Below are 72,089 nucleotides of genomic sequence, written 5' to 3' on the forward strand. Positions count from 1 at the left end.
ATCGATGCCCCCTCCGGCGGAGCTCCGGAACAGGCCCCAAGATGGGATCTCGTGGATACAAAAAGTTACGGCAGTGGAATTAGGGTTTTGGATCTCGTTCTGATCATTTGGGGGTACGTGGGTATATATAGGAGGAAGAAGTACGTCGGTGGAGCAACAGGGGGCCCACGAGGGTGGAGGGCGCGCCTGGGGGGTAGGCCGCGCCCCCTACCTCGTGGCCTCCTGTTATGTGTCTTGACGTAGGGTCCAAGTCTCCTGAGTTATATTCGATGAGAAAATCACGTTCCCGAAGGTTTCATTCCGTTTGGACTCCGTTTGATATTCCTTTTCTTCGAAACCCTAAAACAGGCAAAAAATAGCAATTCTGGGCTGGGCCTCCGGTTAATAGGTTAGTCCCAAAAATAATATAAAAGTGGATAATAAAGCCCAATAATGTCCAAAATAGTAGATAATATAGCATGGAGCAATAAAAAATTATAGATACGTTGGAGACGTATCAGGACTTCATAGTCCTAGTAGGATTCCACCTCCCACATGGAATAGGAAAAAGGGAAGGGAGAAGGAGAAGGAACGAAGGGGACGCCCCCTTTCCCTAGTCCAATTCAGACCAGTCCATGGGGAAGGGGCGCGGCCACCCTTGAGGCCTTTCTCTCCTTTCCCGTATGGCCCATTAAGGCCCAATACGAATTCCCGTAACTCTCCGGTACTCCGAAAAATATCTGAATCACTCGGAACCTTTCGGATGTCCGAATATAGCTTTCCAATATATTGATCTTTATGTCTCGACCATTTTGAGACTCCTTGTCATTTCCCCGATCTCATCCGGGACTCCGAACAAACTTCGGTCATCAAATCACATAACTCATAATACAAATCATCACAAAATGTTAAGCATGCGGACCCTACGGGTTCGAGAACTATGTAGACATGACCGAGACTCATCTCCAGTCAATAACCTATAGCGGAACCTGGATGCTCATATTGGTTCCTACATATTCTACGAAGATCTTTATCGGTCAAACCGCATAACGGTATATGTTGTTCCCTTTGTCATTGGTATGTTACTTGCCCGAGATTCGATCGTCGGTATCTCAATACCTAGTTCAATCCCGTCACCGGCAAGTCTCTTTAATCGTTCCGTAATGCATCATCCTGTAACTAACTCATTATTCACATTGCTTGCAAGGCTTATAGTGATGTGCATTACCGAGAGGGCCCAGAGATACCTCTCCGATACTCGGAGTGACAAATCCTAATCTTGATCTATGCCAACTCAACAAACACCATCGGAGACACCTGTAGAGCATCTTTATAATCACCCAGTTACGTTGTGACGTTTGATAGCACACAAGGTGTTCCTCCGGTATTCGGGAGTTGCATAATCTCATAGTCTGAGGAACATGTATAAGTCATGAAGAAAGCAGTAGCAATCAAACTGTAACGATCATGGTGCTAAGCTAACGGATGGGTCAAGTCAATCACATCATTCTCTAATGATGTGATCCCGCTTATCAAATGACAACTCTTTGTCCATGGCTAGGAAACTTAACCATCTTTGATTAACGAGGTAGTCAAGTAGAGGCATACTAGTGACACTCTGTTTTTTTTATGTATTCACACATGTACTAAGTTTCCGGTTAATACAATTCTAGCATGAATAATAAACATTTATCATGATATAAGGAAATATAAATAACAACTTTATTATTGCCTCTAGGGCATATTTCCTTCAGTCTCCCACTTGCACTAGAGTCAATAATCTAGTTCACATCGTCATGTGATTTAACACGAATAGTTCACATCTTTATGTGATTAGTTCACATATCCATGTGACTAACACCCAAAGGGTTTACTAGATTCGATAATCTAGTTCAGATCGCTATGTGATTACCACCCAAAGAGTGCTCATGTTTTGCTTGTGAGAGAAATTTAGACAACGGGTCTGCCACATTCAGAGCCGTATTTTGCAAATTTTCTATGTCTACAATGCTTTGCACGGAGCTACTCTAGCTAATTGCTCCCACTTTTAATATGTATCTAGATCGAGACTTAGAGTCATCCAGATCGGTGTCAAAGCTTGCATCGACGTAACTCTTTACGAGGAACTCTTTGTCACCTCCATAACCGAGAAACATTTCCTTATTCCACTAAGGATATTTTTTACCGATGTCCAGTGATCCACTCCTGGATCACTATTGTACCCTCTTGCCAATCTTATGGTGAGGTACACAATAGGTCTGGTACACAGCATAGCATATTTTATAGAACCTATGACTGAGGCATAGGGAATGTATTTTCATTCTCTTTCTATGTTCTGTCGTGGTTGGTTTTTGAGTCTTTACTCAACTTCACACCTTGCAACACGGGCAAGAACTTCTTCTTTGACTGTTCTATTTTGAACTACTTCAAAATCTTGTCAAGGTATGTACTCATTGAAAATATATCAAGCGTCTTGATCTATCTCTATAGATCTTGATGCTCAATATGTAAGCAGCTTCACCGAGGTCTTCCTTTGAAAAACTCCTTTCAAACACTCCTTTATGCTTTCCAGAAAATTCTACATTATTTCCGATCAACAATATGTCATTCACATATACTCCCTCCATTCCGAATTACTTGTCTTAGATTTGTCTAGATACGGAGGTATCTAGCACTAAAATGAGTCTAGATACATTTGTATCTAGACAAATCCAAGACAAGTAATTCGGAACGGAGGGAGTACTTATCAGAAATGCTGTGGTGCTCCCACTCACTTTCTTGTAAATACAGGCTTCACCGCAAGTCTGTATAAAACCATATGCTTTGATCACTTTATCAAAGCATATATTCCAACTTCGAGATGCTTGCACCAGTCCATAGATGGATCGCTGGAGCTTGCTCACTTTGTTAGCACCTTTAGGATTGACAAAACCTTCTGGTTGCATCATATACAACTCTTCTTTAAGAAATCCATTAAGGAACGCAGTTTTGACATCCATTTGCCAGATTTCATAAAATGCGGCAATTGCTAACATGATTCGGACAGAGTTTTAAGCATCGATACGAGTGAGAAAATCTCATCATAGTCAATACCTTGATCTCATCAAAAATGTTTTGCAACAATTCGAGCTTTGTAGATAGTAAGACTACTATCATCGTCCGTCTTCCTCTTGAAGATCCATTATTCTCCATGACTCACCGATCATCGGGAAAGTCAATCAAAGTCCATACTTTGTTCTCATACATGGATCCCATCTCAGATTTCATGGCCTCAAGCCATTTCGCGGAATCTGGGCTCATCATCGCTTCCTCATAGTTCGTAGATTTGTCATGGTCTAGTAACATGATTTCCAGAATAGGATTACCGGACCACTTTGGTGCGGAACGTATTCTGGTTGACCTACGAGGTTCGGTAGTAACTTGATCTGAAGTTTCATGATCATCATCATTAGCTTCCTCACTAATTGGTGTAGGAACCACTGGAACTGATTTCTGTGATGAACTACTTTCCAATTCAGGAGAAGGTACAATTACCTCATCAAGTTCTACTTTCCTCCCACTCACTTCCTTCGAGAGAAACTCCTTCTCTAGAAAGGATCCATTCTTAGCAACAAAATATCTTGCCTTTGGATCTGTGATAGAAGGTGTACCCAATAGTTTCTTTTGGGTATCCTATGAAGATGCACTACTCCGATTTGGGTTCGAGCTTATTAGTTTGAAACTTTTTCACATAAGCATCGCAACCCCAAACTTTAAGAAACGACAGCTTTGGTTTCTTGCCAAACCATAGTTCATACGGTGTCATCTCAAAGGATTTAGATGGTGCCCTATTTAACGTGAATGCAGCTCTCCCTAATGCATAACCCCAAAACGATAGCGGTAAATCAGTTAGAGACATCATAGATCGCACCATATCTAATAAAGTGCGGTTACGACGTTCGGACACACCATTACGTTGTGGTATTCCAGGTGACCTGAGTTGCGAAACTATTCTGCATTGTTTCAAATGAAGTCCAAACTCATAACTCAAATATTCACCTCCACGATCAGATCGTAGAAACTTGATTTTCTTGTTACGATGATTTTCACTTCACTCTGAAATTCTTTGAACTTTTCAAATGTTTCAGACTTATATTTCATTAAGTAGATATACCCATATCTACTCAAATCATCTGTGAAGGTGAGAAAATAATGATATCCACCGTGAGCTTCAATGTTCATTGGACCACATACATCAGTATGTATGATTTCCAATAACTCTGTTGCTCGCTCCATTGTTCCGGAGAACGGAGTTTTAGTCATCTTGCCCATGAGGCATGGTTCACAAGTACCAAGTGATTCATAATCAAGTGATTCCAGAAGTCCATCAGAATGGATTTTCTTCATGCGCTTTACACCAATATGACCTAAACGGCAGTGCCACAAATAAGTTGCACTATCATTATTAACTTTGCATCTTTTGGCTTTAATATTATGAATATGTGTATCACTACGATCGAGATTCAATAAACCATTCACCTTGGGTGTATGACCACAGAAGGTTTTTATTCATGTAAACAGAATAACAATTATTCTTTGACTTAAATTAATAATCGTATTGCAATAAACATGATCCAATCATATTAAGCTCAACGCAAACACCAAACAACATTTATTTTAGGTTCAACACTAATCCCGAAGGTAAAGGGAGTGTGCGGTGGAGATCTTATCAACCTTGGAATCATTTCCAACACATAGCATCACCTCGTCCTCAACTAGTCTTTGTTTATTTTGCAACTCCCGTTTCGAGTTACCACTCTTAGCAAATAAACCAGTATCAAATACTGAGGGGTTGCTATAAACACTAGTAAAGTACACATCAATAACATGTATATCAAATATACCTTTGTTCACTTTGCCATCCTTCTTATCCGCCAAGTATCTAGGGCAGTTCCACTTCCAGTGACCATTTCCTTTGTAGTAGAAGCACTCAGTTTTAGGCTTGGGTCTAGCTTTGGGATTCTTCATGGGAGTGGCAACTTGCTTGTCATTCTTCTTGAAGTTCCCTTTCTTTTCCTTGCCCTTTTACTTGAAACTAGTGGTCTTGTCAACCATCAACACTTGATGTTTTTTCTTGATTTCTACCTTCGCCGATTTCAGCATCGCGAATAGCTTTGGGAATCGTTTCCGTTATCCCTTGCATATTATAGTTCATCACGAAGTTCTAGTAACTTGGTGATAGTGACTAGAGAACTCTGTCAATCACTATCTTATCGGGAAGATTAACTCCCAATTGATTCAAGTGATTGTAGTACTCAGACATTTTGAGCACATGCTCACTCGTTGAGTTATTCTCCTCCATCTTGTAGGAAAAGTAGTGTCAGAGGTCTCATACCTCTTGACACGGGCATGAGTATGAGATACCAATTTGAACTCTTGGAACATATTATATGATCCATGGCATTCAAAACATTTTTGAAGTCCCATTTCTAAGCCGTAAAGCATGGTGCACTAAACTATCAAGTAGTCATCATACCGAGCTTGTCAAACGTTTATAACGTCTGCATCTGCTCCTGCAATAGGTCTGTCACCTAGCGGAGCACAAGGACACAATTCTTCTGTGCAGCAATGAGGATAATCCTCAGATCACGGACCTAGTCCGCATCATTTCTACTATCATCTTTCAACATAGTTTTTCTCTAGGAACATATCAAAAATAAACACGGAGCTACATCGCGAGCTATTGATCTACAACATAGTTATGCAAATACTATCAGGACTAAGTTCATGATAAATTAAGGTTCAATTAATCATATTACTTAAGAATTCCCACTTAGATAGACATCCCTCTAGTCATCTAAATGATCACGTGATCCAAATCAACTAAACCATGCCCGATCATCACGTGAGATGGAGTAGTTTTCAATGATGAACATCACTATGTTGATCATATCTACTAAATGATTCACGCTCGACCTTTCGGTCTCCAATGTTCCGAGGCCATATCTGCATATGCTAGGCTCGTCAAGTTTAACCTGAGTATTCCGCGTGTGCAAAACTGGCTTGCACCAGTTGTATGTGAATGTAGAACTTATCGCACCTGATCATCACGTGGTGTCTTCGCACGACGAACTGTCGCAATGGTGCATACTCAGGGAGAACATTTATACCTTGAAATTTAGTGAGAGATCATCTTATAATGCTACCGCCGAACTAAGCAAAATAAGATACATAAAGGATAAACATCACCTGCAATCAAAAATATGTGACATGATATGGCCATGATCATCTTGCGCCTTTGATCTCCATCTCCAAAGTACTTTCATGATCTCTATCGTCACCGACATGACACCATGATCTCCATCATCTTGATCTCTATCAACGTGTCATCACATGCTCGTCTCGCCAACTATTGCTCTTGCAACTATTGCTATCGCATAGCGATAAAGTAAAGCAATTATTTGGCGCTGGCATCTTATGCAATAAAGAGACAACCATAAGGCTTCTGTCAGTTGCAGATAACTTCAACAAAAAGGTGATCATCTCATACAACAACTTATATCTCATCACTCCTTGACCATATCACATCACAACAAGTCCTGCAAAAACAAGTTAGACGTCCTCTACTTTGTTGTTGCAAGTTTTACGTGGCTGCTACGGGCTGAGCAAGAACCGTTCTTACCTATGCATCAAAAACCACAACGCGGTATAGTGATTGCTTTTTGATATTTAGAAAGAACCTTTTTCATTGAATCCGATTCAACTAAAGTTGGAGAAACAGACATCCACTAGCCACCTGTGTGTGAAGCATGTCGGTAGAACCAGTCTCGCGTAAGCGTACGCGTAATGTCGGTCTGAGCCATTCATCCAACAATACCGTTGAATCAAGAATCAACTAGTGATGGCAAGCAATATGTATATACCCACACCCACAACTCCTTTGTGTTCTACTCGTGCATATAACATCTACGCATAGACCTGGCTCGGATGCCACTGTTGGGGAACGCAGTAATTTCAAAAATTTCCTATGCACACGCAAGATCAAGGTGATGCATAGAAACGAGAGGGGATAGTATTGTCTACATACCCTTGTAGACCGTAAGCGGAAGCGTTATGACAACGCGGTTGATGTGGTCGTACGTCTTCACGATCGACCGATCCTAGTACCGAAAGTACGACACCTCCGCGATCTGCACACGTTCGGCTCGGTGACGTCCCACGAACTCACGATCCAGCAGAGTGTCGAGGGAGAGCTTCATCAACACAACAGCATGATGATGGTGATGATGATGCTACCAGAACAGGGCTTCGCCTAAGCACCGCTACGATATGACCGAGGTGGATTATGGTGGAGGGGGGCACCGCACACGGCTAAGAGATCAACAATCAACTTCTGTGTCTATGGGGTGCCCCCTGGCCACGTATATAAAGGATGGAGGGAGGAGGAGGCCGGCCCTCATAGGGCGCGCCCAAAGTGTGGAGTCCTACTAGGACTCCCTAGTCCTAGTAGGATTCCACCTCCCACATGGAATAGGAAAAAGGGAAGGGAGAAGGAGAAGGAAGGAAGGGGGCGCCCCCTTTCCCTAGTCCAATTCTGACCAGTCCATGGGGAAGGGGCACGGCCACCCTTGAGGCCTTTCTCTCCTTTCCCGTATGGCCCATTAAGGCCCAATACGAATTCCCGTAACTCTCCGGTACTCCGAAAAAATACCCGAATCACTCGGAACCTTTCGGATGTCCGAATATAGCCTTCCAATATATCGATCTTTACGTCTCGACCATTTCAAGACTCCTCGTCATGTCCCCAATCTCATCCGGGACTCCGAACAAACTTTTGTCATCAAATCACATAACTCATATTACAAATCGTCACAAAACGTTAAGCGTGCAGACCCTACGGGTTCGAGAACTATGTAGACATGACCGAGACTCATCTCCAGTCAATAACCAATAGCGGAACCTGGATGCTCATATTGGTTCCTACATATTCTACGAAGATCTTTATCGGTCAAACCGCATAACGATATACGCTGTTCCCTTTGTCATCGGTATGTTACTTGCCCGAGATTTGATCATCGGTATCTCAATACCTAGTTCAATCTCGTTACCAGCAAGTCTCTTTACTCATTCTATAATGCATCATGTTGTAACTAACTCATTAGTCACATTGCTTGCAAGGCTTATAGTGATGTGCATTACCGAGAGGGCCCAGCGATACCTCTCTGATACTCAGAGTGACAAATCCTAATCTTGATCTATGCCAACTCAACAAACACCATCAGAGACACCTGTAGAGCATCTTTATAATCACCCAGTTATGTTGTGATGTTTGATAGCACACAAGGTGTTCCTCCGGTATTCGGGAGTTGCATAATCTCATAGTCTGAGGAACATGTATAAGTCATGAAGAAAGCAGTAGCAATCAAACTGTAACGATCATCGTGCTAAGCTAACGGATGGGTCAAGTCAATCACATCATTCTCTAATGATGTGATCCCGCTTATCAAATGACAACTCTTTGTCCATGTCTAGGAAACTTAACCATCTTTGATTAACGAGCTAGTCAAGTAGAGGCATACTAGTGACACTCTGTTTGTTTATGTATTCACACATGTACTAAGTTTCCGGTTGATAGAATTCTAGCATGAATAATAAACATTTATCATGATATAAGGAAATATAAATAACAACTTTATTATTGCCTCTAGGGCATATTTCCTTCAACGAAACCACCTCAAAGCTATTCTTTTCGTTCGATCTATTCAAGAGTTCGTACTAAAATAACACAAAGCTATTCTTTCCGTTCGATCTATCCTAGAGTTCACTAAAATAACACCGAAGCAAATTCATATTCATAATACTCAATCCAACACAAAGAACTTCAAAGAGTGCCCCAAGATTTCTACCGGAGAAAGAAAAGACGAGAACGTGCATCAACCCCTATGCATAGATTACCCCAATGTCACCGCGAGAATTCACAAGTTGAGTGCCAAAACACATATTAAGTGAATCAATATGATACCCCATTGTCACCACGAGTATTCAATTGCAAGACATATATCAAGTGTTCTCAAATCCATAAAAGTATTCAATCCAATAACAACGAAATCTCAAAGGGAAAAACTCAATTCATCACAACAATATAGAGAAGGGAAAACACCATATGATCCGACTATATTAACAAAGCCCGCGATACATCAAGATCGTGAAATCTCAAGAACACGAGAGAGAGAGAGAGAGAGAGAGAGAGATTAAACACATAGCTACTGGTACAAACCCTCAACCTCGCGGGTGGACTACTCCCTCCTCATCGTGGTGGCCGCCGGGATGATGAAGATGGCCATTGGAGATGATTCCCCCTCTGGCAGGGTGTCGAAACGTGGTCTAGATTGGTTTTCGGTGGCTACAGATCCTTGCGGCAGCGGAACTTCTGATCTAGGTTAACCCCGAGGGTTTCTGGAATTTTGGGAATTTATAGGGTAAAGAGGGGGTGCGGGAGGCCACTAAGGTGGGCACAACCCACCTGGGCGCGTCTGGGCCCCCAGGCGCGCCCTGGTGGGTTGTGCCCCCGTCGGGGAACCCCCCAGGTGCTGCTCTGGCCCGTTGGTGGTCTTCTGGTCCATAAAAAATCCACAAAAAGTTTTGCGGTGTTTGGACTCCGTTTGATTTTAATTTCCTGTGATGTAAAAAACAAGCAAAAAACAGCAATTGACACTGGTCACTGGGTCAATAGGTTAGTCCCAAAAAATGATATAAAGTTGCTATAAAATGATTGAAAAATATTCAAGAATGATAAAATAACAACATGAATACTTTATAAATTATAGATACGTTGGAGACGTATCAAGACAATACAGTAGGCATGCTACATGGACATATGTTCTGAAAGTGATTTTATTATGTAGTTGGCACTACAATACATGCTAATGTATTACAGTAGTTCACCAAACTAAGTTATGTATAAACGTGAAACCTACTTTGTTTGTTTTTGTCTCATTAGTAACTTATCTGGTACACTAATCTACAAGTTCAAACTTTCAGCAAGCTATGGAACAAATGATTCAACAGCCACAACCATCTGAAGGTGACGAGGCTACCACAAGCACAATGTCACCTCTTGCTGCAGTGCGTCAGTATCTCTCCACTAACAGTGCAAAAAGCACATTCCTGTGTAATTCTGGGTTGGTTGTCAAGGTAACCTCGTCCAAATAGCCTACTGAACAAAATATTCCGGCTAGACAGAGTGATATATCTGTGCTCCAGACACAAGAATAGTGGTTGACAAATGTCGTCAAGATATGAATGGTTTTGAAAGCAGACTATCGTACATTTGCTTCGTTGTTTAAAAGCAATGGTGGAAAAAGGGGAAGATCATGCTGCTCCATCAGATTCTACAGCCTGAAACATTAACACTTAGGTCAAATGATATGTGCTTCTATACATCTGATGGTGCTTTTATCTGCAAGGACTGTAAACTTTATGCAACATGCCTTTTGTTGTGTGGTTGGAATTTATTTTGTTGTGATACATCATTTATGGCGCTACCAAAGGCTGCGAAAATTACAATGCTATTTTTGTATAGTGTAGGTTTATCTTAGTAATGTATTCGGCCGAAAGCTTCGTAGGTGCCCGACGTACCAACATTCATCGGGACCATTCCAATTGGGCTAAAAACGATTATGGGCCGTAATTTGCATGTAGCCCACTAAAAATATCTGGGCCTAAATCAGCATAAGCTTTCATATTTTTTGGTAGGCATGTGCCCACAGTGGGCCTTTAATAGGCCTAAACACAATTTGGGCCCTCGGTAACAATAGGTCGTTAACATGTGTAAATATCTCGAGCCCATAAACAACATGGGCCTTTAATAGGTCGAAAGAGAGATTGTGCCCTGATTGTGCCAAATAACCCACTGGTCATTAGCAGGCTGAAATGTATCTCACCTCATGCTGGCCCATTTACAATGCAGATCATTCACAAGCCGAAATTCAGATGGGCCGTAAATGCACCGACCTACTACACGGGCCTTTAACAGGCCAGAAGTTGGGTCGGGCTTGATTAGTGTTAGTTTTATATGGGTCGTTAATAGTCCCTATGTGACGTTGGGCCACATATGTCCCATGGATTTCGTCCGACGTTAACATGCCGAAAATCACAACAGGCTAAAAGTGGCCCAAATCTATAGTGGACCTCTAACAGGCCGAATGTCAGACATGGCCGAATATAACGCAAATCCTTCACGGCCATTTATGGGCCGAAAGTTTCAATGGCCTATAAAATGGGCCCAAATGAAGCAGGACCTTTAATAGGCCGGAAACACACCGGGCCATAATTCGTCCCAAATACTTAGCGGACTGTTAATGGGCCAGAAGTGACCAAGGGCCGCGATGATGACAAGTTTAGGACGGGCCGTTGACGGGCCGATTTGACACTAGCCGTACGGGCCTTAACTACGAATGGGCCGAGGCCGTTAATGGGTCGGCCCGCTAATTTTGATTGGGCCAGCCTTTTTAACCTAAATGGGCCGCTGTTGGGCCTTGCCACGTGTCGATGTATCATAGACGCCTTCGGTCCAATGAGTGGATGACATCTATCCCAACGGTGAGCCGACACACGGTTCCTCTGCCCATTCAGAATTTTACACGTGGAAAATCCCCATTGGTCCGGGCTGTTAATGGGTTATCGGATCCAAACCGAAACCCAATAGCTTAACGGATGTAGCGACCCGACCTCAAATGGTCAAGTCTCTGTGCTTCAGTGCCATCCCTGGATCGGTAATGCTGACACACACGGTACTCGAAGGATTTATAACAGAGTAGTAATCACACACTTATTACATCAAATGTCTCAAGAGAGAACTTATTACAATAAATATGGCTTAAGGCCATCTAATACGATAACAACGGAAGGCTTGGAAGATAAAGTGAGTCCGTCAACTCCAACGGCATAGCTGAGTGCATGAAAAACGACCTATCGCGTCTTACTCCACGTCTGAAAAGTCTGCAACATAATACGTTGCAGCCCGAAAACGGGTCAGCACATGGAATATGCTGGCAATGTAACACAGTAGAGCAATGAATAGATAAATGCTAACACTATATGCATATATGGCTGGTGGAGGCTCTATGATTATATGGTTTTTGCGAAAAGCTAATTTTTCCCTACAAGAAAGGAATAAATTTTTATTTAACTATCATGGTAGTTGAAACATTGAGAATGGTACCCCCATCTCAATCCCAATTAAAAGTAATTATCAACCCAACAAATTAGTTTAGAGTTATGAGATACAGTAGGATAATCCAAGTACTAGATACCCAAGTTGTCCATAATCGGGGACACGACTAACCATGATTAGTTTATACACTCTGCAGAGGTTTGCACACTTTTCCCCACAAGACTCGATCTCCTCCGTTGGATTTCTCACACTACGTGGTGTTTGAGAAACGGATGACTGAGGCACAGTCTTTTAAAAGCATTAACTCTTTACTCTGGGTGGACAGTTACACCTAATTTCCCCTACATCTGCTAGCCCACCACTGAAAGAGGTCACACAACATACTCAACTATGCCAGAGCCCATAATGGCTTGTGGCTGCACACAGAAGTTTCTAGCATGAATAATCTCATGATCTCTTTGAGCTTGGGTGGCGGACCATAGGAGGATCACACGGTATATCCCCGGGATCTCCTGGACAACACAGGTATATCCCTAGGTGCCCAAACAAGCAATCCACCCAGATGTGTATTAAAGTTGCCACCTTAAGTTGAACCATTAATTTAACAATCTCTCATCTGTCATGGACTTCTCGGACCCAAACCACGTCTACGAGCATAGCATGGCAATATAAGCATAACGTAGAAGTAGCTCCCAGGGTTTGATAATAAAACATGTAATAGGTTCTACCTCATTATCTACTTCCCAATACCCACAAGTTAATCACATCCTAATCATGCAATGTTTGAGGATCAGAACTAATGCATAAAAACTAGGTATGAAAGAAGTATGATCAATGTGTTACTTGCCTTGCTGACGATCTACAAATCCTAAAGACTCATAGTAGCACGTTTCGCACTCCGGGTGTTCTACCGCAAACAAACAATAACATACATAAGCAATCAAGCAAAGATGCACAGGTAAATCTCAAATAAGATGATCTAACCAGAAAGTTCAACTTAAGAACTCCGGTTTGCAAAAATAATCAAATCAAACGAAGCAAGGAAACTCAAACTGCGAAAGAAACAGGATCTGATTACTAATCTGGACTAAGGTCAAATTTTACAGTACCAAAATCTTGTTCAAGTTGGTTAAACGGAAAGAGGGCTTTGAGACGAAGATCTAGGCGCTTGAATCGCCTGATTTCGATAAACGAGCGAAAAGATATACTAGATCGAAAATTAGGGCAGAGATCGCGATCGAAAATAATCGCAAAAAAACCCTGGGAAAAAAACTAACGAACAGGCTAACGAACGAACGTTCGCTGTCTGTGACTTACGGGTGAAAACCGTTCGTTAAAAACGAACGTACAAACAAGCGTTCGCTAAATAACTAAACCGGGAAAATAAAACTGATCTAAGAAAAAAATAACCGATGGTTTCTAAAAAAACCATATGGTTTTCTAAAGAAAATCGGCGGCTACCTCGGGATGCGTGACGGTGGCGGCAGCGGCAACTCCGGCGAGGCGGCGTCCGGCGTGCGGCGGCGGCTAGGGTTTGCAGGCGCGGTCGCTGGTGGGCTGGGGGGCTCGGGGCGCGGCTTATAAGGAGGCCAGCCGGGTACGGCCCGAAGTCGGTTCCCCTTTTTAAAAAAAAATATTCCGCGCAGAAAAGCAGAGAAAAGAAATACTAAACAGACTCCAAAAATCCCGAAATAAAATTTCCCCGTCCTCTAAAAATAAGCCGGACAAGGTGAACAATTATTTGGGCCTATCATGCAATTTTGAAAAACGCATATTTTTCCTAATTCAAATAAAATTGCAATAAAATCCAAATAAAATATGCAAATTGATTTTAATATTCTTCCTCCAATATTTCATTTATTTTGGAGAAGTCATATTACCTCCTCTCATATATTTTGGTATGAAATATTTTCGGAGAGAAAATTTATTAAAACCAAAGTGATCCTTGTTTCCATATTTGATAAAATTCAAATATGCAAACGGTGAAATCCCCCAATTCTCTCCGAGGGTCCTTGAGTTGCTTAGAATTTCGAGAATCGCGAGAGTCGAAATGCACAAAATATGATATGCATGAATGACCTATGTATAACATTCCAAATTGAAAATTTGGGATGTTACAACGGCGACCCATTACGATGGATGCCACGTGTCAGTTACCCTTGACGAAAACACTTCGACGCACGATTTATCGTCATGAAATTGGACACTTCCATGATGATAATTTTGGTAATATCATGGAACACTTTTACGATAACACACGTATGACTATCTTGATTCTGTCATAAAATCGTCATGGATGTACATGCATGACAAAAAAAGGTGACCTACTGTGACAAACACGTATCATCACGAAAGTGTATTTTTTTGTAGTGCTTCCACCTGTAGTGCTATATCCATGGCTCGCGCTCATGTATTGCGTGAGGGTTGAAAAAGCTGAAGCACGTTAAAAGGTATGAACCAATTGCTTGGCTGACACCGGGGTTGTGCATGATAAATACTTTGTGTTAAGAAGACAGAGCATGACAAGACTATATGATTTTGTAAGGACAACTTTCTTTAGAGTTGATATTTTGAAAGACACAATTGTTTTTTGGGATGCCTGAGTATTGATGTCTTTATGTCAAATTATAGACTATTGCTTTGAATCATTCATGTCTTAATATTCATGTCATGATTAGATATATGATCAAGATTATGCTAGGTAGCATTCCATATAAAAAATATCTTTTTTATCATTTACCTACTCGAGGACGAGCAGAAATTAAACTTGGGGATGCTGACACGTCTCCGTCGTATCTATAATTTTTTATTGTTCCATGCCAATATTATGCAACTTTCACATATTTTTGGCAACATTTTATATGATTTATTGGACTAACCTATTGATCCAGTGCCCAGTGCTAGCTCCTGTTTTTTTGCATGTTTTTTGTTCCGCAGAAAATCAATATCAAACGAAGTCCAAACATGATAAAAATGTATGGAGAATTTTTTTGGAATATATGTGATTTCTTGGACTTGGAATCAACGCAAATGGGGGCCCATAACCCCCACAAGACACCAGGGCGCGCCCTTGTGGGTTGTGCCCTCCTCGGATGTCGGTTGGGTCTCTAATTCGGGCGCAAGGAAGCTTATATTCAGAAAAAATGTGTTAAAATTTTAGCACAATCGGAGTTATGGATCTCCGGGAATATAAGAAACGGTTTCCAGCCAGATCTGGGGAACGCAAAACAGAAGAGAACAGAGGGATAGATCCAATCTCGGAGGGGCTCTCGCCCCTCCGCCGCCATGGAGGCCATGGACCATAGGGGGAACTCTCCTCCCATCTAGGGGGGAGGCCAAGGAAGAAGAAGGAGTAGGAGGAGGAGGGCTCTCTCCCCCTCTCTCCCGGTGGCGCCAGAGTGCTGCCGGGGCAAGGATCGAGACGGCAATCTACATCAACAATCTTGCTACCGCCCACACCAACTTTCTCCCCCTCTATGCAGCGGTGTAACACCTCTTCTCCCCGCTGTAATATCTACTTAAACATGGTGCTCAACTACATATATTATTTCCCAATGATCTATGGTTATCCTATGATGTTTGAGTAGATTCGTTTTGTCCTGTGGGCTAATCGTGATCTTGGTTGGTATGATTGTATAGTTTATTTATGGTGCTGTCCTACAGTGCCCTCCGTGTCGCGCAAATGGAAGGCCCCCTACTATAGGGTGTTGCAATATGTTCATGGTTTGCTTATTGTCAGTGTTGCAGGGGTGACATCAGCCTAAACGCGGATAAGTGGGTTATGGTTGGGTTTCAGAACCTTAATGATCTTTAGTAGTTGTGGATGCTTGCTAGAGTTCCAATAATAAGTGCATATGATCCAAGTAGAGAAAGTATGTTAGCTCATGCCTCTCCCTCATGTAAAATTACAAGAACGATTACTGGTACTTGTTATCGATTGCCTAGGGACAAATGACTTTCTTGTTGACAAAAGCTATCTACTATTATTACCTTGCAATTTATTCTTAGTTTTATTCTCACAAAGTACTCGTAGTTTTATTTTTGCAAAATAGTTTCATACTTGTTTTAGGTAAAGCAAACATCAAGTGTGCATAGAGTTGTATCGATGGTCGATAGAACTTGAGAAAATATTTGTTCTACCTTTAGCTCCTCATTGGGTTTGACACTCTTATTTATCGAGAAGGCTATAAACAATTCCCTATACTTGTGGGTTATCAAGGACGAAAACATGCATCAACCCCTATACATAGATTACCCCAATGTCACCTCGGGAATCCGCGAGTTGAGTGCCAAAACATACATCAAGTGAATCAATACAATACCCCATTGTCACGACGGGTATTCCTATGCAAGACATACATCAAGTGTTCTCAAATTCATAAAAGTATTCAATATGATAATAGTGAAACCTCAAAGGTAAAAAGTCCATTCATCACAACAAGATAGAGAGGGGGAAACACCATATGATCCAACTATATTAACAAAGCTTGCGGTACATCAAGATTGTGCCAAATCAAGAATAAGAGAGAGAGAGAGAGAGAGATTAAACACATAGCTAGCTACTGATACAAACCCTCAGCCTAGAGGGTGGACTACTGCCTCCTCATCATGTTGGCTGCCGAGATGATGAAGATGGTCTCCAGTGATGATTTCCCCCTCCGGCAGGGTGCCGAAACGGGCTCTCGATTGAGTTTTCATGGATATAGAGGCTTGCGGCGGCGGAACTTCTCATCTAGGGTTATTTCTGGGGGTTTATGTATTTATAGAATTTTTTGGCATCGGTCTCACGCTAGGATGGGCTTTGAGGGGCCCACTAGGCACCAAGGCGCGCCCTGGTGGGTAGTGGCCACCTCCTTCACCTTCTGTTCCTCTCACGAAGCTTCTGGTGCATCTTTTGTTTCAGAAAAAATCGTCAAAATGTTTCGCTCATTTGGAGAACTTTCATTTCTGCACAAAAAACAACACCGCAGTAATTCTGCTGAAAACAGCGTCAATCTGGTTTAGTTCCATTCAAATCATACCAAAACAATATAGAATTATCGTAAACATGGCATGAATACTTCATAAATTATAGATGCATTGGAGACATATTAGCGGCTGCTGCTGGTGGTGGTGGTGCCCGATGGAAGGGTGGTCGGAGGAGGAGCCCTCCTCTGGTTCCGCACGCATGTTGGCTGCATGAGTGCGGCGGATGCGGGGGACGATGACAGGCTCCGTCTGGACGCGGTTGCCCCGACGCTTGGTGTGGGAGCGTCGAGCGTCGGCCATGGCGGTGTTGAAGCTTGAGGCGAAAAATCAAGCCCCCTACCTGGTGCGACAAATGTCGGGGGATTGATTCTGAGACACGGGAAATCCTCCAAACCCCTATTTCGAGCTCCGGGGGCCTGGCTTTGCGTCTACGAGGCTACAACTAGGCGCGACGAGGACACAACGAGCTACCCAGGTTTGGGCCATCGTGCGATGTAATACCCTACTCCTGCTTGGTTGTATTTGCTTGTGGACAATGCTCTTGGAGCTACAAGATGAGTCGGAGCTCTTTGGGTGCTAGCAATGGCGCTAGGGTTTTGGGCAGGAGTCGATCCTTTTCTGTGGTAGCCACTTTGTCCCTTATATAGATGCCTTGGGTCTCTTCCCCGAAAATATGAGCCGGAAAGGGCTATCACAGGGCGGCAATTTGAAAGGGGAAAGACGCTGGTGCTTCTCTTGATGAAAGGTGGTATTCGCCTGCAAAAGGTGTTATCCATGATGCGCCAGGGACTCCACGATGACATCCGTCCTGTTGTGTTGCTGTCTTGGTCTTCTATCACCAAATGGGGAACCTTTGGGACTTGCTTTGGGGGCAGGTTGGCACAACTACTCCTTTAGCACCAAAGAGGAAAACTGTCCTAGCCGCGCAGGCTGTCACCTGCCTGGACGATGTCACCCATGTGATGGGCGACACCCGCCAAGCGTGGCTCCTCGAGAGGCCTCGTGAGAGGCGGCTTCACGAGGGAGGCCTCGCGAGGCCACTCACCGTGATGGTAGTTTCGGTGAAGTCCTTTGCGGAAGAAAACCCCCTGCGAGGCAAGGCCGACGCGAGGCTTCTGACTTCGCGACGCATGTTGGTGGCTGCCTCTTGAGGTGGGCCAAGGGGCCCTTCCTGGGCCGTAGGTAGGTGAAGGAAATATGCCCTAGAGGCAATAATAAAGTTATTATTTATTTCCTTATATCATGATAAATGTTTATTATTCATGCTAGAATTGTATTAACCGGAAACATAATACATGTGTGAATACATAGACAAACAGAGTGTCACTAGTATGCATCTACTTGACTAGCTCGTTGATCAAAGATGGTTATGTTTCCTAACCATAGACATGAGTTGTCATTTGATTAATGGGATCACATCATTAGGAGAATGATGTGATTGACTTGACCCATTCCATTAGCATAGCACTTGATCGTTTAGTTTGTTGCTATTGCTTTCTTCATGACTTATACATGTTCCTATGACTATGAGATTATGCAACTCCTGTTTACCGGAGGAACACTTTGTGTGCCACCAAACGTCACAACGTAACTGGGTGATTATAAAGGTGCTCTACAGGTGTCTCCGAAGGTACTTGTTGGGTTGGCGTATTTCAAGATTAGGATTTGTCACTCCGATTGTCGGAGAGGTATCTCTGGGCCCTCTCGGTAATGCACATCACTTAAGCCTTGCAAGCATTGCAACTAATGAGTTAGTTGCAGGATGATGTATTACGGAACGAGTAAAGAGACTTGCCGGTAACGAGATTGAACTAAGTATTAAGATATCGACGATCGAATCTAGGGCAAGTAACATATCGATGACAAAGGGAACAACGTATGTTGTTATGCGATCTGACCGATAAAGATCTTCGTAGAATATGTGGGAGCCAATATGAGCATCCAGGTTCCGCTATTGGTTATTGACCGGAGACGTGTCTCGGTCATGTCTACATTGTTCTCGAACCCGTAGGGTCCGCACACTTAAGGTTTTGATGACAATTATATTATGAGTTTATGAGTTTTGATGTACCGAAGGAGTTCGGAGTCCCAGATGAGATCGGGGACATGATGAGGAGTCTCGAAATGGTCAAGATGTAAAGATCGATATATTGGACGACTATATTCGGACATCGGAAAGGTTTCTAGTGATTCGGGTATTTTTCGGAGTACCGGAGAGGTACGGAAATACGTATTGGGCCTTATTGGGCCATACGGGAAAGAAGGAAAAGGGCCTCAAGGGTGGCCGCACCCCTCCCCTTAGTCTGGTCCGAATTGGACTAGGGAAGGGGGGCGCCCCCTTCCTTCCTTCTCCTTTTCCCTTCCTCTTTTCCTATTCCATATGGGAGGTGGAATCCTACTAGGACTAGGGAGTCCTAGTAGGACTCCACACTTGGCGCGCCCCCTCCTAGGGTCGGCCTCCTCCTCCCTTGCTCCTTTATATACGGGTGCAGGGGGGCACCCCAAAGACACAACAATTGATCATTGATCTCTTAGCCGTGTGCGGTGCCCCCTTCCACCATAATCCTCGATAATATTGTAGCGGTGCTTAGGCGAAGCCCTGCGACGGTAGAACATCAAGATCGTCACCACGCCGTCGTGCTGACGGAACTCTTCCCCGACATTCTGCTGGATCGGAGTCCGGGGATCGTCATCGAGATGAACGTGTGCTAGAACTCGGAGGTGCCGTAGTTTCGATGCTTGATCGGTCGGGCCGAGAAGACGTACGACTACATCAACCGCGTTGTGCTAACGCTTCCGCTTTCGGTCTACAAGGGTACGTAGACAACACTCTCCTCTCTCGTTGCTATGCATCACCATGATCTTGCGTGTGCGTAGGAATTTTTTTGAAATTACTACGTTCCCCAACAGTGGCATCCGGCCTAGGTTTTATGCGTTGATGTTATGCACGAGTAGAACACAAGTGAGTTGTGGGCGATATAGGTCATACTGCTTACCAGCATGTCATACTTTGGTTCAGCGGTATTGTTGGATGAAGCGGCCCGGACCGACATTACGCGTACGCTTACGCGAGACTGGTTCTACCGACGTGCTTTGCACACAGGTGGCTGGCGGGTGTCAGTTTCCCCAACTTTAGTTGAACCGAGTGTGGCTACGCTCGGTCCTTGCGAAGGTTAAAATAGCACCAACTTGACAAACTATCGTTGTGGTTTTGATGCGTAGGTAAGAACGGTTCTTGGTAAGCCCATAGCAGCCACGTAAAACTTGCAACAACAAAGTAGAGGACGTCTAACTTGTTTTTGCAGGGCATGTTGTGATGTGATATGGTCAAGACATGATGCTAAATTTTATTGTATGAGATGATCATGTTTTGTAACCGAGTTATCAGCAACTGGCAGGAGCCATATGGTTGTCGCTTTATTGTATGCAATGCAATCGCGTTGTAATGCTTTACTTTATCACTAAGCGGTAGCGATAGTCGTGGAAGCATAAGATTGGCGAGACGACAACGATGCTACGATGGAGATCAAGGTGTCACGCCGGTGACGATGGTGATCATGACGGTACTTCGGATATGGAGATCACAAGTACAAGATGATGATGGCCATATCATATCACTTATATTGATTGCATGTGATGTTTATCTTTTATGCATCTTATCTTGCTTTGATTGACGTTAGCATTATAAGATGATCCCTCATTAAATTATCAAAGTATAAGTGTTCTCCCTGAGTATGCACCGTTGCGAAACTTCTTCATGCTGAGACACCACGTGATGATCGGGTGTGATAGGCTCTACGTTCAAATACAACGGGTGCAAAACAGTAGCACACGCGGAATACTCAGGTTAAACTTGACGAGCCTAGCATATAACAGATATGGCCTCGGAACACGGAGACCGAAAGGTCGAGCGTGAATCATATAGTAGATATGATCAACATAGTGATGTTCACCATTGAAACTACTCCATCTCACGTGATGATCGGACATGCTTTAGTTGATTTGGATCACGTGATCACTTAGAGGATTAGAGGGATGTCTATCTAAGTGGGAGTTCTTAAGTAATATGATTAATTGAACTTTAATTTATCATGAACTTAGTCCTGGTAGCATTAGCATATCTATGGTGTAGATCAATAGCTCGCATTTAGCTCCCCTGTTTTATTTTTGATATGTTTCTAGAGAAAACTAAGTTGAAAGATGTTAGTAGCAATGATGCAGATTGGATCTGTGATCTGAGGTTTATCCTCATTGCTGCACAGAAGAATTATGTCTTTGGTGCACCGCTAGGTGACAAACCTACTGCAGGAGCAGATGCAGATGTTATGAACATTTGGCTAGCTCAATATGATGACTACTTGATAGTTTAGTGCACCATGCTTAAACGGCTTAGAATCGGGACTTCAAAGACGTTTTGAACGTCATGGACCATATGAGATGTTCCAGGAGTTGAAGTTAATATTTCAAGCAAATACCCGAGTTGAGAGATATGAAGTCTCCAACAAGTTCTATAGCTACAAGATGGAGGAGAATAGCTCAAGCAGTGAGCATGTGCTCAGATTGTCTGGGTACTACAATCGCTTGAATTAAGTGGGAGTTAATCTTCTAGATAAAATAGTGATTGACAGAATTCTCTAGTCACCATCACCAAGTTAGTAGAACTTCGTGATGAACTATGATATGCAAGGGATAACGGAAATGATTCCCAAGCTCTTCGTAATGCTGAAATCGACGAAGGTAGAAATCAAGAAAAATATCAAGTGTTGATGGTAGACAAGACCACTAGTTTCAAGAAAAGGGCAAAGGGAAGAAGGGGAACTTCAAGAAGAACGGCAAGCAAGTTGCTGCTCAAGTGAAGAAGCCCAAGTCTGGTCCTAAGCCTGAGACTAAGTGCTTCTACTGCAAAGGGACTGGTCACTGGAAGCGGAACTGCCCCAAGTATTTGGCGGATAAGAAGGATGGCAAAGTGAACAAAGGTATATTTGATATACAGATTATTGATGTGTATTTTACTAGTGTTCGTAGCAACCCCTCGGTATTTGATACTGGTTCAGTTGCTAAGAGTAGTAACTCGAAACGGGAGTTGCAGAATGAACATAGACTAGTTAAGGGTGAAGTGACGATGTGTGTTGGAAGTGGTTCCAAGATTGATATGATCATCATCGCACACTCCCTATACTTTTGGGATTAGTGTTGAACCTAAGTAAGTGTTATTTGGTGTTTGCGTTGAGCATGAATATGATTTGATCATGTTTATTGCAATACGGTTATTCATTGAAGTAAGAGAATAAATTGTTGTTCTATTTACATGAATAAAACCTTATATGGTTACACACCCAATGAAATTGGTTCGTTGGATCTCGATCGTAGTGATACACATATTCATAATATTGAAACCAAAAGATGCAAAGTTAATAATGATAGTGCAACTTATTTGTGGCACTGCCGTTTAGGTCATATTGGTGTAAGGCGCATGATGAAAATCCATGCTGATGGGCTTTTGGAATCACTTGATTATGAATCAGTTGATGCTTGCGAACCATGCCTCATGGGCAAGATGACTAAGACTCCGTTCTCCGGAACAATGGAGCAAAGAACAGATTTGTTGGAAATCATACATACTGATGTATGTGGTCCAATGAATATTGAGGCTCGCGGCAGGTATCATTATTTTCTGATCTTCACAGATGATTTGAGCAGATATGAGTATATCTACTTGACGAAACACAAGTCTGAAACATTTGAAAAGTTCAAAGAATTTCAGAGTGAAGTGGAGAATTATCGTAACAAAAATAAAAGTTTCTACGATATGATCGCAGAAGTAAAATATTTGAGTTACGAGTTTGGCCTTCAGTTAAAAACAATGTGAAATAGTTTCACTACTCACGCCACCTGGAACACCACAGTGTAATGGTGTGTCCAAACGTCATAACCGTACTTTATTAGATATGGTGCGATCTATGATGTCTCTTACCGATCTACCACTATCGTTTTGGGGTTATGCATTAGAGACAGCTGCATTCACGTTAAATAGGGCACCATCTAAATACGTTGAGACGACACCATATGAATTATGGTTTGGCAAGAAACCTAAGCTGTTGTTTCTTAAAGTTTGAGGTTGCAATGCTTATGTAAAAAAGTTTCAACCTGATAAGCTCTAACCCAAATCGGAGAAGTGCGTCTTCATAGGATACCCAAAAGAAAATGTTGGGTACACCCTCTATCACAGATCCGAAGGTAATATATTCGTTGCTTTGAACGGATCCTTTCTAGAAAAGGAGTTTCTCTCGAAAGAAGTGAGTGGGAGGAAAGTAGAACTTGATGAGGTAACTGTACCTGCTCCCTTATTGGAAAGTAGTTCATCACAGAAATCTGTTCCTGTGACTACTACACCGATTAGTGAGGAAGCTAATGATGATGATCATGTAACTTCAGATCAAGTTACTACCGAACCTCGTAGGTAAACCAGAGTGAGATCCGCACCAGAGTGGTACAGCAATCCTGTTCTGGAGGTCATGTTACTTGACCATGACGAGCCTACGAACTATGAGGAAGCGATGAGAGCCCAGATTCCGCGAAATGGCTTGAGGCCACGAAATCTGAGATGAGATCCATGTATGAGAACAAAGTATGGACTTTGATTGACTTGCCCAATGATCGGTGAGCCATTGAGATTAAATGGATCTTCAATAGGAAGACGGACGCTGATAGTAGTGTTACTATCTACAAAGCTAGAATTGTCGCAAAAAGGTTTTCGACAAGTTCAAGGTGTTGACTACGATGAGAGTTTCTCACTCGTATCTATGCTTAAGTCTGTCCGAATCATGTTAGCAATTGCCACATTTTATGAAATCTGGCAAATGGATAAACAAAACTGCATTCCTTAATGGATTTATTAAAGAAGAGTTGTATATGATGCAACCAGAAGGTTTTGTCAATCCTAAAAGTACTAACAAAATATGCAAGCTCCAGCGATCCATCTATGGACTGGTGCAAGCATCTCGGAGTTGGAATATACGCTTTGATAAGTTGATCAAAGCATATAGTTTTATACAGACTTGCGGTGAAGCCTGTATTTACAAGAAAGTGAGTGGGAGCACTACAACATTTCTGATAAGTATATGTGAAAGACATATTGTTGATCGGAGATAATGTAGAATTATTCTGCAAAGCATAAAGGAATGTTTGAAAGGAGTTTTTCAAAGAAAGACCTCGGTGAAGCTGCTTACATATTGATCATCAAGATCTATAGAGATAGATCAATACCTTGATAAGTTTTTCCAATGAGTACATACCTTGACAAGATTTTGAAGTAGTTCAAAATGGAATAGTCAAAAAGGAGTTCTTGCCTGTGTTACAAGGTGTGAAGTTGAGTAAGACTCAAAACCCAACCACGGCAGAAGATAGAGAGAGAATGAAAGTCATTCCCTATGCCTCGGCCATAGGTTCTATAAAGTATGCCATGCTGTGTACCAGACCTATTGTATGCCCTGCCCTGAGTTTGGCAAAGGAGTACAATAGTGATCTAGGAGTAGATCACTGGACATTGGTCAAAGTTATCCTTAGTGGAATAAGGATATGTTTCTCGATTATGGAGGTGACAAAAGGTTCGTCGTAAAGGGTTACGTCGATGCAAGTTTTGACACTGATCCAGATGACTCTAAGTCCCAATCTGGATACATATTGAAAGTGGGAGCAATTAGCTAGAGTAGCTCCATGCAGAGCATTGTTGACATAGAAATTTGCAAAATTCTTACGGATCTGAATGTGGCAGACCCATTGACTAAACTTCTCTCATAAGCAAAACATGATCACACCTCAGTACTCTTTGGGTGTTAATCACATAGCGATGTGAACTAGATTATTGACTCTAGTAAACCCTTGGGTGTTGGTCACATGTCGATGTGAACTATGGGTTTTAATCACATGGTGATGTGAACTATCGATGTTAAATCACATGGCGATGTGAACTAGATTATTGACTCTAGTGCAAGTGGGAGACTGAAGGAAATATGCCCTAGAGGCAATAATAAAGTTATTATTTATTTTCTTATATCATGATAAATGTTTATTATTCATGCTAGAATTGTATTAACCGGAAACATAATACATGTGTGAATACATAGACAAACAGAGTGTCACTAGTATGCATCTACTTGATTAGCTCGTTCATCAAAGATGGTTATGTTTCCTAACCATAGACATGAGTTGTCATTTGATTAACGGGATCATATCATTAGGAGAATGATGTGATTGACTTGACCCATTCCGTTAGCATAGCACTTGATCGTTTAGTTTGTTGCTATTGCTTTCTTCATGACTTATACATGTTCCTATGACTATGAGATTATGCAACTCCCATTTATCGGAGGAACACTTTGTGTGCCACCAAACGTCACAACGTAACTGGGTGATTATAAAGGTGCTCTACAGGTGTCTCCGAAGGTACTTGTTGGGTTGGCGTATTTCGAGATTAGGATTTGTCACTCCGATTGTCGGAGAGGTATCTCTGGGCCCTCTCGGTAATGCACATCACTTAAGCCTTGCAAGCATTGCAGCTAATGAGTTAGTTGCAGGATGATGTATTACGGAACGAGTAAAGAGACTTGTCGGTAACGAGATTGAACTAGGTATTGAGATACCAACGATCGAATCTCGGGCAAGTAACATACCGATGACAAAGGGAACAACGTATGTTGTTATGCGATCTGACCGATAAAGATCTTCGTAGAATATGTGAGAGCCAATATGAGCATCCAGGTTCCGCTATTGGTTATTGACTGGAGACGTGTCTCGGTCATGTCTACATTGTTCTCGAACCCGTAGGGTCCGCACGCTTAAGGTTTCGATGACAGTTATATTATGAGTTTATGAGTTTTGATGCATCGAAGGAGTTCGGAGTCCCGGATGAGATCGGGAACATGACGAGGAGTCTCGAAATGGTCGAGACGTAAAGATCGATATATTGGACAACTATATTCGAACATCGGAAAGGTTCCAAGTGATTCGGGTATTTTTCAGAGTACCGGAGAGTTACGGGAATACGTATTGGGCCTTATTGGGCCATACGGGAAAGAAGGAAAAGGGCCTCAAGGGTGGCCGCACCCCTCCCCTTAGTCTGGTCCGAATTGGACTAGGGAAGGGGGGCGCCCCTTCCTTCCTTCTCCTTTTCCCTTCCTCTTTTCCTATTCCATATGGGAGGTGGAATCCTACTAAGACTAGGGAGTCCTAGTAGGACTCCACACTTGGCGCGCCCCTCCTAGGGCCGGCCTCCTCCTCCCTTGCTCCTTTATATACGGGTGCAGGGGGGCACCCCAAAGACACAACAATTGATCATTGATCTCTTAGCCGTGTGCGGTGCCTCCTTCCACCATAATCCTCGATAATATTGTAGCGGTGCTTAGGCGAAGCCCTGCGACGGTAGAACATCAAGATCGTCACCACGCCGTTGTGCTGACGGAACTCTTCCCCGACATTCTGCTGGATCGGAGTTCGGGGATCGTCATCGAGATGAACGTGTGCTAGAACTCGGAGGTGCCGTAGTTTCGGTGCTTGATTGGTCGGGCCAAGAAGACGTACGACTACATCAACCGCGTTGTGCTAACGCTTCCGCTTTCGGTCTACGAGGGTACGTAGACAACACTCTCCTCTCTCGTTGCTATGCATCACCATGATCTTGCGTGTGCGTAGGAATTTTTTTGAAATTACTACGTTCCCCAACAGTAGGTGCCCTGTGGCACCCTGGTTTCAACTGGGCCGACAATGTTGGTCTTCTATGGATCTTCATGGATCCAGTATTGGTGCATCTACTTTCGTGTGTCTATAGGTTGGATTCTTCCAGTTTATGCTTCTCTTCATCGACGACGGTTGTTGTTCCGATGCACTAGTTCTGTGAAGGCTTAACACGATTTTTTGACTGTCTATTACAACAATTTTTGCCCGGCTATGATGAAGGAGGGGCGATGACGGCAACGTGCCTTCCGCTCACTCCAATGCTTGTAGTTGTCGTTAGACAATCAATTAACTTGGATGCAATTTTTATTAATTTTTAGTGTTCTTTGTACTGGCATTAAAGTACTAGATTAGAAGTTTCTCCAAGAAAAACCAAACGCATCACTAGTGTTGGGAAAGAAAGACGAATCACAATCTTTGGTTTCGCAACTTTTGTATGGTATAGATCAAAGTACAAGTCACGTAAGGATCGATATAATAAAACTGAAAAGCCAGCAAAATATCTCTGAGCTTGATACCAACGCTCATTACGTGCCTCCGACACCACCACAGCAAACACCGAAGAAAATAATAACAGATCATCTCCTCACCCGAGTTTACCGCGACTTCATCGCTGATATGCAACTTTGTGGACCTTCAAGGTGGCTCGTCAAAAGTGGAGCACTTGTCGTTGAAGGAATAAGACCGATGCAACACCCCAGATACACGCCATCGAACTCTAAATCTGACACCCTACCACAACTAAGATACCGAAGGAGGAAACCATACCTGCCATCCACAAACCACGAACTCAGCACACATTCCGTCTTCCAGATGTCGTCGATGCAGACCATAATCTGCATCCGTTTCTGGACTACCTCCCAAGCTCTGCGCCACGCTGGAGCAAACGCCGCCGCAACGACGGAGTCCGAGGACATGGATCCACCACGAGAATGTCGTCGCCGCCACGCCATCCTTGTTTGAACAAATTGGTTTCCAAATTCATTTTCAATCATAAGACAGATGTCCTCGTCAGGGAAGGATTCGATTTTTTTAATTTCAGCGTCGTCATTGTTGTCGTCGAAGTAAAACGATGAATAGCCTAAAAACCTAGATTTTGAGGGAGTACAAACGATCCACGCGCGTGGATCCGACAACCCCCCTCACCACCAGCGACCGCCGGCGAAGGGGAGCCGCTGAAAGATTGGCCTCTCCTGACGGTGGCTAGGATTCCAGCCACGAGGGACGAGAGGAAAAAGGAAGCACAAATATTGGTTTCACAATTTTGCCTACCAGACCAGAGTCGTGGAAAACGTACAATACGCCTTCCATCCGCGCTCGTCGTAACCAAGTTTACGCCTTCAAACCAGTTCCGTGGCCTGCACACAGCTCACCGGCCACGCCCACACCGACAGTCTCCGCAAAAACGCATCCAAAACTTCGCGGCAGCGAGCACCCCGCGCAAAAATCCATCCGAAAACCACGCGGGCCCGCCCGCCATCCACCCAAACGAGATTCACTCCCTCCTCGCGCTCCCGCACCCCGCCTCGTCCTCACAGAAAAAGCACACCTCCCCGCCACGTCACCGATCCGCGCCACCCCTCCTCCCCCATTCCTCGCCGTCCACCTCCCATCCGACGGCCCGCGCCCCGCATCACGCGGATCCTGGCCGCTCCCCTCTCCCCAAACCCCGCGGCTATAAATCCCACCTCGCCGCGCACTCCACCACCATCAATCTCATCACCCACCACCAAACACAATCCAAGCCAATCCCACCGGAGAGAAGAGAAGATGTCGGGCCGCGGCAAGGGAGGCAAGGGGCTGGGCAAGGGCGGCGCCAAGCGCCACCGGAAGGTGCTGCGCGACAACATCCAGGGCATCACCAAGCCGGCGATCCGCCGTCTTGCGCGGCGTGGCGGCGTGAAGCGCATCTCGGGGCTCATCTACGAGGAGACCCGCGGCGTGCTCAAGATCTTCCTCGAGAACGTCATCCGCGACGCCGTCACCTACACCGAGCACGCCCGCCGCAAGACCGTCACCGCCATGGACGTCGTCTACGCGCTCAAGCGCCAGGGCCGCACCCTCTACGGATTCGGCGGCTAGGCCGAGGGCCCAGCCAGCTCGCGACGCCGCCGTCCGGCAGAGTAGTGGTATCTATCTAGTTGCTGTCTAGGGTTCGTGGTTCTCCTTGTATGTCGCTGGTGTTTGTCTGCTCCCGTCTTGTGAGCTGATGTTGTACTGGAAGAAATTTGGAATGGAAATTGCAGTAGCTTACCCCTGAATTCCTCTGCATCTCTTGAGTACGGTTTCAGTATTTTGCAATACGCTGTCCGATTTCACATCCCTGTACTCTCAAATTTTCTGCCCCCAAATCGACTCGGTTTTGCCCCCAAATCTTCTGCATTGAACACCTCTGAACTGCGAAATTCCTTCGAGCTGTTTGTCCCTCTCTGAATTAATCTCCATTGTCTGTCTCTGAATTTTTCTGCACGCCCACTCATCCGAGCTGATTCAAAATCCGTCGAGTAACAACTGCAGACGGCGATCCACCCAGCCGGAGAATGGAACGGCTTGTCTGCACCGGCACGGCGGCGGCGCAGGTACGAGCCCCAACCCAAAACCTGTTTCCACCCAGCCATTTCGTCGAACACCCGAGGTGCATTGCGTTCTCGTTGCCTGCTTCGTTCGTTCACGCCCCATGTCTCTTGCTTTGAAACAGATTGGAGCCGAGGTCGCCGCTGACCGCGGGGACGAGGGCGGTCGTGCTGCGGCGGTGGAACGCGGCCGCCGCCATGGGGGGCCCTGGAGTTGGGATCGCGTGCTCGCCTCTGCCCCGAATCGATCCACTTTGCTGCTCCCGCGACCTCCCGGTACAGATCTGATTTACCATCTCGATGTCTTTGCAAAAGTTGTCATGATCAGCCACAGCTTCGATTTGGTAGTTCATACCAGCTTTATCGGTTGCAATTTGGATGCACTACCAATCAGGACATTTTTTTGTGGAATTCCAAAAATATTTTAAAACAAAAGACTACCCCAGAGACCTGAGTAGCTGACCTGACCATTTGAACTGTGATGTGAATCAGCCATTTCCTTTTTTATTTAAAATATAGGTGTTGACTGGCTGATAACATTCTGAAATGTGATAAGAACCAGCTGATTTCTTTGCTTGTTCTTGAAAATGGACATCGGCCAACGGACTACCTTTTGAATTATGACAAGGAGCAGCTGGTTTCTTTGGCTGAAATTAGATTTTGACTACCTGAGTAACCCGACCCATATTTTTTGATGGTGGCAACTGGTAAGAACACAGTTGATTTCCTTGGCTGATAAGATGTATGAACTGAATTCATCATGGAGAAACATGAACCAGTGTGGACCTGAAGGCGCAAAATGCAAGCATTAGGTTGATGGGGTCTGGGTTTGGTTTACAGCTACCCATGTAGTCATATATCCGAGGAATTTGTTATTGTCTGGGTGCTGAGATCTCTGGCTTTCACAGCCTTGAAATGATACGAGTACTATGATACAGTATATGAACAATTACTAGCTAGCCTTGGATTGGGATGGGAAGCAACTGATTTCTTTGCCTGATTTTGAAAATAGATGTTGACTTTGTGAAACATCTTTTTAAATTGTGGTAAGAGGCAGCTATTTTCTTCGGCTAAAAGTAGATTTTGACTACCTGACACCTTTTTGAATTGGAATAACCATTTAACCATCTTGTTTCTTTGGCTGAAAATGCATATGAACTGAACATATTCAGAGGCAGACGCTATGAAAATATATGACACATTATGGTGCTAAAGGCGCATAAATAAAGGTCGATGGGTTCTGTGTTTGGTTTTCAGCAACCCATGCAGCCATGTATTCAAGGATTTTATGATAACTTGAATGCGGAGATTTCAAGCTTTCAGCCTTGAAATGGCCAAGTGAGTACAATGATATCTAAACAGCTCTAGTTAGAACCTACATCTGGAAAACAGTCTGAAAACTGTATGTAGCTTACGCTATTCTTTATTTCACACGAGCTTAGGCTATTGACGAACATGACAATTGCACCACTTGTATACATTTTGCAACTCAGGAACCTTTAAACATTAATAAGAACGATTCACTACCATATTGGCACCTTACATTTCCGAGTTGAATTTGATTAGTTCGTAATGGTGATTGCTAATGGTATTAGTAGCTTTGGTCTCTTTACATTTGAGACTGATACCCTTAAAATCATTATAAACTGATATTACAAAATTTTTGGAACATGAAAACTGTGCACAGAATAAGATACATTAAACTACGTTTCTGCCTTTTGTATTAGTGCTTTCACTATAAATCATTGCATTGGATGGTAGATACAGGTAAAAGAAGACTTCGAGTACAAAGTAGCCCATTTGTATATTACATTACCAAAAGAAGAAAAGTATAAGCCTACATCAAGAATCAGAGTCCAAACTTAAGTGTTCATACTGTCCAAAGTGAGAAGTGTTTTTATCAAACATATACAAAGATACACAGTGTAACTAGTGCTGGAATTTCTGGTTAGATCATGTTGAGCAAGCTGCATTCTCTAGTTCATTACTTGGTTTTGTTGCTGCACCACAGGTCTTCCACTATGAACTGCATCCAAGAATTGTCTTTGTCATTCTCGTTTGCAGTTGAGGACTCTCCAGCATCCTCAAAGTCTGTAACCTGTTCTTGATTTCCTTTAGCCTGTGATGAGCTGCATTCCCCTTGTTTTTCAAATTCACCAGCCGGCACATTTTTCTTGAAAACCCGACATAGCGCATAGGAGTCCTGTAGAAGAACAAGAAAGATGAACAACCAGTCCTCGTTTCCTTTCTTTTTTTGCTTTCACATGAAACTAACTGTCTCTATGTTGGACGAATCATGAGCACATGGATGGAAAATTAATTCCATGCTAACCTTTATAATTTGAATCATATGGATGTAAAAATGCCATTCTAACCTTTCTGCTTTACTGAACAATATACAGCTGCAAACTTAAACTGTATTTATTACGCTGCTTCATTATTTTGGGGATTTTTCCTGCTTTGTTACATGTGCTAATGTGCTATATCTATGCATTGGAAGGCCCTTCTATGTTTATACGCGGTGGATTGGGGTCTGTGTCCTGTTTTTTTTTCTTTTCTGTAAGACTCACAATTAGTTATTTGCGTTCTGATAATAGAATATCTGTGTTACATCTGCAAACTTATAAACTGTGTAGATGCTGCTGCTTCATTGTCTTGGGGACTTTTGCTGCTCTGGTACATGTGCTATATCTATACGTTCAAATAACATTCTATGTTCATACATGTGCTGGATCGGGGTTCACATCCTGCTTTTTTTTCTTGTTCTCTTTTGTAGGGCTTATCATTAGCTACTTGGCTTTTCATGATAGAATTCTGGGTTTCTAGCTAAATAAACCTTGTTTATTACCAATCTTTGGGAATGAATCTCTAGAGAATTCAGCATTATGTGCAGCAGGAAATTATATGCAAGTTCAGTGCTGACTGCAGTATGCTGCAGCCTAATAGTCTCTTAGAATATGATCAACCATCCACACTTATAAACAGTTTTTTGTGGGGTATTTGCTGTGTTACGTTTGGACTAAATGTAACCAAATTTAGTTGTCACATAAAGCGATGCACAAACTCTGAATAGTACTGCACTATTACTGTATAAACAGTCACAGAAATGTGAAATGGATGGCCCAGTATGCACAATTTTTAGCTAGCAAGTTTGCTGTGCTCTGCTCTCCCATCTAATCTACAGTTAACATGGGATCAGAAGTTTATGTTCAGTTTTACTAACAAGTAAAGTAGGAGTGGGACATGGAGAATAAAGTGCAAAGCCACCTACACAGCACTGGGCCACACCGAAGGATGTCTAAGCTTTAAGGTAGCATCAACATGCAAAAGACCTAGATTATGTGTACTCTGGATCATGAGGCGGTGGTGGCACCCCTTATGCAGTCACACAGTATGGTTTCAATTCAGAAACCAAGGATTGGATGTTACATTTGTCTTATCAAGAGCACCAAAAAAGTGCACCATGTGTGACCCCATTAGAAGAACTTCTGCTGTACTTTGTAAAGTATCTATGGTCTATGGAAGCAAGGAATACTTTATGCTGATGGATATGGGCCGGGGAAAAAGAGATAAGAACCCTAGCTTTTCATGCACTCCATGCATAAACAACGTAGTTTTCCTGAACTGCGTATGCCCTAGCTAATTTTTCCCTCTTTTATTGTCAATTTTATTTTTTCTGTTTATAATCAAAACAAAATTATTTTAGCAAGACAACATCTCTAAAATCATGCATATTTCCAAGGTATGATTACTACAAGATTGGCTGGATTTTAGTACCATGAACTGCATCCTGAGCTCACTAGATGCAGCAGAAACACAATGATTTAACTGATACTGAAAGTGAGGAGAGGAGGATGAAGGAGTAACCTGAACCCCCATGGTGTTGTTGCATTCGCTTTCCTCGATGCGGTACTCATGCATGACCCAGTTGCTCCTGATCCCCTGAGGAGCTCGGCCTTGGTAGAAGACTAATGTCTTCTTCATACCGATTGACCTCTTCTGGTAGTTGATGGATCGATCTTTGCCGGTCGATTTCCAGTATCCTGCTCGAGTTGCTCGGTTCGTCCGGCATCCATTTGGATACTTCCTATCCCTTGGCCCAAAGAAGTACCACTCAGGGTCTCTACTGGGCAGGAACGATTTCTCTTCCAAAACAAAGAACATATCCCAAGTTCAATCAGGACTCAGCAGTTGTTAGACAACAGGATGAACAACACAACAGAGTTTAATTTTTCAGGTTACCTGCTAGCTCCCAAGGCTCACACTTGTAGAGGTCTACCTCTGGGATGATGTCGAGTTCGATGCTCTGGCCATGGACCTTCCTCTTGAGGTAATAGTTCACAAGCTCCTCATCAGTTGGATGAAACCTAAAGCCTGGGGGGAGACCAACCGGCGCCATGATCTCCTGGTTCGCCTCCTCCTTTGTTGCTGATCTTTCTCTTTGTCTTTCCCCTTTGGCTTTCCCTACCGTGTCCAGCTGCTGCGCTCTTTAGCCCCTCCGTGAAATGATTCAAAGCCTGCCCTACAAGTAGCCGTGTCTCTCTTTCCAGGATTCTCACACAAGCAGGCTCTGGACGTCTTACAGCACCGAAGGATCTTCTTTTCATTTCTTTTAACTTTTGTTCTGTTTTTTATCTGGATAACACACTTTTATGATCTCCAATGCTGGTAGGTCGTGGAGGGGCGCTGTACCAGGATGAGAAAGTTGTCACGATGCCGCCTGCCTGGACCTTGCATTAGATCATGTTCTTTTGCCCACTGAACTTGTTTTTGTGCCTCACAAGCTTAGCCTCTTTGAAGTGTCGTAGAGAAGAAGAGGACTAAAGACAAGGGTGGGGAGCTATGCCACATGCATCTGTCTTGGGATCAGCATTGTAAAACAGAAAGTTTCAGAAGGGAAAAGGAAAGGTTCATGTAGCCATGAGGCCCTATAGTGTCAATGAGCTTGCATTGCTAGCCATTCAGCCATCTAGATCAGACAAAACTTTTAGCTTTAGATTCTGACAAAGGAGTAATTGAGTGCATTCGATCATCACATTTCTAGTTGAGCATACAAATGCCTCCAGAAGCATAAGTTGATTAGAAAGCTCCTTGTGTTCAACAATACATAGAAATCAACGGCAATGATCTAGATCCTCTCTTTCTTGAATGGAAGCCGTTCGATTAGTAAGATCAAATGATCAGTCTCAATGCAAGAAATATTTATGTGTACTGCAACCTTATTTTGAAGGGGATAAATGATCTGTTAAAAAACTGGCTGTAATTTTCTCCTAAACTCCTCCAACTCTACAATGCCAACGAAGCAGATGGCGTCGCATGTAAAGAGGCCAGCGAGTAGCCTTACCCAATTCTCTACACGAAAAGAAGGGCATCACCTTCAGATGCATGTGGTCTAAAGCAAATTCTGTTTCTAAATGTAGATTTGCAAATTACTTTGCAGTTGGTGTGACTATCCAAACGGCGAAACGGTTCAAGGGTACTATCGACCTGCTGGGCCATTCTGAAAAAGATTCAGAGGCAACACGCTTGCAGCGAAGATTCACGGTGAAGACACACATAAGGTAGACTGCAGAACTTTAGTTCTGTCTTCTCTGGTACCAGCGAGGCCGGAACGATGCCCAGAAAGATGATACATCATTAGTGTTTTCGCCTGAGATCTGCATAGAAGCTTTCCTGGCCATGTGGTAAAAAGAGATGTTATTGGAGCACCACTCGGGTAACACTTTGTTGCAGTACACGGTTTTGTGAAAAATACAGTCCTAGACCTGTATGTTTACTGAGAGTAAAAAGCTGCTCCGAGCTTATATTTATTGACTTGAGAAGGATTCTGATTGACATTCTAGGGCTACTGGTAACAGCATGTGGTAACCTCTGATCTAGAATAGTATTCCTTCAACGTTTTTGTGCACAGAAGTGTTCAATTAAGCTTCTTCGTCAGTACTGATGCATGCCTTGCAATCCAAGCATGTAACGGATCCTGCTGCATAGGATTTTCCATGTTTACAGGATATAGTGCTTTGCATGTGATATTCTAAAGAAAAGGTAGGTTTTCAGCATTTGAAGATACATTTAAAGAAAGTAAAATGGTTTACTGTGAGATATCTATTTTATGATTCAAGAAGTATGAAAAAAATGTTTTTTCATATCTATATGCTTGGTCTATTTTACTTATGTAATATATATGTAAACAATGTACGGTACAAATTTGGTTGCCAAAAATCATACTTTAGTTGCAATTTTATTTTCTTATTTATTGATCAACAAATGAATGACGGATTTACTCAGGCAATAAGAACCAGGTGCCAGGTTTGGAGCAGATATATGCAAATTGAGCAGGCAGGTACAAACAGTTACATTTTTGTTCAATTCTATTGACATACAGGGAGGCACACAACAACTATGTATGCTATGGAATGGCATAGCCTCACTCTTTCTTTTTTCACAGCAAGAGGAGAAAAAAAAGAGCCTCCAATCGAGAAGCATAATAATACATATGAACACCAAGGAAAGCATGAACAGAAGACGAAGAAAACACAAATGAAGTCTGATTGTTCCTATCATCATCATATAAATATAAATCCTCCTTATGAGTTCATCTCCAGGAAGGATTACAGCCTTCACCTTGAGGCCAGCATCGATCGATCGGTTACCCAAACTCCCAGCAATACGCTGGAAGATGGAACCCAAAAGGATTATATATACCTTATTACTGCTTAATCTTTCACCTTCAACACTCGGTGATTATTGATAAATTGCCAGCAGCACCGATCACAAAAAGAAAAAGGAAAAAATATATAGGTATATATATCAGGAGGATTATTTCCACCGACAGAAGAAGCTCTCCGGCCGCATGCATGATCAGCCGGCGCAGGAGGTGCTCTCCTCGGCGGCGGTGCTGGAGCACCAGGCGTCCTCGGAGATGAACTGCATCCAGGAGTCGTCCTTGTCTGCCTCGTCGTCTGCGTCGGCGTCAGCACCGCCGGAGGTGGACCCTGCGGGCACGTCGGGCGACGGGGTCTGGTAGTACTCCTGTCCGGCAGTGCGGCTGCTGGCGAGCAGCTGCTGGCAGGCGCCCTCGAGCAGTGCCATGCTGCACTGCCCCTCCTGCAGCTCCTCCACCTCGGCGCAGATGGCGTTCTTCTTGAAGACCCGGCACAGCGCGTAGGTATCCTGATCCATCCACCATGCATGGTATATTAACTCATGATAGGAAAAAGCAAAAACAAGATCCATCTGCTATTGTGGTTTCTCAAGTCTTTTCTGAAAGTTTATGCACACACTGATGCATGATTATCTCATGTGCAGTTACTTCTGCCAATTACTAGTCAATAGGCCTTGGGTTTTGGGCAATTTGACCCATCAGAGTGCCATCATAGGGTTGTATACATTCTTGTTGATTGTTAATCAGAAAAGAGGCCGATCGATGATCAAAGCAAAGCGGGAGAAGAAATAAGAAGACTAGCCGGCCATGGAAGAATCAGAAGGGTGCGAGGATGATGATGGGATTCAGCACGGAATAAAGCGGAAAGCGCGGGAGGACGCCGACATGCATATGGCCATGACACGAGCTGCTATCTCGCGCCAAGATGCATGAGGGCTTGCTTTGCTTTGCTTGCTCTCTAGCTTTGGTTAAGGCCCTTTAGTGCCTCATGATCAGTGCAGACTGCTCTAATCTCATCTCACCAAAATAAAGAGAACGCAGCGCAGCATGCATGGTTAACACGTAGAGTAGAGTACGCACTACTCTCTTAGAACAAAGAACGTCGCTGGAGAAAGAACAAATTAATACTACTAATGCTAAGGCCCCGGCTTTTACTTTTGTTAGTTGAATTTTTTGGACAGCGAGGCGAGGCCTACATGTTTGTCTCATCAGCTGGATGAAAGCAAAGTGACCCGACCCATACTTAGCTACTACCAGTACTCGTACCGTTTTACAGACGTGATAGAAAGCCATGTTTTAATCCTCTCAGGAAATTTTTACGCCTTCCATTTGGGATGCAAGCAGAAATTTTCTTTGCCCGGCCGGCCGGCCGGCCAGCACAAAAGAAAAGGATCAAAATTTTCTCAAAGCCCTAACTTCCAATTCCTAAAAAAGAACCCTAATTTTCCATGCATAGAAGGAGATGACGATCAGCATGCTCATGACGAGAGATATGATATAGCTAGAGAGAACGAAGGTGATCAATTATACGTACCTGGATGGCGATGGTGTCCTCGGAGTCCTTGTCGTCGAGGCGGTACTCGTGCATCACCCAATCGGTGCGCACCCCCTGCGGCGCGCGTCCGCGGTAGTATACCAGCGTCTTCTTCATCCCGATTGCCCGGGCGCCGCCGCCGTGGTGCTGCTGCGTCATGACGCGCCGGTCCTTGCCGGTGGACTTCCAGTACCCTGCCCGCGTCGCCCGGTTGGTCCGGAAGCCGTTGGGGTACTTGCGGTCCCTCGGCCCGAAGAAGTACCACTCCGGGTCACGGCTCGGCAAAAACGACTTCTCTGCACGCGCCATGAGGACGGATGGTGTAATTCATCAATCAGTTCACGTAGGCGAGATCACATGCGAATTCAAATCGATCGATCATACCTGCGAGGTCCCATGGCTCGCACTTGTAGAGGTCCACCTCCGGGATGATGTCGAGCTCGATGTGGAGCCCGTGGATCTTGCGCTTCAGGTAGTAGTTCACCAGCTCCTCGTCCGTCGGGTGGAACCGGAAACCCGGCGGCAGACCCACCGGCGCCATACCCCGGCGATCGACGACGGCGTCTGCGTGCTCCGGGCTGCGGCAGCTAGGTTGGTAGCTGCTTCGGCCAAGGAGCAAGATGCGCACTTTGCTTCTTCTTCTCTGCTCCTGCTGGTTGGAGGAGGGTGCTGCTGCTGCCTTTACCGGGCGGCTAGCTGCCCTTATAAGTAGGTTTTCTCTTCCTCTGGGTCGATCGTCGTCGGCTGGGGTAGGAGGCACACTAGTCATCCTCCCCTCGAGATTTTCATCGATCGGATGGGGGCCACCTTTACTAGCTACCTCCTCTTTTCCAGATTCCCTCGCAAGCTTCATCCTTTTCCTTACACGGCGCCGGACCGCCCCTCATTTCTCTCTTAGAGTCTAGACGTGTATCTCTCTCTCCCTCTCTCTCTCTCTCTCTCTCTCTCTCTCTCTCTCTCTCTCTCTCCAATCCTGGTAAGTGAATGGATCAAGTTTTCTGCGAGTGACTAGATTACTCCATTGCTGAAATAAAACTACCAAGACAGTGTCCACTATATGTCATGTCTTTATTGAGGTTTTCAAAATATCAAGTCTTTAATAAATGGTTCATATAATTATATTACATAATCTCGGTCCAACAGTTAACAAGCTGAGTACATGTTTATACATGTACAATGTGTGAAGCCATTGCTACATTGTTTGAGCATCCACACCCTATAAACACCTATAGCCTCGGTAAACACACCATCTTTCTCTCGATCCAAGAGTTAAAAGCTGAACATGCCCCCGTTAATTTAGATGTCACTTACACACATTTTATGTTTTTAAATATATATGTGCATTGTGGGGCCACTGGTCGATTTCTTAGATCATCCGCATCTTTATAAATAATTATAGATTTCAGCCTTGATAAGTGTGTCAACTTTCTCTCTCATTCACCTCGATAAGTGTTTTTTTTACCATATCCTCTAGCACCACTTGAAGGTGCTAAATATACTAAATTTATCATTCAAATTAAAGATTGGCACACAAGCTATTAGTTTAACATACTTTGCTAAGCTTAGCATTGGATGCTAAGCTTAGCGTTAGTGCTAAGCTTTTGATCTTAGCATCTACTTCACATGCATCCTTTAGCACTAGTGCTAAACCTTTAGCACTAGTGCTAAACAATTTCTCTCACCTTTAGCTTCTGCTTAACATCTAGGGATGCGGATGCTCTTAGTACACATATATAACTTAATATAACACAACTATAGCGTTCAAATAACGACATCCATCGCTACTGAGGCATATTAATTTCCATGGACGAAATGCAGCTACACTGGTTGTAGTGAGCTGAGTTGGATCAAGAATGTGGGTACACCGGTAGCTTCTACATACAAAAAGGAAGAGGAAGGAAGAGAGAATGTACAAAGCAACACCGAATCAGTTGTATCATATGGACTCTGGCTATATATGTGTCTGCGATCTTGTTAGGGAATATCACGTTTTTGTTCAGTGATGAATGATGGTTTATCTAAACAGTACCCCTACTACCATCTAGGCTGCCACATTATGGTTTCTACATGCATGCCATCTTTTAGGTAATGGAAACTAGACACACTGTCCCGCCTTGATCTACACCATACCATGCACACAAATCAGTTTGTTAAAATATGAAAAGAACCAAAAAAGGGAAATAACTCAGAGAGCTATAAATATCCAACAAGGTAATCACCTTGCAGAGTAGCTGTGCGGCTGTCTGCTGTAGCTTAAAAAAGGTCAATATAAGGAGCACATTTGCATAACCGAGACATTTATATCAGCATTTTAATTTGAATATGCTTATCACTTATGGCCATTTCCTTTTAATTCTAGGATAATTAAGATGTCTTCATTCATAAGTGATCAATTAATTGTACCTCGTGCATATAGCACCCCACATGTTACATTTGCGCCGCATCACTATATCTATATGTACACACAATGTAGAGCACTCTATCAATTAGCCGGTGCAGCGTAAAAGAAGACAATACACATGGAGCATCGGCTGTCCTACAAAAAGGTAAGAGAATATATCCCTTGCCATGCACATTTTTGAAAGTTAAAACATGCGATTTTTTTTCTTGCTAAGTTTCAATATCAGGATCAACGTGAACAATGTTTAGCTTAGAATTTCCAACCATATTACTAATCATATCCTTGATTCATGGGCGATCAATGGCTCTATCTCAGTTTTGCCATGTTAAGCAGAAGATAAGAGCATCTCCAAGAGGCCCCTACTCCACCCCTCAAATCACTTTTTGAGGGCTAAGGACAAAAAATCAACTCCAATAACCCCTACTACATTTTTTTTGCAAATCAACCCCTACAACATTCATAACCGAGGATCCAAAAATAATAATCCTCCAAGCCCTTAGTTCAAGGCCGCCCTACTCCATCCTCCTAACCTCCTCCCTCCAGGATCCCACCCCTCTCCTCTGCCCGATTTCGCCACCCCGCCCGTCAATCCGGGCGGTGCCGACCGTCTCCCTCCACCAGCGTCACCGAGGTCTGCCACCCTCTCGCTGTTCCGGCTCTCCATGTTTTCCTGCACTGTGCCCTAGCCTTACAAGGTGCAAGTCGCTACGGCATCGCCTCCTTGTCTGCACTGTTGTTTGTGTTATCATTGAGAGCGAGTGTGGGTCAAAATGAAGACTTTGAGTGCAATGATATGGGAGTCTATGTGGCTTTGGAGTATCCGCATCACATTACTGCTAGATGAATTCCTTGATGTCTAGAGAAGGATGGAAAACCCTATAAGCGCACGATCAACTTCGAAATGACCCTTTTTCGGACGAAGGAGCCCCTCTCCAATTTTAATTAACCATGAAAATGATAAACAACAGTAGGTAATATATATCAAACATGAGCCTTGGCTCGGACCGTGGCCAACACAAGCGATCAACTCAAAGATGATCTTTTTTTCAGCACTCGTGGGAATGATATGTGTCCAAGTAGTTTATTTACTATACTTTTGTTGAAAACACCGACTACGTTGGATGAACTATGTAGTTTGATGAACATTTCCTAGTATTATTTGATTTTTTTTGTGTTCAAAATTATGAATTTGAACATTGTTGAGTTTTATGCGTAGACATATTATAATTCAAATTATTGTGGTGTCACATAGAGCAAATGTGCAACAAGAAGATTTTCTTTACAAATCTGAGAAATGAAGGGCAATGTTAGAGTTTTTAGGGCTGAGAAAGTAGGGGGTGCCCTCAAATGACCCTTCGAGGGCCTTTCTTGGAGATACTAAAGCAACTAACGCAATGGATGAAAATTAGCAAAGTATTTTTATTTTTATTTTTGCACAACTCACAAATGATCGTATTTAACACACAGTAAAAATATATTGTCATGCTTTTTGTCCATTTTCTACATGCATACGCTGTTTGTCTACTTTTTTTAGAAAAGCTTGAACGATGTGATTTTCTTGCTAAGTTTTAGGACGCTGATAACTGCCACATGTGTGGATGTTAAGGGGTCTACCCACACGTTTTGTGTGGTATCTAAGAAGATCAGCCCACACGCCTACGTGTGGGCAAAGCAAATAATGCCCATACATTTTTTCCTCCCGGTCCCTCTCACACGCCTACATGTGGGCGAAATAGATAACACCCACACGTCCGTACGTCAAGCCTCCTACATCATGGTCCTGCACGCCCCGACTGACAGTCACCATGCGCCCCGCAGTTTCCATGGTCTGGACCTCTCTTCCATGTTCGTTTAACTGCAATTTCCATGTCGCTGAACTACAGTTGCCATGTCGGACAACTACAGTTGCCATGGTTGCTCAACTGCAGTTGCCATCTAAGGTCAAGTGCCAGATGCCATTTTTGAACAACTGCAACTGTTGCCATGTATGGTCTGGTTTACTATAGTTGCCATGATTTGAAAACTTTAGGGGTTGCCACCTACTAACACTAGGCAGTTGCCATGTATGGTCTGGTTTACTACAGTTGCCATGATTTGAAAACTTTAGGAGTTGCCACCTACTAACACTAGGCAGTTGCCATGTAGCGCTACAAAGAGACATGGCAAAATAACATGTTCGGGTAAAGAGAGAGTTGTCATCTGCTTACAAGCACACTAGGATAGTTGCCATGTAACCTGCAAAACACATGGCAACTGACATGTTCGGGTAAAAGAGAGAGTTGCCATCTGCTTACAAGCACACCAGGGTAGTTGACATGTACCCTGCAAAACACATGGCAACTGGCAGCTTTGAGTGTGGGAGAGGAGACGGGCGTGTGGGCGAACTGATAAATGCCCACACACCAGCCCCTGTGTGGGCGAACTGCTAAACGCCCACACACCGGTCCCTCCGTGTGGTGAAAACAAACGTGTGGGCGACCGGATGAATGCCCACACACCAGCCCAGTCCTACATGGCACCACAAACATGTCAAAATTCGTGCAACCACAAACGAACGTGGATCCACGCGTGTGGGCGAGATGCAAACGTCCACACGTGTGGGCGTTAGTGTTTCTGAAGTTTTAAAAGCGGGATTGTATGGAACCATGTTTACATTAGTACTATATATATACTATTAATTCCATATTCATGACTCATGAGTGTACACGCCAATGTACTGAAGACAAAAAGCAAAGAAAAAAAGAAGAGGAAGAAGAGAGAACCGTGCATAAAAATATCTTTAGATTTTTTTAACCTTTAAGTACCTTGAATAAGAAGGGCATACAGATCAAGAGCTTTGCTGTCATAGTCTCTCTTTGATGCGTGCTACGTATCAGCTTTTCCTTTTAGCCATAAGTTGTCCCCGCCTTTCAATCGACCGTGCTACAAACGCAACTCATGAGGGAAATTTGACTTAAGGCAGGAGCAAGGTTAAGATCATGTACACCACACCTCCCCACTAACGGTATGAGACTAAACTTTAGAGAATATAAATCATGATTAAAATTATTATTAGCATGCAGCAATCTAGCATACTAGAAGAACATGGAAACATGTACAGCACCATTGCACAAGTAATGGCAACCATAATTAGAGACATGAACAAATCATGACGCACGTACTATTTGTTTGTAGCTGTAGCTGCTACAGAAGTGATGTTGTTGATGACGCATTGGTGAAGACAGGTCGAAGCAAATGACGTTGGAGACGTCGGTACGCGATGTGGCCCGACTTGGATGGAAGACACCCACGGTGACGAAGTTGAGCAGTCGCAGGAAGCGCTTCCCAAAAACCTAATTCGTCCTTTCCCTATGCAGGATCACAAGGACGAAGGGTTCTAGAGACCTGCTCTCCGGCTCGCTGGTGCACACACACGTTTGGAATGGAGTAGACTATGATGACGTTGCAAGTTGTGAGATGAGGCAAAACCCTAGGTTGTTTCGGTGTATCTTTGGCCGTAGCTGGTAAGTCATATTTATAGGAGGACCAAGGCGGTAATGTGTCGTGATCACGGTCTCAAACCGACTGTCGGGGTTGTGGTGCGACATATGCCAAGGGGTGGCTTGTCATGAAGAGGGCCAAGAGTACGTCGCCCGGCTCTAGAGGCGGGAGTGAGCGAGAATGCCTAAGCCGGCGAATCTTACCCAGGTTCGGAACTCTCCTGAGAGATAACACCCCTAGTCCTGCTCCGCGGGGTTTCCGCATGATCACTATCTCAACAAGGTAACTACAAGGTTGCTCCTTGAGCTGTTTGGCTAGAGGAGAAAGATGAGCGTGGCTAGCCTTTCTTTCCCTCTCTATATGTGTGTGTGCGCGCTAAGGTTCTGAACCCTTTGCATGGGTGACCTGGGGGATTTATATAGGCTTACCCGCCAGGGGTATAATGGTAATCCGGCCGGGTGTGGGACCCGGCCGTTAGTCTCTCTAAACACCGGCTTCTCCGCCGGCTGCTAGGGCCCGCCGCCTGGTGGGTCCCGCCGGCTGTCGTGTACTCGTCCGACAGGCGGCGCCCGCCGCTCGCGGGTCCGGTTGATCACTCCGCACTGTAGCCTCGTTACCGATGACGGATGGTTTATCGGGGAAAGCATGGCTACAGTACCGACGCCTAGTGGGCGTTCACTGTAGCTATTCCCCGTTTCCTCTGGTTAATGGTGCACAAACTTTGAGGGGGGAGGGAGCCGCCTGGTGGGAGGCGGATCACCCTCGTCGCTGCCTTCTGGAGATCTGGCGCCTTCTAGGGTTCACCGTCAGGTAGGGCCTGCCGCCTATGGGCCGTACCGATAGGTCATGATGGGAGCGTAGCTCCCTAGGTAGTAGGTGATGTCACAGGATGTGTGGCTACAGTACCCCGCCGGATGGCGGGCGTCCGCCAGGTACACTCGTACTGTAGCCGCGCTCAGCCCGGGATTCGAGGGTGACATGTTGCACCGTAGCCATGCCCCGTTCCGTCGTAGTTATGCAGGTGCAAACTTTGAGGGCACGAGGGGCCGCCTGCTGGAAACCGGCTGCCTCGTAGCCACCTTCCGGTATCCTGCTTCCTTTTGGCAGCCGGTCGCCTGGACCAGCCGGCCTAAGGGAGCAGTCGTCCGTCCGGGAGGTATGAGGGGCGCAGTCGGCCCCGATGTCTTGTAATATCATGAGGAGCTGATGAGGCTACCCGTGGTCATTTACTCCGACAGTAGTCCCCGAAGCTGGTGGGACGTCACGGCTGGAAAGGCAAGAAGCCCCAGCAGCTTCCTATTCTGAGTTGTTTGGTCAACTTGCTTCATCCGTCTTCTGGAAGTGTCGACAACAAGGAGCCGACCATCACCAGGACGACCGCCTGGTGAATTCGAAACGTCATGGTGGGACCGAGTAGCACGCCTGCCGGGTGGTAGGCCAGCCGCCTGTTGCTTGCCTGTCACATGGGCTAACAGGCCAGACCGGCCTGCTAGCCCACGCGCGCGACGGGACGTCGCCGCAGGCCGGGGCCCGCCACTACAGGGCCTCGGCACGCGCGTGTATCTGCTGCTGCCGAGGTGGGCGGTTGGGCTTCTGCGGCAGTTAATACGTGCCTTTATCGTGCGGTAAATCATGGGAATGTGGGGGGAGTGGGCGCAGTTAATCCCACGACCCCCCACGTCTCGCCCCCTCGGCTTCGCTATCTGGGGCTATAAGTAGGGGGAGGAGGGGGGCGGCAGACGCACGCGCGCCCTCCTCTCCCTTTGTCTTCGCCATTTCTCTTCTTCTTCTTCTTCTTGCTGCCGCCGCGCCCCTGCTTCTTGCCGAGGCGCTGCCGCAGCTCGTCGTCACCGAACCCCCCTCATGTCGCAGCTTTCTTGCCTTCTTACCGTCGCGGCGCGCCTCCGCGCAGCATCGACGCCCATGGCGCGCGAAAGGGCCGGCGACTAGGAAGGCTCCAACATCCACGAGGATCACCTCCCCTTCCTCCACCGGACGTGCTGGTTGCCTCTTGAGGCACGCGTGAAAGCGCGTGTTCTCCCGGAGGCAGAAATATCGCCAGCACCGGAGGACGGAGAACACGTCGTCTTCTGTTCTCACTTTCTCCACAGCTTTGGCCTGCCAACAAGTAGCTTCTTCCGCTCATTTCTGTCCTTCTACCGAGTCCAGCTGCACCACCTCACGCCGAACACGATGGTGCTGCTAGCCGCCTTCGTCACTCTCTGCGAAGGCTACCTCAGCATACTCCCCACCCTCGAGCTCTGGGGGAGTTTTTCTACCTCAAGCTGGGTACCGCCACCAAGAGCGAGGCGGCCCGGTGCGGGGCTTGCGTCGCAGTGCGGCGCTCAGGGACCGGGGTCCTCTTCCCGGCCCTTTCACTGACGCAGTCTGTCAAGCTGTGGCAGCGCTCCTACTTCTACGTCCGGAACGTCAACCTGGCAGAGGACTACATGAACCTACCGGCTGAGCCACGCACCAACTGGCAGTTCCGGCCGAAGACTATGTCGGCCGCCTCCTTCGCCGCCGCCCTCGCCCGACTATAGGTGATGATGGAGTCGGAGGGCCTCAAGGCCTCAGATCTGCTGACCGGCTTCGCGGCACGCCGAGTGCTCCCCCTTCAGTCCCGGCCCCACATCATCTGCCGCATGAGCGGGCGCCGGGACCCATGCCGGATGAGCACCAAGGAGATGCCGGATGTGGAGATCGTCCGGCTGGTAAACTACTTCTCCAACTGCAAGCTCTCGGAGAAGGAGTGGCGGTTTGGCAAGCCGCCGTACAGCCGAGCGCACCCTCCTCCTGCAGTAAGTCTTTTTGATTTTTTCTTCCTTCATTCGTCCGTGTTCTTCTTTTTGCCGCCTGACCAGTTGGCCATGGAACAGATCCTCTCGACCCATTCGGCCACCGACGCCCTAGAGCCAGGCCGCCAATATCAGCCGGGCCAAGCAGAGAGCTACATGGATGACCCCGACTTGGGGGCAGCCGCCATGGAGGACGACGACGCCACAGGCGGTGGTGGAGGTGGAGCAGACGGATCCTCAGAAGGCGGCCTTGAGGACTGGCCAGATGATGATGATGAGGAAAACGAGCCGCGCCGTGCTCACGGCGCCGACAAGGCGAGCGCGATCTCCTCAGGCGCGCCGAAGCGTCGGGCCGACGCCGGGATATACGGCAGTTGGCCCAAGAAGCTCAAGTCTTCGGCTGCCGCGACCAGGCGGTAGGAGGCCCCCACGAGGGCGGCCCAACACCAGAAGGCCCCAAAACAACACCCGATGGTGTCTAGGTAAGTACTTTGGCCTTTCCGTTGTTGCCTTGTGTTTGCTCTTCTTCTTTTCTTACAATACTTTTTCTCAATTCTTCTTTTTTGACACGAACAAGGTCCCTCTCTCTCTTGAGCGGGCCCCGTCCATCTCGGTGATTGGGGGGACAGGCGGCTCCGCGGGGCCCCGCCACGTTGACCCACTCGCCGACCTCCAGGAGGCAACGGATAGGAACGCGCAAGAGGCGCGCGAGGAGCGGGAGAAGGCAAAGGCGGCCAAGGCGGCACAAGCGGAGGCTGACGAAGCGGCCAAGGCCCAGGACGACTTGGCGGCCAAGGAGCAGGCAGACACGGCTGCCAAGGCTCAGGCGGAGGAGGCGGCGCACAGCCGGACCGCGGAGCTCGTCATCCCACTGCATGCAGAGCCACCGGCGCCGGAGGGCCAGACGCCGACTGGAGGGACCGGCGATGCTCAGCTGGTCATGGAGAGGGAGGGCGGAGGCCCCGTCGTCTTAGAGGCGGAGGTGAATCCTCGCATGCCGACTGGCGACGCACAGAGCAGCCGGATAGAAGCGCCGTCGGTGCCGCCGTCGCCGACTCCTATGGCCCGTACTCCGGTGCGTCGGCGTCCAGAGAGGGAGGCCTCAGCGTCACGACCGTTGGAGGTCGGGGCCACGAGCTCGTCGACCCCCAATGCTGAGGCCACCAGTGCCGCCCCACCAGGTTGGACGTCTGGAGGCAGCACAGGTGTGTTGAACATTGCCGCGCAAGAGGTCCATGCTTGGTTTAATGCCTAAGGCGCCGCCCTCCAGCAGTATACACAGGAGTTCTTGGCGACGCGAGCGGCCGTTCAGGTAAGTTTCTTGCTTCTTGCTTTCAATTCTTATAATCTTCCGTGGGGACGTGCCAGCGCACCCACTAGCTGTAGCCCCCGAGTTCCGGGCCGGCTGCTGAGCAGGCGGCTTGGAACTTAAAAGGTAATTTCCGACTGCTGACTTGTTTTTCTTCCATTGTCTTTGCTGCAGGATTATCACAACATCCGCGCAGCCGCCTACAACTCCCAGCTCCAGGAGCTGGCTAAGCGGACCGCCGACTTGACCGAGAGCCCGAGTAAGCACTCCGTCTTTTTTCTTGCAGGGGCGCGTCAGCGCACCCGCTGGGTGTAGCCCTCGAGATTCGTGCCGACTGCTGAGCAGTCGGGCCGGATCTCCCGGCGACCACTTGTCTTCTTTGTTGATTGCTGATATGTTTATCTTTTTATCTTTGCAGGGGCAGCCCCAACTTGCAGCGGCGCCTGGGCAAAGTCCAGATCGAGCTGCGCGCCAAGGAGGAGGAGCGCAACAGGGCGGCCCATGAGTGTGACCGCCTGGCCAAGGAGCTGGCGGACCAGGCGGAGCGTCACAAGCGGAGCTCTAGAAGATGAAGGAGGCGGAAGACTCCTTCACGGCCGAGTTCGAGACTCAACGCTCGCACTGGGCCGAGAAGGAGAAAATCCTTTCTGACGGCTATGGCGCAATTGAGGACATGATCGATGGTAAGTCCTGTTTTTCCTTCGAACAGCCGCCGACCGCATCAGGAGTCGGCTTCCGGCTTCTACTTTTCTGTTTTTCTTCTTGTGCAGAGTTCTTCCCCGGCTACGCCGTCGCTGTGAGCTAAGTCATCAAGGCATGACATGAGCAGCGTAGGAGGGTTGGAGTGGAGATTCCTCCCAATGCACCTTGGAACCTCAACGAGCATCTCCTCACCGTCAGGACGCGTCTCCAGCCAGCCCACCGCATGCTCCGTCACCTTTAGCGTGTCGGGGCCCAGATGCTGACCGCCCTCTGGCCGAACGTCCAAGTGCTTCGCAACCCCAGTCGGACTGCCGACTGGCTGGAAGCAGTAGTTGGCCGCTTCAAGGCTTGGAAGGGCGCTGCAGCTCGGGCGGGTGCGCGGAAAACCTTGGAGTTCGTCAAGGCATGGTACCCCGAGCTGAACCTGGACCAGCTGGCCACTTTTCGGGCTGAAGCTGGACCGGAGCTGGCGGCGGTGGACCGTGAGCTTTCTCAGCGGGTGGCGGCACTTGCTGAATACGCCGACACCTCCATCTTCGTCCCCGACCTGGATGAACGGGGCGCCGTGGTGCCACCCGACTGGTTCGGGCTGAACCCGGATGACAAGGACGACTCGGCAGAGGAGATCGCCTCCAGCGTCGAGGGCGAAGATGAGGAGGTCGAGGGTGATGAAGACGACGTGCCGAAAGATAGAGTAGACGGCCAACCTCAGCCCGATCGAGCCTCAAGCAACGAGCCGCGTGCGACTGCTGCTGATGCTGACCATGCGGAGACTCTCCAGTCGACCACTCCACTAGCCGACGCTGCCGACTCCACCAACCTGTCGGACCCACCTGTTCCTCCTTTGGCCTAGGCGGCCAGTTTTATCTTATCTTTTCCTGCGCTTGTAATTCTTTGAACAAGTTTTGTTAAATTTACGCAGTTCCACCCACTGGGGGTGTATTCATACCTTGTTGAATTCTGGCTATGAGCTCTATGTAAATTAATCTCGCACAAGTGTGTGCTTTACCGGGTTCTATCTTTCCTTGCTTTCCTGTTCTACTTTGGCTTTTTTCCTTTGCCGCTTTCCTTTGGTTGCCGCCCTGCCAGCCGGACAGCCGCTCTGTGGTCTGTGGCTGGGTCAGGGACTTAGCAGTTTTAGGAAGACAAGTACTTTGGCCTCTTAGAACGTAGCAAGTCAAGATGAGAAGCCGGCCGGCCGGCTGCTTATCAGCCGGACGGTAAAGGCAAGGAGCCGACTTGGCCTATACCAACACATTTTTCCTTAGTCATTTTTCGTGTGGACACCGTTTCCTGCCTTTAGCTCTTACCAGTTGGACAGTCGCTCTGTGAACTGCGGCTTAAGGCAAGAGAGGGCTCCAGATGTCGGCACACTACTTGTTCGACTGCAGGTAGTGTTGGCATAGGACAAGGCGGCAAGCCCTCGGGCCGACTGGTCGGACTCGGTGCCAGGCGGAAGAATGAAAATAACATATTCATAGGCAGAAACTTATCATATAGATAGAAAGGGTAGCCCCCGAGTGCTCCTCGAGGGTCCCGATGTCTTAGCTCTTAATACGAAAGGTAGCATGATACATACTGCATTAACTGTAAAATCTTCGAAGGAGATTTGCGTTCCATGGGTGCTCCGTCTCCTTGCCAGAATCATCCCTCTTGAGCGCCCTGGGCTTCTGCGCATCGATGAGGTAGTAGGACTCGTTGCCCAAAGCTTTGCTGATGACAAAAGGCCCCTCCCACGGGGCCGAGAGCTTGTGCTGGCCAGCTTTTCGCTGGATCAGTCGGATCACAAGGTCTCCTTCTCGAAAAGATTGGGTCTTGACCTTACGGATATGGTGGCGGCGCATGCCCTGCTGGTAGATGGTGGACCGGCTAAGTGCTAGCATCCGTCCCTCTTCCAACAGGTCGACACCGTCTTCTCATGCTTCCTTTGCTTCCGCTTCTGTGTACATGGTGACGTGAGGTGAGTCAAACTCGATGTCATTTGGGATGATGGCCTCGGCCCCGTACACAAGGAAGAAAGGAGTGAAGTCGGTTGATTTGTTTGGCTTGATCCGGAGACTCCAAAGGACGGCCGGTAGCTCATCGATCCAGCAGCCGGCCGAGCGCTCCAGCGGCTCGACCAGTCGGGGCTTGGTGCCGGACAGGATGAGGCCGTTTGCTCGTTCGACTTGGCCATTTGACTGCAGATGAGCAACGAACGCTAAATCCAGTCAGATGCCCTGCATCACGCAGAAATGGGCCAAGGCGCCTTTGGCAAAGTTTATGCCGTTGTCGGTGATAATGCTGTGTGGTACACCATACCGGACGGTGATATCTGCAATGAAGGTCACAACAGTCAGACCATTCAGTTTCTTGATTGGCTTCGCTTCTATCCATTTGGTGAATTTGTCCATGGCGATCAACAGATGAGTCATGCCGCCGCGTGCTGTCTTGAATGGGCCTACCATGTCCAGCCCCCAAATGGCGAAAGGCCAAGTTAGGGGGATGGTTTTGAGTGCAGAAGCCGGCAGGTGTTGCTTAGAGCTGAAATGTTGGCATCCGTTGCACTTTTTTTACCAAGTCTTTGGTGTCATCCAAAGCAGTCGGCGAGAAGAAACCATGGCGGAAAGCTTTGGCGACAAGGGATCTAGAGGCCACGTGGTGGCCGCACTCGCCTTGATGAGTGTCTCTGAGAATTGCTTTCCCCTTCTCTGGCTCGACGCAGCGTTGGAAAACGCCAGTTACGCTGCGCCTGACAAGCTCTTTGTTTACTATTGTGTATGCTGCTGCCCGGCATTGCACTTGCCGAGCCAGGATCTCATCGGCTGGTAGCTCACGGCTCACCAGGAAGTTGAGGATGGGATGCGCCCACGATGGTTCTTCGACCACTGTCATCACGACCACTGGTATGAGGATGGTTGGGTTGGGAGGCGGCGGGTTGGAGTCGGCCGCCATTTGTTGTGTCGTTGAAGTCCCCGGACCGACTGCTGCAGCCCCCGGGCTGGGTCCTGGAATCCCTGGGCCGACTGCGACTGCTGTAGTTCCCGTGCCGCCTGCCGAAGTCCTCAGGCCGCCTACCGCATCCCCCAGGCCGGGTTCTGAAGTTACCGGGCCGGGTGCGACTGCAGCAGTCCCCGTGCCGCCTGCCGAAATCCTCGGGCCGACTGCTGCAGCCCCTGAGTCGGATCTGACTGTTCCGGGAGCAGCTGGTACGAAGATGGACTCTGATTCTGGCGAAGGCTTGATAGACGGCTTGCAGAGGCATTGGAGGGAGACACCGACTGGCGTCGCTTGGCGAGTGGACCCGATCCGTGCCAGGGCATCGGCTTGCTCATTGTCGGCCTGTGGTACGTGAAGGAACTCGCACCCTTCAAAGTATCTGCTGATCTGCTGGATGAGGAAGCGGTAGCTCGCCATGTTTGCATCCTTGGCGTCCCAGTCACCAGATGACTGCTGGACCACCAAGTCCGAGTCGCCGTTGAGGGAATCCTGGATTACGGGTGTAACGCCCCAGATGTAACTTTCCCAATTTGTACTCCAACTCTTGCCGTTTCCGGCATTAAGTTATATTTATTTCCTCGGATTCGGGTTTTGTCTCCATGTGTTGTTTTCGTTTTCATGTATCTCATATCATGTCATCACGTGCATTGCATTTGCATACATGTTCATCCCATGCATTCGAGCATTTTCCCCGTTGTCCGTTTTGCATTCCGGCGCTTCGTTCTCCTCCGGTGGTCATTTCTAGCTTTCTTTCGTGTGTGGGGATTAAACATTTCCAGATTGGACCGAGACTTGCCATGCGGCCTTGGTTTACTACCGGTAGACCGCCTGTCAAGTTTCGGGTCATTTGGACTTCGTTTGATACTCCTACGGTTAACCGAGGGACCGAAAAGGCCTCGTGTGTGTTGCAGCCCAACACCCCTCAAATTTGTCCCAAAACCCACCAAACTGTGCTCCATGTCCTAGAGCATTCAATCACGATCGCGTGGGCGAAAACCGCACCTCGTTTGGACTCTCCTAGCTCCCTCTATGCCTATATATACACCCCCCCATTTCAGATCTCGTCTTCCTCCCCGTCCTCCTCGTTTTAAACAAAAAAACAGATCAAACCCCCCTGCCGACGGACGTGTCCGGATCGGACCGGACACCGTCCGCCCCGCCGCCGCCAGCCAACCGCGAGCCGCCACGCGTCCCCGCGGGACCAGATCGCCGCGGCCGTCCCGGCCCGGGAGGCCCAGGAGGGGCCCCCGCGAGCCCGCCTCTCCGCGCCGCCTCCTCGTCTCGGGCGCCGCCGCCTCCCCGCCCTCCGGCGACCGGCTCCATCGCCGCCACCGACCGGCCACCGCTGCTCTGGGCCCCGCCGCCGAGTGTCCCGCCACCGCTCGCCGCCTCTCCGCCGGCCTCCTCGCCGCCACGCGCCGCCACCACCGCACCGGCACCGCGCCTCCCCGCCGCTCCGGCCGCCCCCACCGGCTCCGGCGAGCCGTTTCCGGCGAGCCCGAGCTCGGGTGCTACAGTGACCCCGGCGTGAACAGTAAACCCTAGATCTAGGGTTGACTTTCCCCTCCCCTGTCTATTTTTTATGCAACTTTGACTGCTTATATCTCCGCAACCGTAGCTCTGTTTTGGGCGTATGATATATCAAAATCTTCGTCTCGACATGTACATCATTTCATTCCATTGCATCATTTGCATTTGAGTTCATCTTAATGCCCAAAATGCTGTTAGAAGGAGGCTTCGTGAGTAAAATTGCAGATCCGTTAGTTCATCATGCACTTTTGTCATTTTTGCCATGTTTAATTCGTGCATGATATGCTTGTGCCCCTTTGGGATGAATTGTTAAGCATTTTGTCTTCTTTCCAGAGGTGCCACCCATGCATTTTTAGGATGTGTGTGTTGTCTTGTGCAAGCTTGCGAAGAGAGGTACCTGAGATTGCTGATTTCAGGGACTTAGTGATTTTCACCAAGTCTGGGATATTTTAGTTCATGATGCTATATGTCCAGCTTGTTTCCTAGTGATCCGTGCCTCTTTTGAGGATGATCAGTAAGGGAGTTTTGATATTTATGTTATGCTCTATCCACCCATGTCTTTTTGTGCATATATGGAGTGCTCTAGGTTGACTCAATCGAGCTCAACTTTTGCTTCGTTGTTAATCTGGGCAGATCGTCAACTTGTTTGCGATTTTGCCGATGCTACCGTTAGTGATCCATGCATGCTATGCCTTTGTTCTTGCCATGTCTAGCTTGTATTTTGTTCCTTCTTAATGGATGTATGCTTGCCTTGCCATGACTTGCACCGTAGTGAGTGCATCGAGCTCGTTTACATGCCTTCGTCAGTTAAATTTCTGCATGTCTCAGTCTTCACTGAGTCTGAAAACTGATTGAGTTCGAGCTATGTTCGTGAGCTCGGTAGAGTATTTTGTGAACCCTTTTGGCCCCAGGTCACTTTGGGTGTTTTGTTAAGCTTGTTGAGTAGCTCCATGCCAAGTTCTTACTTTTCATGTTCAGGTCATCTATCATGTTGGTTTGCTGCTCCGAAGAGAGCATCGTGATCTGAAATTACAGACTAGTGTCAATTTCACCAAGTCTGGAATCTGTTTTGCATATTCATTTTTGCCATGCTTGTTTGAACCTCTTAATGGATGAATTTGCCTATGGCTCAGTGATAGTGTTTTGCTAACCATCTTGTGTACATCACTGCCATGTCTTTTGTTTTTATGTTTGGTGGCTGTAGCATGTTCACTTCGTTGCATTTAGGAGCCTACTTGCTGTATATCGCAGATCGGTTCGTTTCGTAAAACGCTCGCCATTTCCAAACCGTAACTCCGATTCCAATGATCTTTATATCGTTTTCAAGCGATTTCATCCCCTCTATCCAGTGGGACCCTTGGAATTCCAAGTTGAGGCCAGGTTCATGCATTTCCTGTCATATCTTGCATTTTGCATCCCGCATCGCATCCCGCATAGCATATCATCATTTCATCATATTGCTTGGTCTTGCACGTGGTTGATTGTATCCTTGTTGATTGTTTGTCTTGTTGGGTAGAGCCGGGAGACGAGTTCGCTACCGAGGAGCCCGTTGAGATTGCTTGTGAGGATCCAGTCAACTCTGACAACTGTGCAGGCAAGATGATCATACCCTCGAAATCACTACTATCTTTGCTATGCTAGTTTGCTCGCTCTTGCTATGCCAATGCTACGATGCCTACCTTTTGCTTGTCAGCCTCCCAATTGCCATGTTGAGCCTCTAACCCACCATTTTCCTAGCAAACCGTTGATTGGCTATGTTACCGCTTTGCTCAGCCCCTCTTATAGCGTTGCTAGTTGCAGGTGAAGATTGGAGCCGTTCCTTGTTGGAACATTTATTTACTTGTTGGGATATCATTATATTGATATGTTATCTTAATGCATCTATATACTTGGTAAAGGGTGGAAGGCTCGGCCTCTCGCCTAGTGTTTTGTTCCACTCTTGCCGCCCTAGTTTCCGTCATATCGGTGTTATGTTCCCGGATTTTGCGTTCCTTACGCGGTTGGGTTATAATGGGAACCCCTTGATATTTCGCCTTGATTAAAGCTTTTCCAGCAATGCCCAACATTGGTTTTACCATTTGCCACCTAGCCTCTTCTTTCCCTTGGGTTCTGCAGACTCAAGGGTCATCTTATTTTTAGCCCCCCCACGGGCCAGTGCTCCCTCTGAGTGTTGGTCCGACCGAGTAGACTGCGGGGCCACCTCGGGGCAACTTGAGGGTTGGTTTTACTCGTAGGATGTCTCATCTGAGTGTGCCCTGAGAAAGAGATATGTGCAGCTCCTATCGGGATTTGTCGGCACATTCGGGCGGTGTTGCTGGTCTTGTTTTAACCTGTCGAATTGTCTTGTTGTACCGGGTTACCGAGTCTGATTGGTGTGACTCGGGTGGAGGTCTATTCCTTCGTTGACCGTGAGAGCTTGTCATGGGCTAAGTTGGGACTCCCCTGCAGGGATTGAACTTTCGAAAGCCGTGCCCGCGGTTATGGGCAGATGGGAATTTGTTAATGTCCGGTTGTAGATAACTTAAACCTTAATTAATTTAAAATGAATCAACTGTGTGTGTTACCGTGATGGCCTCTTCTCGGCGGAGCCCGGGAAATGGACACGGTGTTGGAGTAGTGCTTGCGCAGGTTGTTCCTTCTAGTTTCTCGCTCGCGCTTTGCCTCCTCTTCTCGCTCTCCTTTGCGAATAAGTTAGCCACCATATATGCTAGTCGCTTGCTGCAGCTCCACATATACTTGCCTTATCCTGTCCTATAAGCTCAAATAGTCTTGATCGCGTGGGTGTGAGATTGCTGAGTCCCTGTGGCTCACAGATACTACAACTCCAGATGCAGGTCCAGGTGTTTCTGCTCTGGTTGACGATTACGAGCTCAAGTGGGAGTTCGACGAGGACTCTCAGCGATACTACGTGTCTTTTCCGGATGATCAGTAGTGGTGCCTAGTTGGGGTTATCGATTCAGGGCCTTGTCGCATGTTGGGGGTCTTTTCTATTTTGGCACCGTAGACGGGCCATGAGTGTTTGTTTGATGGATGCTATTTATGTACTCTGATGTGACGTGGCGAGTGTAAGCCAACTATGTTACCTCCCCTTTTTATTATGTATTACATGGGATGTTGTAATGATTGCCTAACTTGTGACATTGCTTTCAATGCGGTTATGCCTCTAAGTCGTGCCTCGACACGTGGGAGCTATAGCCGCATCGAGGGCGTTACAATGGGGTCCTCGGGCGTCCGGGCTATGCAACATGGGCCAGACTAATGGGCCGCGAAGATACAAGATAGAAGACTTTTGCCCGTGTTCGGATGGGACTCTCCTTTGCGTGGAAGGCAAGCTTGGCGTGTGGATATGAATATTCCTTTCTCTGTAAACCAATTCTATACAACCCTAGCACCCTCCGGTGCCTATATAAACCGGAGGGTTTAGTCCGCAGAGGCAATCATAATCATACAAGCTAGACATCTAGGGTTTAGCCATTATGATCTCATGGTAGATCAACTCTTGTAACCCCTATACTCATCAAAGTCAATCAAGCAGGACGTAGGGTTTTGCCTCCATCGAGAGGGCCCGAACCTGGGTAAACATCGTGTCCCCTGCCTCCTATTACCCTCGATCCTTAGACACACAGTTCGGGACCCCCCTACCCGAGATCTGCCGGTTTTGACACCGACATTCGTGCTTTCATTAAGAGTTCCTCCGTGTTGTCGATGGAAGGATCGATGGCTCACCTTGTCATCAACGACAAAATCACCTCTAGAAAAGCCCTAGTTCCTGGGCAGATCCTCCAGATCGACAATTTCACCATGGGCGCCCGCCTGGTGCTACCTCTTGAGCACTGCGTTGGTTTTCCCTTGAAGAGGAAAGGGTGATGCAGCAAAGTAGCGTAAGTATTTCCCTCAGTTTTTGAGAACCAAGATATCAATCCAGTAGGAGGCCACACACGAGTCTCTCGCACCTACACAAACAAATAAAATCCTCGCAACCAACACAATACAGGGGTTGTCAATCCCTTCACGGTCACTTACGAAAGTGAGATCTGATAGATATGATAAGATAATATTTTTGGTATTTTTATGATAAAGATGCAAAGTAAATAAAGCAAAATAAAAACGGTGCAAGAAATAGCTTGTTGATGGAAGATTAATAAGATAGAAAATAGACCCGAGGGCCATAGGTTTCACTAGTGGCTTCTCTCGAGAGCATAAGTATTACGGTGGGTAAACAAATTACTGTTGAGCAATTGACAGAATTGAGCATAGTTATGAGAATATCTAGGTATGATCATGTATATAGGCATCACGTCCGAGACAAGTAGACCGACTCCTGCCTGCATCTACTACTATTGCTCCACACATCGACCGCTATCCAGCATGCATCTAGAGTATTAAGTTCAAAAGAACAGAGTAACGCTTTAAGCAAGATGACATGATGTAGAGGGATAAACTCATGCAATATGACATAAACCCCATCTTGTTATCCTCGATGGCAACAATACAATACGTGCCTTGCTGCCCCTACTGTCATTGGGAAAGGACACCGTAAGATTGAACCCAAAGCTAAGCACTTCTCCCATTGCAAGAAAGATCAATCTAGTAGGCCAAACCAAACTGATAATCCGAAGAGACTTGCAAAGATAACCAATCATACATAAAAGAATTCAGAGAAGATACAAATATTGTTCATAGATAAACTTGATCATAAACCCACAATTCATCGGTCTCAACAAACACACCGCAAAAGAAGATTACATCGAATAGATCTCCACAAGAGAGGGGGAGAACATTGTATTGAGATCCAAAAAGAGAGAAGAAGCCATCTAGCTAATAACTATGGACCCGAAGGCCTGAGGTAAACTACTCACACATCATCGGAGAGGCTATGGTGTTGATGTAGAAGCCCTCCATGATCGATGCCCCCTCCGGTGGAGCTCCGGAAAAGGCCCCAAGATGGGATCTCACGGGTACAGAAGGTTGCGGCGGTGGAATTAGGGTTTTGGCTCTGTATCTGGTAGTTTGGGGGTACGTAGGTATATATAGGAGGAAGAAGTACGTCGGTGGAGCAACATGGGCCCCACGAGGGTGGAGGGCGCGCCTGGGGGGGGGGTAGGCGCGCCCCCCACCTCGTGCCTTCCTGGTTGCTTTCTTGACGTAGGGTCCAAGTCCTCTGGATCACGTTCGTTCCAAAAATCACGTCCCCGAAGGTTTCATTCCGTTTGGACTCCGTTTGATATTCTTTTTCTGCGAAACTCTGAAATAGGCAAAAAACAACAATTCTGGGCTGGGCCTCCGGTTAATAGGTTAGTCCCCAAAATAACATAAAAGTGTATAATAAAGCCCAATAATGTCCAAAACAGAATATAATATAGCATGGAACAATAAAAAATTGTAGATACGTTGGAGACGTATCACCTGGCTATAAAGCCTGAGGCAGCTCCTTGGATTGCCAAAAGTCATCTCCGCATCGACCCCGAAAGCGTCGATAAGATGGATCCAACAGATGTTTCGTCTTTAGACGAACTACTAGATCGCATCGCCGCCCTAGGGGTCTCAACATATTATGATCTGATCAGGCTTAAACCCGACCAGAGAGAAATCATATCCCCACCGGTCACCCACCTGGTGATCGTCATGGAAGAGCAAGGTGAGGATACCGCTCCTCCTACGCTATAAAAAACTATGCTTGGATCTCCGAGCTCCGCGAGCCGGACGCCCATCTTCGAGAAACTATCCGTCCTCTGAACATAGAATCAGGCTTCGAGCCTAAAAACTCTCATGACACTCCGGATCCGGGGCCATTAAGCTCAGTAATTCTTCAAAACCCGGATTCCACAATGGGCCACGGGTCAGATTTAATCCCACCCGCCCACCACAAGCAATACTCTCCAAGCAATTCTGGTCCCCCGGACATATGTGATCTAATGTATATACGTCAGCAACCTCAGGAAACAGTCCATCACTTTTGGGCTAGATTCCTACTTGTTAAAAACAAGATTAAAGATTGCTGCGACGACAACGCGATCTCAGTATTTCGCAACAACTGTACAGATGAGGGAATCCTTAATGCCCTCAACCACCGCCGCATACTGCACTTTGCAGATTTGGCACACATAGTGCAGAAGTGCTGCGCAATGGAAAGCGCTTGGAAAACTCAAACAGCCAGTTGGGAACCATAGGCCTTTAAGCCACCTGCCGGACGGGCAAAAAGGATGCACCCTCGCGGGGCACCTGATCACCATCCCGTGGACAAGAAAATTAAGCCCTTTACGGGGCATAGAACTGTCCTCGAGGGATGGCTCGATAGGCCATGTCAAATACACATGACGCCGAATACCGAACCAACACACAGCCTACGGGCATGTTGGATACTCCGGCAAGTGGCCAAGAGTGGTGAAGGTATCCTCACCAACACTAACCCAGAGAAGTACTCTTCGGAGGACGACGATCCCGAAGTATTCACAATCTTCGAGACCTTCTCATCAAATAATCGGCGCAAACGGGCGCTCCGCGACCTTGCCGAAGTCTGCCAAGTAGCAGCAACAAACCCTTGGAATGATACGGCGATTACTTTCAATGCCAATGACGAACGAAGATCCCGCTCAGTCCGGGCACCAGCCGCTCTGGTCCTAAACCCAATCTTGGACGACTTTCGGCTCACTAAAGTGCTAATGGACGGTGGTAGCAGACTGAACCTCATCTATGAGGACACACTCAATAAAATGCAAATGGACAGGAGTCACATTGAGCAGAGTAATACAACTTTTCGAGGCATTATACCCAATCGGGAAGCAAGATGCTTGGGGAAAATCAAACTCGACGTGGTATTCGGCACACCGAAGAACTATAGGTCCGAAGAGTTACTCTTCCATGTGGCACCTTTCAACATCGGGTATCATGCCCTGCTGGGGCAAGACACATTCACACGCTTTCAAGCTATACCCCATTACGGGTATATGAAGCTCAAAATGCCCAGGCCCAACGGAGTTATCACTGTTACCAGTGATCCGGATATAGCACTCCGCGCCGAAAACAAAACCGCCTCCCTGGCCCTCGAGGCACTATCGGAGGCCCTCGCGGCCGAAGATTTAACCACCTTACGTTCCATAGTGGATAGGGATGACGTAATACTCGATAAGAGACCTAAGTCAACTTCCTTCAAACCAGCAGACGAAATAGTCAAATTTCAAGCTCACCCGACGGACCCCAAGAAGACAGCTTCCATCGGGGCATAGCTGGATCCGACGGTCGATGCTGCCTTACGCTCGTTCCTGTGCGAAAACTGGGACATCTTCACCTGGCACCCTTCTGATATGCCAGGAATCCCGCACGGACTGGCCGAACATAGTCTCAATATACTGAATGGATACAAGCCAGCCAAGCAAAAGCTGCGCCGATTTTCCGAACCCAAACGACAGGCCATGGGGGAGGAGCTAGCCAAGTTACTTGAAGCCGGGTTTATCAGAGAAATCAAACGTCCAGACTGGTTAGCAAACTTGGTCATGGTACCGAAGAAGGATAAATCCTGGCGCCTGTGTGTCGATTTCAAAGACCTTAATAAGGCCCGCCCTAAGGACACCTTCCCATTACCTCGTATCGACTAGGTTATTGATGCAACGCGGGACACGATTCACTGTGTTTCCTCGAAGCATACTCCGGATACCATCAAATTAAGATGAAGGAATCCGACCAGGCCGCAACGACATTTATCACCCCATATGGGCCTTTCTGCTTCAACACTATGCCTTTTGGCCTCAAGAACGCCGGCGCCACATACCAACGCATGATTCAAACATGCCTGGAAAAGCAAATCGGCAAGACTGTGGAGGCATATGTAGATGACGTAGTCATCAAAACCAAGCACGTGGAATCGTTGGTGGATGACTTACGCCTTACATTCGACAACCTCCGAACATATGACAACAGGCTCAATCCGGAAAAGTGCGTTCGGCGTTCCCGCCAGCAAACTACTCGGGTTTGTTGTCTCCAATAGAGGAATTGAAGCAAACCCAGCCAAAATCCGAGCCCTGTCACAATTGGCAACACCAACTGACCTCAAGCAGGTCCAAAAATTAGCCGGGTGCGTGGCAGCTTTGAGCCGTTTTATCTCCAGATTAGGAGAAAAGGCATTGCCATTGTATCGCCTGCTCTGACACACCGACCACTTCGCGTGGACGGACGTGGAAGCAGCCGAGCTGGAGGAAATAAAAAATTTACTAGCTAGCAACCCAATCCTGTCCGCACCAAACGTCGGTGAACCGATGTTGCTTTACACATCCGCAACCCACTAGGTGGTGAGTGCAGTGCTCGTCGAACGAGAAGAAGAGGGGCATAAATTCCCACTTCAAAAACTAGTATACTATGTATCGACGGTCCTTACACCATGCAAATCTCGATACCCGCATTATCAGAAGATAGCATATGCGGTCTTTATGGCATCTCGCAAGCTACGACACTATTTTCAAGAGTGCTCGATCACGGTGGCTTCAGAAGTACCACTCAATGATATTATAAACAACCGAGACGCCACTGGCCAGATTGCCAAATGGGCCATTGAGATCTTACCATTTGAAATAACGTACAAACCACACCGAGCCATTAAATCTCAGGTGTTGGCTGACTTCATCGCCGAATGTACAGAGGCCAAACTCCCTAAAGAGTATGACACGTATTCCAATTGGGCGATGCACTTCGATGGCTCTAAAATGCTAGCTAGACTTGGGGCCGACATCGTCCTGACACCCCCCATAGGAGATACAGTCCGTTATGTGCTCCAAATACTGTACATAGATTCTAATAACACAGCCGAATATGAGACCTTATTGCATGATTTTCAGATGGCTATCTCTATGGGCATACAATGCCTCGAGGTGCGCGGGGATTCTAACCTCGCAATATCCCAAATAAACGGAGATTTTGATGCGAAAGATCCGAAGATGGCGGCTTACCGTAACGCCGTATGATGTCTACTACACAACCTTCTTCTTGTAGACGTTGTTGGGCCTCCAAGTGCAGAGGTTTGTAGGACAGTAGCAAATTTCCCTCAAGTGGATGACCTAAGGTTTATCAATCCATGGGAGGCGTAGGATGAAGATGGTCTCTCTCAAACAACCCTGGAACCAAATAACAAAGAGTCTCTTGTGTCCCCAACACACTCAATACAATGGTAAATTGTATAGGTGCACTAGTTCGGCGAAGAGATGGTGATACAAGTGTAATATGGATGGTAGATATAGGTTTTTGCAATCTGAAAATATAAAAACAGCAGGGTAACTAATGATAAAAGTGAGCACAAACGGTATTGCAATGCTAGGAAACAAGGCCTAGGGTTCATACTTTCACTAGTGCAAGTTCTCTCAACAATAATAACATAATTGGATCATATAACTATCCCTCAACATGCAACAAAGAGTCACTCCAAAGTCACTAATAGCGGAGAACAAACGAAGAGATTATTGTAGGGTACGAAACCACCTCAAAGTTATCCTATCTGATCGATCTATTCAAGAGTCCGTAGTAAAATAACACGAAGCTATTCTTTCCGTTCAATCTATCATAGAGTTCATACTAGAATAACACCTTAAGACACAAATCAAGCAAAACCCTAATGTCACCTAGATACTCCAATGTCACCTCAAGTATCTGTGGGTATGATTATACGATATGCATCACACAATCTCAGATTCATCTATTCAACCAACACAAAGAACTTCAAAGAGTGCCCCAAAGTTTCTACCGAAGAGTCAAGACGAAAACGTGTGCCAACCCCTATGCATAAGTTCACGTGGTCATGGAACTCGCAAGTTGATCACCAAAACATACATCAAGTGGATCACGTGATATCCCATTGTCACCACAGATAAGCACATGCAAGACATACATCAAGTGTTCTCAAATCCTCAAAGACTCAATCTGATAAGATAACTTCAAAGGGAAAACTCAATTCATCACAAGAGAGTAGAGGGGGAGAAACATCATAAGATCCAAATATAATAGCAAAGCTCGCGATACATCAAGATCGTGCCAACTTAAGAACATGAGAGAGAGAGAGAGAGATCAAGCACATAGCTACTGGTACATACCCTCAGCCCCGAGGGTGAACTACTCCCTCCTCGTCATGGAGAGCGCCAGGATGATGAAGATGGCCACCGGTGAGGGATCTCCCCTCCGGCAGGGTGCCGGAACGGGTCTAGATTGGTTTTCGGTGGCTACAGAGGCTTGCGGTGGCGGAACTCCCGATCTATTCTGTTCTCTGATGTTTTTAGGGTATATGTGAAGGAAATATGCCCTAGAGGCAATAATAAAGTTATTATTTATTTCCTTATTTCATGATAAATGTTTATTATTCATGCTAGAATTGTATTAACCGAAAACATAATACATGTGTGAATACATAGACAAACAGAGTGTCACTAGTATGCCTCTACTTGACTAGCTCGTTGAATCAAAGATGGTTAAGTTTCCTAGCCATAGACATGAGTTGTCATTTGATTAACGGGGTCACATCATTAGAGAATGATGTGATTGACTTGACCCATTCCGTTAGCTTAGCACTTGATCATTTAGTTTGTTGCTATTGCTTTCTTCATGACTTATACATGTTCCTATGACTATGAGATTATGCAACTCCCGTTTACCGAAGGAACACTTTGTGTGCTACCAAACGTCACAACGTAACTGGGTGATTATAAAGGTGCTCTACAGGTGTCTCCGAAGGTACTTGTTGGGTTGGCGTATTTCGAGATTAGGATTTGTCACTCCGATTGTCGGAGAGGTATCTCTGGGCCCTCTCGGCAATGCACATCACTTAAGCCTTGCAAGCATTGCAACAAATGAGTTAGTTGTGGGATGATGTATTACAGAATGAGTAAAGAGACTTGCCGATAACGAGATTGAACTAGGTATTAAGATACCGACGATCGAATCTCGGGCAAGTAACATACCGATGACAAAGGGAACAACGTATGTTATTATGCGGTCTGACCGATAAAGATCTTCGTAGAATATGTAGGAGCCAATATGAGCATCCAGGTTCCTCTATTGGTTATTGACCAGAGATGTGTCTCGGTCATGTCTACATTGTTCTCGAACCCGTAGGGTCCGCACGCTTAACGTTACGATGACGGTTTCATTATGAGTTTATATGTTTTGATGTACCGAAGGTTGTTCGGAGTCCCGGATGTGATCACGGACATGACGAGGAGTCTTGAAATGGTCGAGACATGAAGATTGATATATTGGAAGCCTATGTTTGGACATCGGAAGTGTTTCGGGTGAAATCGGCATTTTATCGGAGTACCGAGAGGTTACCGGAACCCCCCGGTAACCTAATGGGCCTTAATGGGCCTAGTGGAGGAAGAGGAGAGGAGGCCAAGGGGCAGCCGTGCGCCCCTCCCCCCAAGTCCGAATTGGACAAGGAAGGGGGGCGGCCCCCTTTCCTTTCCCCTCTCTCTCCTTCCCCCCCAAGTCCTACTCCAACATGTAAAGGGGGGGAGTCCTATTCCCGGTAGGAGTAGGACTCCTCCTGGCGCGCCCCTTGCCTGGCCGCACCTCCTCCCCCTTGCTCCTTTATATAAGGGGGCAGGGGGGCACCCCATAGACAACAATTGATCTCTTGATCTCTTAGCCGTGTGCGGTGCCCCCCTCCACCACAATCCTCGATAATATTGTAGCGGTGCTTAGGCGAAGCCCTGCGACGGTAGAACATCAAGATCGTCACCACGCCGTCGTGCTGACGGAATTCTTCCCCGACATTCTGCTGGATCAGAGTCCGGGGATCGTCATCGAGCTGAACGTGTGCTAGAACTCGGAGGTGCCATAGTTTCGGTGCTTGATCGGTCGGGCCGTGAAGACGTACGACTACATCAACCGCGTTGTTCTAACGCTTCCGCTTTCGGTCTACGAGGGTAAGTGGACAACACTCTCCTCTCTCGTTGCTATGCATCACCATGATCTTACGTGTGCGGAGGATTTTTTTTGAAATTACTACGTTCCCCAACAGTGGTATTAGAGCCAGATTTTATGCGTTGATGTTATATGCACGAGTAGAACACAAGTGAGTTGTGGGCGATATAAGTCATACTGCTTACCAGCATGTCATACTTTGGTTCGGCGGTATTGTTGGATGAAGTGGCCCGGACCGACATTACGCGTACGCTTACGCGAGACTGGTTCTACCGACGTGCTTTGCACACAGGTGGCTGGCGGGTGTCAGTTTCTCCAACTTTAGTTGAACCAAGTGTGGCTACGCCCAGTCCTTGCGAAGGTTAAAACATCATCAACTTGACAAACTATCGTTGTGGTTTTGATGCGTAGGTAAGAACGGTTCTTGCTAAGCCCGTAGCAGCCACGTAAAACTTGCAACAACAAAGTAGAGGACGTCTAACTTGTTTTTGCAGGGCATGTTGTGATGTGATATGGTCAAGACATGATGCTAAATTTTATTGTATGAGATGATCATGTTTTGTAACCTAGTTATCGGTAACTGGCAGGAGCCATATGGTTGTCGCTTTATTGTATGTAATGCAATCGCCCTGTAATGCTTTACTTTATCACTAAGCGGTAGCGATAGTCGTAGAAGCATAAGATTGGCGAGACGACAACGATGCTACGATGGAGATCAAGGTGTCGCGGCGGTGACGATGGTGATCATGAAGGTGCTTCGGAGATGGAGATCACAAGCACAAGATGATGATGGCCATATCATATCAGTTATATTGATTGCATGTGATGTTTATCTTTTATGCATCTTACTTTGCTTAGTTATGACGGTAGCATTATAAGATGATCTCTCACTAAATTTCAAGATAAAAGTGTTCTCCCTGAGTATGCACCGTTGCCAAAGTTCGTCGTGCCCAGCACCACGTGATGATCGGGTGTGATAAGCTCTGCGTCCATCTACAACGGGTGCAAGCCAGTTTTGCACACGCAGAATACTCAGGTTAAACTTGACAATCCTAGCATATGCAGATATGGCCTCAGAACACTGAGACCGAAAGGTCGAGCGTGAATCATATAGTAGATATGATCAACATAGTGATGTTCACCATTGAAAACTACTCCATTTCACGTGATGATCGGTTATGGTTAAGTTGATTTGGATCACGTGATCACTTAGAAGATTAGAGGGATGTCTTTCTAAGCGGGAGTTCTTAAGTAATATGATTAATTGAATTTTAATTTATCATGAACGTAGTCCTGAGAGTATTTGCATATCTATGTTGTAGATCAATAGCTCGCGTTATTGCTTCCCTATGTTTTATATGTGTTCCTAGAGAAAACTAAGTTGAAAGATGATAGTAGCAATGATGCGGACTGGGTCCGAGATCTGAGGTTTATCCTCATTGATGCACAGAAGAATTATGTCCTTGATGCACCGCTAGGTGACTGACCTATTGCAGGAGCAGATGCAGACGTTATGAACGTTTGTCTAGCTCAATATGATGACTACTTGATAGTTTAGTGCACCATTCTTAACAGCTTAGAATCGGGACTTCAAAGACGTTTTGAACGTCATGGACCATACGAGATGTTCCAGGAGTTGAAGTTAATATTTCAAGTTAATACCCGAGTTGAGAGATATGAAGTCTCCAACAAGTTCTATAGCTAAAAGATGGAGGAGAATAGCTCAAGCAGTGAGCATGTGCTCAGATTGTCTGGGTACTACAATCGCTTGAATCAAGTAGGAGTTAATCTTCCAGATAAAATAGTGATTGACAGAATTCTCTAGTCACCATCACCAAGTTAGTAGAACTTCGTGATGAACTATAATATGCAAGGGATAACGGAAACGATTCCCAAGCTCTTCGTGATGAAAAAATCGGCGGAGGTAGAAATCAAGAAAACATCAAGTGTTGATGGTTGACAAGACCACTAGTTTCAAGAGAAAGGGCAAAGGGAAGAAGGGGAACTTCAATAAGAACAGCAAACAAGTTGCTGCTCTAATGAAGAAATGCAAGTCTGGACCTAAGCCTGAGACTAAGTGCTTCTACTGCAAAGGGACTGGTCACTAGAAGCGGAACTACCCCAAGTGTTTGGTGGATAAGAAGGATGGCAAAGTGAACAAAGCTATATTTGATATACATGTTATTGATGTGTACTTTACTAGTGTTTATAACAACCCCTCGGTTTTTGATACTAGTTCAGTTGCTAAGATTAGTAACTCGAAATGGGAGTTGCAAAATAAACAGAGATTAGTTAAGGGTGAAGTGACGATGTGTGTTGGAAGTGGTTCCAAGATTGATATGATCATCATCGCACACTCCCTATACTTTCGGGATTAGTGTTGAACCTAAATAAATGTTATTTGGTGTTTGCGTTGAGCATAAATATGATTGGATCATGTTTATTGCAATACGGTTATTCATGTAAGTTAGAGAATAATTGTTGTTTTGTTTACATGAATAAAACCTTCTATGGTCATACACCCAATGAAAATGGTTTGTTGGATCTCGATCGTGGTGATACACATTTTCATAATATTGAAGCCAAAAGATGCAAAGTTAATAATGATAGTGCAACTTATTTGTGGCACTGCCATTTAGGTCATATTGGTGTAAAGCGCATGAAGAAAATCCATGTTGATGGGCTTTTGGAATCACTTGATTATGAATCAGTTGATGCTTGCGAACCATGCCTCATGGCCAAGATGACTAAGACTCCGTTCTCTGGAATAATGGAGCGAGCAACATATTTGTTGGAAATCATACATACTGATGTATGTGGTCCGATGAATATTGAGGCTCACGGCAGGTATCATTATTTTCTGATCTTCACAGATGATTTGAGCAGATATGAGTATATCTACTTGATGAAACACAAGTCTGAAATATTTGAAAAGTTCAAAGAATTTCAGAGTGAAGTGGAGAATTATCCTAACAAAAATAAAAGTTTCTACGATATGATCGTAGAAGTAAAATATTTGAGTTACGAGTTTGGCCTTCAGTTAAAACAATGTGAAATAGTTTCACTACTCACGCCACCTGGAACACCACAGTATAATGGTGTGTCCGAGCGTCGTAACCCGTGCTTTATTAGATATGGTGCGATCTATGATGTCTCTTACCGATTACCACCATCGTTCTGGGGTTATGCATTAGAGACAGCTACATTCATGTTAAATAGGGCACCATCTAAATCCGTTGAGACGACACCGTATGAACTGTGGTTTGGCGAGAAACCAAAGCTGTCGTTTCTTAAAGTTTGGGACTGCGATGCTTATGTGAAAAAGTTTCAACATGATAAGCTCGAACCCAAATTGGAGAAGTAAATCTTCATAGGATACCCAAAAGAAAATGTTGGGTACACCTTCTATCACAGATCCGAAGGCAAGATATTCATTGCTGAGAATGGATCCTTTCTAGAGAAGGAGTTTCTCTCGAAAGAAGTGAGTGGGAGGTAAATAGAACTTGATGAGGTAACTGTACCTGCTCCCTTATTGGAAAGTAGTTCGTCACAGAAATCTGTTCCTGTGAGTACTACACCAATTAGTGAGGAAGCTAATGATGATGATCATGTAACTTCAGATCAAGTTACTACCGAACCTCGTAGGTAAACCGGAGTGAGATCTGCACCAGAGTGGTACGGTAATCCTGTTCTGGAGATCATGTTACTTGACCATGACGAACCTACGAACTATGAGGAAGCGATGATGAGCCCAGATTCCATGAAATGGCTTGAGGCCATGAAGTCTGAGATGAGATCCATGTATGAGAGCAAAGTACGGACTTTGATTGACTTGCCCAATGATCGGCGAGCCATTGAGATTAAATGGATCTTCAAGAGGAAGACGGACGCTGATAGTAGTGTTACCATCTACAAAGCTAGAATTGTCGCAAAAAGGTTTTCGACAAGTTCAAGGTGTTGACTACGATGAGAGTTTCTCACTCGTATCTATGCTTAAGTCTGTCCGAATCATGTTAGCAATTGCCGCATTTGATGAAATCTGGCAAATGGATAAACAAAACCGCATTCCTTAATGGATTTATTAAAGAAGAGTTGTATATGATGCAACCAGAAGGTTTTGTCAATCCTAAAGGTGCTAACAAAATATGCAAGCTCCAGCGATCCATCTATGGACTGGTGCAAGCATCTCAGAGTTGGAATATACGCTTTGATAAGTTTATCAAAGCATATAGTTTTATACAGACTTGTGATACGTCTCCGTCGTATCTACTTTTCCAAACACTTTTGCACTTGTTTTGGACTCTAACTTGTATGATTTGAATGGAACTAACCCGGACTGACGCTGTTTTCAGCAGAATTACCATGATGTTGTTTTATGTGCAGAAAACAAATATTCTCGGAATGACCTGAAACTTCACGGGAGGTCTTAGAAAAAATAATAAAAAATACTCGCCAAATATGAAGACCAGGGGGCCCACACCCTTCTCACGAGGGTGGGGGGCGCCCCCCTACCTCGTGGGCCCCCTGTTGACCCTCCGACGCCAACTCCAACTCTATATATTTGCTTTCGGAGAGAAAAAAAATCAGAGAGAAGAAATCATCGCGTTTTACGATATGGAGCCGCCGCCAAGCCCTAAAACCTCTCGGGAGGGCTGATCTGGAGTCCGTTCGGGGCTCCGGAGAGGGGGATTCGTCGCCGTCGTCATCATCAACCATCCTCCATCACCAATTTCATGATGCTCACCGCCGTGCGTGAGTAATTCCATCGTAGGCTTGCTGGACGGTGATGGGTTGGATGAGATTTATCATGTAATCGAGTTAGTTTTTTTAGGGTTTGATCCCTAGTATCCATTATGTTCTGAGATTGATGTTGCTATGACTTTGCTATGCTTAATGCTTGTCACTAGGGCCCGAGTGCCATGATTTCAGATCTGAATCTATTATGTTTTCATGAATATATGTGAGTTTTGATCCTATCTTGCAAGTCTATAGTCACCTACTATGTGTTATGATCCGGCAACCCCGAAGTGACAATAATCGGGACCACTCCCGGTGATGACCATAGTTTGAGGAGTTCATGTATTCACTATGTGCTAATGCTTTGTTCCGGTTCTCTATTAAAAGGAGGCCTTAATATCCCTTAGTTTCCAATAGGACCCCGCTGCCACGGGAGGGTAGGAAAAAAGATGTCATGCAAGTTCTTTTCCATAAGCACGTATGACTATATACGGAATACATGCATACATTACATTGATGAATTGGAGCTAGTTCTGTGTCACCCTATGTTATGACTGTTACATGATGAACCGCATCCGGCATAATTATCCATCACTGATCCGGTGCCTATGAGTTTTCTATATACTGGTTTACGCTTATTTACTTTCCCGCTGCTACTGTTACAATCACTACAAAATACCAAAAACATTACTTTTGCTGTCTTTACTTTTGTTGCCGCTACCGCCACTATCATATTACTTTGCTACTAAACACTTTGCTGCAAATGCTAAGTTTCCAGGTGTGGTTGAATTGACAACTCAGCTGCTAATACTTGAGAATATTTTTTGGCTCCCCTTGTGTCGAATCAATAAATTTGGGTTGAATACTCTACCCTCGAAAGCTGTTGCGATCCCCTATACTTGTGGGTTATCAAGACTAATTTCTGGCGCCGTTGCCGGGGAGCATAGCTCTATTCTTTGAGTCACTTGGGATTTATATCTACTTATCACTATGAAGAACTTGAGAGATCCAAAAACCAAGATCTATCCCTCAACTACGAGGGGAGGTAAGGAACTGCTATCTAGCTCTGCACTTGATTCACCTTATGTTATGAGTAAATTTGCGACACCTACATCTGCTTCTGCTATTCGTTCTGATATGTCACATGTTATCGATGATGCCACTTCTGCTATGCATGATACTTATGATGAAACTGCTTCTATGCCTGATACTACTGTGCCCCTTAGTGAATTTCTTGATGAACAAATTGCTAGGGCTAGAGAAAAATAAATTATTGAATCTGAATACGATGATGAGAGTGATGATGAAAATATGCCTGTTATTCCTGAAGGTTATCTTTTTGATAGGGAATCTTCTGCCGCTATTTTTGCTTGCAAAGATAGATATGAGCTTAAGAGGTTATTAATTAAATGGAACAAAGAATCACTTAGAGATAAAATGAGACCCGACCCTGCTTTTGCTACTTCACCTATATGTGTTCCTGATAAAGATTATGAATTCTTTGTTGATCCTGATATAATTACTTTGGTTGAATCTGATCCGTTTTATGGCTATGAACCTGAAACTGTTGTGGCACATCTTACTAAGTTAAATGATATAGCTGCCCTGTTTACTAATGATGAGAGATCGCGTTACCTTTATATACTCAAAATATTTCCGTTCTCATTAAAGGGTGATGCTAAGATATGGTTTAATTCTCTTGAACCTGGTTGTGTGCGTAGTCCCCAGGATATGATTTATTACTTCTCTGCTAAATATTTCCCCACTCATAAGAAACAAGCTGCTTTGAGGGAAATATACAACTTTGTGCAAATTAAAGAAGAGAGTCTCCCACAAGCTTGGGGGAGGCTTCTCAAGTTACTTAATGCTTTGCCTGATCATCCTCTTAAGAAACCTGAAATACTTGATATCTTTTATAATGGACTAACCGATGCTTCCAGAGATTACCTGGATAGTTGTGCTAGTTCTCTTTTCAGGGAAAGAACACCGGATGAAGCTGAAATTCTATTGAATAATATGTTGACAAATGAAAATAATTGGGCACCTCCTGAGCCAGCTCCTGAGCCATCTCCTGCTCCAATTACTGAGCCTATTCCTAAACCAACTCTGAAGAATAGAGGTGTTCTATTTCTCAGTCCCAAAGATATGCAAGAGGCAAAGAAATCTATGAAAGAAAAAGGTATTAAAGCTGAAGACATTAAGAATTTACCTCCTATTGAAGAAATACATGGTCTTAATATACCGCCTGTTGAAGAAACATATGATCTCAATTATTTATTTACTGAAGAACCTCCTGATCCCAATATCCCGACACAGGTAGTAAAGGTAAACTCTCTCTATAGATATGATAAAGCTGAAGTCCCTCCTACTAAAATTGCTAGTCAATGCTTGGATGAGTTTGATAACTTTATGTATAAGCAAGATGACTTCAATGCTTATTTTGGTAGACAATTAAAAGAAAATGCTTATATGATTAGACGCTTGGGTGATTATATGGATAATATTAAAGGTGAACTTAAACTTGTTAGCAAACATGCTTCTATGGTTACCACTCAAGTAGAACAAGTACTTAAGGCTCAAAAAGAAGTGCTTGATGAAATGAATAGTAAGAAAAATGATTATGCTGTTAGAGTGGCTACTAGAACTGGTAGAATGAC

At 45.8% G+C, this 72,089-nt stretch overlaps 4 protein-coding genes across 4 annotated transcripts; 2 read left to right on the forward strand and 2 right to left on the reverse strand.

Moving 5' to 3' along the window:
• The first annotated feature begins 28,532 nt into the window (after positions 1–28,532).
• Positions 28,533–29,094, forward strand: LOC125510363 (histone H4). Its single transcript, XM_048675511.1, has one exon. The coding sequence runs from the start codon at positions 28,604–28,606 to the stop codon at positions 28,913–28,915; it is 312 nt and encodes a 103-aa protein (XP_048531468.1). The 5' UTR covers positions 28,533–28,603; the 3' UTR covers positions 28,916–29,094.
• Positions 29,095–29,238: 144 nt separating this feature from the next.
• Positions 29,239–35,324, forward strand: LOC125510362. Its single transcript, XM_048675509.1, has 3 exons — positions 29,239–29,412; positions 29,532–29,682; positions 34,847–35,324. Exons 1-3 carry the CDS (start codon positions 29,374–29,376, stop codon positions 34,969–34,971), a joined length of 315 nt encoding a protein of 104 aa, XP_048531466.1. The 5' UTR covers positions 29,239–29,373; the 3' UTR covers positions 34,972–35,324.
• LOC125510361 (NAC domain-containing protein 86-like) lies at positions 31,123–34,788 on the reverse strand. The gene is made up of 3 exons (XM_048675508.1): positions 33,649–34,788; positions 33,274–33,551; positions 31,123–31,609 (listed from the first exon to the last, which is right to left on the reverse strand). Exons 1-3 carry the CDS (start codon positions 33,803–33,805, stop codon positions 31,391–31,393), a joined length of 654 nt encoding a protein of 217 aa, XP_048531465.1. The 5' UTR covers positions 33,806–34,788; the 3' UTR covers positions 31,123–31,390.
• A 595-nt stretch (positions 35,325–35,919) lies between the features above and the next one.
• LOC125510360 (NAC domain-containing protein 86-like) lies at positions 35,920–38,335 on the reverse strand. Its single transcript, XM_048675507.1, has 3 exons — positions 37,986–38,335; positions 37,602–37,897; positions 35,920–36,576 (listed from the first exon to the last, which is right to left on the reverse strand). The coding sequence occupies exons 1-3, from the start codon at positions 38,140–38,142 to the stop codon at positions 36,265–36,267; spliced, it is 765 nt and encodes a 254-aa protein (XP_048531464.1). The 5' UTR covers positions 38,143–38,335; the 3' UTR covers positions 35,920–36,264.
• Between the last annotated feature and the right edge of the window lie 33,754 nt (positions 38,336–72,089).

Source organism: Triticum urartu, chromosome 5 (assembly GCF_003073215.2).
Source record: "Triticum urartu cultivar G1812 chromosome 5, Tu2.1, whole genome shotgun sequence".
NCBI lineage: Eukaryota > Viridiplantae > Streptophyta > Magnoliopsida > Poales > Poaceae > Triticum > Triticum urartu.

Bases quoted from the DNA above. Each gene is read 5' to 3' on its own strand.
- LOC125510363 (XM_048675511.1), top strand. From the start codon at position 28,604: ATGTCGGGCCGCGGCAAGGGAGGCAAGGGGCTGGGCAAGGGCGGCGCC.
- LOC125510362 (XM_048675509.1), top strand. From the start codon at position 29,374: ATGGAACGGCTTGTCTGCACCGGCACGGCGGCGGCGCAG. The intron at 29,413-29,531 runs GTACGAGCCCCA...GCTTTGAAACAG, and splicing joins CCGGCACGGCGGCGGCGCAG to ATTGGAGCCGAGGTCGCCGC. The intron at 29,683-34,846 runs GTACAGATCTGA...ATTACTTTGCAG, and splicing joins GCTGCTCCCGCGACCTCCCG to TTGGTGTGACTATCCAAACG.
- LOC125510361 (XM_048675508.1), bottom strand. From the start codon at position 33,805: ATGGCGCCGGTTGGTCTCCCCCCAGGCTTTAGGTTTCATCCAACTGAT. The intron at 33,552-33,648 runs GTAACCTGAAAA...TTGTTTTGGAAG, and splicing joins TGAGCCTTGGGAGCTAGCAG to AGAAATCGTTCCTGCCCAGT. The intron at 31,610-33,273 runs GTTACTCCTTCA...GTTCTTCTACAG, and splicing joins ACAACACCATGGGGGTTCAG to GACTCCTATGCGCTATGTCG.
- LOC125510360 (XM_048675507.1), bottom strand. From the start codon at position 38,142: ATGGCGCCGGTGGGTCTGCCGCCGGGTTTCCGGTTCCACCCGACGGAC. The intron at 37,898-37,985 runs GTATGATCGATC...TGGCGCGTGCAG, and splicing joins CGAGCCATGGGACCTCGCAG to AGAAGTCGTTTTTGCCGAGC. The intron at 36,577-37,601 runs GTACGTATAATT...TGGATGGATCAG, and splicing joins AGGACACCATCGCCATCCAG to GATACCTACGCGCTGTGCCG.